A 72,089-nucleotide genomic window follows, 5' to 3' on the forward strand; every position below is an offset into this window, starting at 1 on the left:
TGCGCCCTGGACGGAAGAATGCCAGATTGCCTTCGACGAGCTGAAAAGGTATCTGTCCTCCCCGCCATTATTAACAAAGCCGGAGCCAGGTGAGGAGTTATTTCTATATCTCTCCGTTAGCTCCACGGCACTGGCAGCTGTCCTCGTCCGCGAGGAGCACCGCCAGCAAAAACCAATCTATTATGTCAGCAAGGTTCTTCACGACGCAGAAACAAGGTACCAGCGGGTCGAGAAATTGGCTTACGCGCTGGTAATGGCTGCAAGAAAATTAAGACCGTACTTTCAAGCTCATACTGTAAAGGTCTTGACTGACCAGCCGCTCCGGCAAGTACTCCATCGACCAGATATCTCCGGACGACTTGTGAAATGGGCCGTAGAGCTGAGCGAGTTCGACATCCAGTACGCTCCAAGGCCAGCCATCAAGGCCCAAGTACTGGCAGATTTCGTAGCAGAGTGCACCATCCCCCAGCAAGTCGCCGACCCTGAAACGGTACAACTCCCAGTTGCAGAGAAAGCGGTTCCTGACGAATGCATAGCAGAAACTCAGACAGAAATCTTGCAACCCCTGGCAGAGCAGGACTCCATGACCAGCACACCAACTTGGGAAGTATATGTCGATGGTTCTTCAAATAAAAACGGCTGTGGAGCAGGCCTCATCCTCACTGGGCCTGAGGAGTTCACTGCGGATTATGCTCTGAGATTCGGATTCCGTGCGTCCAACAATGAGGCAGAATATGAAGCCCTCCTTGCCGGAATGAACCTAGCAATTCATACCGGCGCCCGGAAATTAAAAGCATACTGCGACTCACAGCTGGTAGCAAATCAGATCCAAGGGGTCTACGAAGCTCGAGATGAGCGTATGGTTAAGTATCTTGCTAAGGTTCATCAACTCTCCAGCCGGTTTGCCAGTTTCGAGGTCATCAGAATACCACGGACAGAAAATGCCAAAGCAGATGTACTGTCGAAGCTGGCTGCTTCTGGATACACCACTCTTGGAAGCATACGTATGGAATTTCTACAAAGATCTAGCATCGAAAGAGAAGCCGCAGATATAATGCAGGTGGAGAACGAGCCGTGCTGGATGGATGAGATCGTTCATTACTTACGGGACGCGAAACTTCCCGAAGATAAGAAGGAAGCCCGTAAGGTGATACAGAGAGCCGCCCGATTCTCCCTCAGCGGTGACATTTTGTATAAAAGGTCCTACACTCTCCCGTACCTGAAGTGTCTGGGACCAAGTAACGCCGCGTACGCATTGCAAGAGACTCATGAAGGAATCTGTGGAGAACATCTGGGGGGCAAAGCCCTGGCGATCAAGGTACTCCTCAGAGGATTGTATTGGCCCACCATACGACAAGACGCGCTGAATCTGGTTAAAAAGTGCGAGAGGTGCCAGAAATTCTCCCCCACCATCCACCAGCCTGCTGTGGCGATGGCCCCAATTATCAGTCCACTCCCTTTTACAGTATGGGGGATGGACATTCTGGGTCCTTTTCCACCGGCTTCCGGAAAGCGCATATTCGTAGTGGTGGCAATCGACTACTTCACCAAGTGGGTGGAGGCAGAACCTCTAGCCCAGATCACTGAGCAGAATATACAGAATTTCTTCTGGAAGGCAGTGGTCTGCAGATTTGGGATTCCCCGTGCCTTAATCACAGATAACGGCAAACAGTTCGACTGCCGGAACTTTCGGAAGTTCTGCTCTGACCTAAAGATTGAACAGAGATTCACTTCGGTAGCTCACCCCCAGACCAATGGGCAAACGGAAGTAACCAATAGGATCTTGCTTCAAGGGATAAAGAAAAGGCTGGATGAAAAGGCTGGCCGATGGGCAGATGAGCTCTACCATGTTCTGTGGGCTTACCGCACCACTCCTCGCACGACGACTGGTGAATCACCATTCAACCTCTCTTTTGGAACTGAAGCCGTGATACCTGTTGATATAGGCACCCCATCTCCCAGAGTCATCAGTTTCCATGAGCAACTGAACAGCGACGGACTCCGCGCCAACCTCGACTTACTAGAAGAAATCCGGGAGGAATCTCGAATCCGGGTCGCCGCTTATAAGCAGAAGGTGTCGAATTATCACGACTCCAAAATCCGCCCCAGAGAATTCAGGACAGGGGATCTGGTCCTAAGAAAGGCAGCCGTCTCCCAGCCGACGAAAGTAGGGAAACTTTCCCCAACTTGGGAGGGACCCTATCGAGTGAAGGAAGTTATCCGGCCAGGAAGCTACAGGCTAGAGACACTGGAGGAGCACCTATTACCTCATGCATGGAACTCCAAAAACCTCAGGAAATATTATCAGTAGTCGAATTATCCGGCGTGAAAAGGTGATCTTGTAAAGTTGTATATTTGTATATTTGTTGTTATGAATAAATAATCTTCTTGCAAATTCAGTGTCATTTTTATCTCTGGAAACCCAGTTCACAAAACTTGGGTACTCACTGGAAACCCAGTTCTTAAACTTGGGTACGCACTGGAAACCCAGTTCTTAAACTTGGGTACGCACTGGAAACCCAGTTCACAAAACTTGGGTACTCTCTGGAAACCCAGTTCACAAAACTTGGGTACTCACTGGAAACCCAGTTCTTAAACTTGGGTACGCACTGGAAACCCAGTTCTTAAACTTGGGTACGCACTGGAAACCCAGTTCACAAAACTTGGGTACTCATTGGAAACCCAGTTCTTAAACTTGGGTACGCACTGGAAACCCAGTTCTTAAACTTGGGTACGCACTGGAAACCCAGTTCACAAAACTTGGGTACTCGTTGGAAACCCAGTTCTTAAACTTGGGTACGCATTGGAAACCCAGTTCACAAAACTTGGGTACTCAATGGAAACCCAGTTCACAAAACTTGGGTACTTGTTAAAAGACCAGTTCGTCGCAATTCGACCATCAACGGCCTCACTCACAGGTTATCAAAATAAAAAGACAGTCAAGCAAATCACTCAGCTGAGAAGTATCAGAGACAGACAAATTTCATTGATCAGAATATGTGGGGCCTCGAGGGCCATTACAAAATTCACTTTAAACATGCTGGTAAAAGCTGTAGGGTCTCAAGGACCATTACAAAAAGAGGCCAAAACAAAAAAAAAAAAAAAAAAATCTAAGCATCTGGAAGAGAGGTGATGTCAGCAGGAGTATCAGCAGGAGTATCTGGCTCCTCATCAGTAATCTTCGGCCTGGCAGGGAGAGTCATGTTCTGCATCAACAGATTTGGATTGCAGGCCTGGAGCTCCTGGAGGCAGTCGTAGTATCCAAGACTGTAAGCCTCGCTCGACAGGCTGAAAAGTTCAGCCTCCTTTGCCTCTGTGGCCTCTTTTACTGCCTTCTCCTGTCTGTCAGTGGCCCTTCCTCTTTGAGCCTCCATGGCTTCAGCAGCCTTGGCCAGTTTCCTCTTCTCTGCGGCCAGATCTTCTTTTAACAACTTCCTCTCCTCCTCTATTCGCCCGATGCTCGTTTGAAGCTCCTGCACCTCAACGGCCAACTTTCCGTTCACCTCTTCAGATGAAGTAATGGCTTGGGAGAAGCTCTTACTCTTCTCCTTGAGGTCATTATAGTATAGCAAGATCTGAAGAAAGAACAGAAAGAAACAGGCATCAGTATGGTGAAAGGAAGAAATGGGCAGAAAGTTAGCAAATCGAAGCACTACTTCCTTACCTGGTAAGCGGAGGACAACACAGCCTCCTCTCCTGTAGCTGGCGGCTCGTAAAGGACCTGTTGCTTGTCCTTCTGCAGCAAACACTTGCTCATAAGCTCTGCTGCTACCCGGCTCTCGCCTAAGGCAGTGTCATCCTTCAGAACGGCCCAATTGGGTCGAAAGACTTGCTCACTAATCCCCGCAGGAGGGCGAGCCCCAGAACCGGCTCCGGTAGAAGCACCACCGAACTTAGAAGAGCCACCGCCCTGAGCAAAGGGGCCTATTAGCTTCACCTTAGTCTTGGGCTTCTGGGATGGGGGAGGAATGCCCTGTGACGGGGCCGGACTCCCCAGCACAGTCGCTTTTCTCTTCTGGCGCTCCTGCTGCGCCTGTTGAGCACCTTCTTGTGCCCGCGGCTGAGCTCCCTGCCTGATTTTCTCGACGGTTGATTGTTTCTTCATCTCTGCATGACAAATGAGCAGCCAACGGTCAGAAGCAAGTATATAAAAAATAAACAGATTGCATAGACAAGTCTAGCTACATACGTCCTGGAGTCGCGGCACTCACGCCCAGCCCGACCAGAATCGCCTCTTCAGAAAACTCCTTACAACGGATGAGGCCCGATTGCTCGATCTCCTTCCGCATCAAGGCGAATGTTATCCTGTCCTCACCTTCGAGGAGCGGCTTTCGACTCAGTTTTGAGGTATCTGGAGTGTCCCACACTAGAGGGACGGACCAGGGCTCACTGGCCTCCTGATCCACAACATAGAAGAATCTATTCTTCCACGAGTGAATCGACGAAGGAATGCCAGTGATTATCTTCCGTTCAGGGCGCTGGCTAATGTAGATCCAGCCCCCTTCTTTATGCTTCTTCAGGTGTGCACAAGCACGGAACAGTGACAAAGTCACACTCCTCTCTAACCGACCGTGGACGAGGTATAAAAACCCAACTAATAATCTCCATGAGTTCGGAGCTACCTGGGCCGGGGCTAGTCCGTAGTAACGTAGCACCGCTGAGAAAAAGGGGTGCAACGGAAATCGGAGTCCTGCCCTCAGTGACTCCTCATAAATACAGAGATCCTGGCTCTCGTTGCAGGCTCTGTCTCCCTCTATAGCTGCCCTCAGTTCAAATCTCGGGGGCACGCAGTATTTATCCCTGATATCTCCCAGCATAGACCTGGTGAGGTAGTTCTCCTCGACTAGAGCTCGCAAGTTGTATTTTGGATCGGCATCCATCCGCGCTCTAGCGATCACCTCCACCGCCCGGCCAGGACGGAATGTTGTGGACGCTTCATTAACGTCGCTCTCAACACTCCCTCCTGCTTGCGGGAGACTGCCAGTCAAGGGAGGAGTGGCATTCAGATCTAAGATCACTTCATCCCTATCCCCTCCATCGTCACTATCTACGAGGTCTATCCTATCAGACGGACTAGCCAAAAAAGGCTCCTGAGGCATCCTAAACTCCGAAATACTGCTAGTGGAGGACCCCGTACCGGACTCGGAATTGGAAGTACTACCAGACATAGTAAAAGGAAGGGCTGAGAGGAATACCGGTGAGTGGAGCCCTTAACAGATCTTGGAACGCGACTGCGAGCTACGAACTGCGACTACGAACTGCGAACTGCGATCTGCAATCTGTGGACTGCGAGCTGCGAACTGAGAAGTGGAAACTCCCAGAGCAAGAAGAGGAAAAAGATGAAAGGTAAAAAGTAAAAAGTGAAGGGGGGTAAACCTCCTTATATAGTTTTTCAGAGGCGGTGGGGTAATAAATGCGATGCACGCATCTCGAGGCCATCCGGATTGCGCCACGTGTCCCCTATTTATGACGGACACATTCTCCCACCATCAATACGATCAAGCACGCGCGTAAACATTCACGTCCCAAAGATGGATCTCCGCACTCCGCACTCCGCACTCCGCACTCCGCACTCGGCATTCAGTCCGGAAAAAACCGTACTGGATATAACGCGTTCTCACAAGACGACAAAAATCAGTCTGGTACGCACCGAACTGGCCGCTAGAAGACAAAATTCAGCCCGGAAAAAACCGTACTGGATATAACGCGTTCTCACAAGACGACAAAAATCAGTCCGGTACGCACCGAACTGGCCGCTAGAAGACAAAATTCAGCCCGGAAAAAACCGTACTGGATATAACGCGTTCTCACAAGACGACAAAAATCAGTCCGGTACGCACCGAACTGGCCGCTAGAAGACAAAATTCAGCCCGGAAAAAACCGTACTGGATATAACGCGTTCTCACAAGACGACAAAAATCAGTCCGGTACGCACCGAACTGGCCGCTAGAAGACAAAATTCAGCCCGGAAAAAACCGTACTGGATATAACGCGTTCTCACAAGACGACAAAAATCAGTCCGGTCCGCACCGAACTGGCCGCTAGAAGACAAAATTCAGTCCGGAAAAAACCGAACTGGATATAACGCGTTCTCACAAGACGACAAAAATCAGTCCGGCCCGCACCGAACTGGCCGCTAGAAGACAAAATTCAGTCCGGAAAAAACCGTACTGGATATAACGCGTTCTCACAAGACGACAAAAATCAGTCCGGTTGAAGCCGTACTCCGGACTGCGAATTCCCAACTCCGGACTCCGGACTGCGAACTCCGGACTGGATATTTGACTTTGTGTCGCGCCAGGAGCCAGTCCGGTTGAAGCTGTACTCCGGACTGCGAACTCCCAACTCCGGACTCCGGACTGCGAACTCCGGACTGGATATTTGACTTTGTGTCGCGCCAGGAGCCAGTCCGGTTGAAGCTGTACTCCGGACTGCGAACTCCCAACTCCGGACTCCGGACTGTGAACTCCGGACTGGATATTTGACTCTGTGTTGCGCCAGGAGCCAGTCCGGTTGAAGCCGTACTCCGGACGCCGGACTGCGAACTCCGAACTCCTAAATCCGGACTGCGAACTCCGGACTCCGTGCTAAATTCTTCGATTCACCCCCGAACAACGTCTCCCCATCCAGAAAAACGAGTGATCACACTTTCCCAAGTCCTTCAATGACTTGGAAAACTGGGGGGCAACTGATGGGGTGTGAAAACACCAGCCTCTCACAGGCTGCCACCTGTCCCAGAGTAGGTGAGACTCAGCCTCTCACAGGCTGCCACCTGTTCAGAGTTGGTGAGATCCAGCCTCTCACAGGCTGCCACCTGTCCCAAAGTAGGTGAGACCCAGCCTCTCACAGGCTGCCACCTGTCCCAGAGTAGGTGAGACTCAGCCTCTCACAGGCTGCCACCTGTTCAGAGTAGGTGAGATCCAACCTCTCACAGGCCGCCACCTGTCCTGGACACCTGTCCAGGACACCTCAACAGATTTTCCCTATAAATAGGGGACTAAAGCTCAGACTAATGGGTAATGCGAAAATCCCTTCTCTCCCTAAACTCTTAAGACATCTCCCCTTCACTCCTGCTCATACTGACTTGAGTGTCGAAGGGCCTGTCCGGAGTAAAACCCGGTCTGGTCTTCTGACCTCGCTTGCCTTGTGCAGGACTAAACACTCACCGCAGGATTCATACTCAACCTCCCTTGTCGCTCGCTCTCAGCTCTTACGCCACTGCTGTACCTGTTACCGATTTTTGGTCTAACAACACTAAAAGGGCAAAAGCCTAATGACAATATGGTAGATTTGTCTTATCAGTGCATTTTTTGGCCCATGGTTCAACCATCTTTAATCAAGAGAAGACGTTTTTTTCTTGAGAAAGCTAAAATGGCTATAAATGACTCTTTCTTTAATTTTTGAATACAACATAGATATATTCTACATCGGTTTGGTCCATAGCAACTGCTTAGCAGTCTCCATGCTTTGTTTTTGTAAGTGTTTTCCATTCCTTATCATCGTTTGTTTTGCTTCTTTCTACTTAAAATGGATTCTAAAATAAATTTTACATGCATTTTTAAGTTACAATATGGGCACAAAATTGGTTTTACATTGGCATGTTTCTTTACACGTAAAATGGATGCTAAACTCACAGGAGCCCTTAGAGAAACCGGACACAAGGGCTTCTCCAAATTACTGTAAAATGCTCACTCATACGTAAGTATTTTACGAGGAGTCGAGGAGGAGTTAGCAAGAGCTACTCACGACGAAAGCACGTCCTGCAAAGGGGATAACTTCAAATCCTGAAAAGAAAAAATTTTCCATTGAGAAGAAGGATAAAGAGGCCGCCCAAGTGATCCCAGAAGTTGAACCAAATGAAACATGGCAGGAAATTCGTAAGAAAAGTTAGCCAAAACGCTCTCAAAGAGCCCAACATATCCCATCCAAATTAGCCGATTATGTAAGTCAGAAGTATTGAGCATCTTGATCTCTTAGGCTTAGTGTCTGCTCACTCATATGTGTGTTGAGCCTTGGTTCATCCCTTCCTTGCATTTTCCAAGTTAGGGTATGCTTTGTGCTTTCCTTGTATCATCTCTATTTTGAAATAAATCGGTAGGGGTCCCCGCAAAACCCTAGCTTACCCATAAAAAAAAAATTATTGTTAAATGACCAAATCATCGGTCATTTTTTACTTTACCTTTATTTTCAAATAACAGTTCTCTTTTTGGAAGTGTTTGCCATCAAGAGGACTGCTGGCAAAATGGAAATCCGTTTTGTGTAAAAAAAGGGAAACTCATATCATGATACGTGCAACAAAAAAACATAAATAAGAGACCTTGAATCCCCACCAAACTTTGTGAAAATGACCAAATTATTTGTAATTTTCAATTTCTTCCTTATTTTCAAAAAAGGAGATCAATTTTCCATCAATAAATGTTCTCTTTTTGGAAGTGTTTGGAAGTGATCAACTTACCACCACTACGATTAATTTTCATGTGTCCGGTTAGTGTTGCCTTGCGTATTGAAAAGATTCAGCGTAGATTTTTGTGGGGTGGGTATGAGGAGAAGAAAGGCATCTCTTTGGTAAACTGGAGGGATGTATGTGTACCTATAAAGTTTAGAGGTTTGGGCATTAGGAGGTTTAAGGAGTTTAACCATGCCTTATTGGGGAAATGGTTGTGGAGATTTGGGGAAGAGCAGTCTAATTTATGGGCTAAGGTGATTTGTAGTAAGTATGGCTGTATTCCGAGTGGGTGGGAATCAAAGGACGAATATAAGAAAAAGTGGTTGACTGCGTGGAGAGATATCTGAAATTAACTTGCTCCTTTAATCTAAAGGTGAGGTTCAGGGTCTATGGTGGTGATAGAATTAAGTTTTGGAGTGATGTGTGGTGTGAAGAGGAGCAGTTAAGGATCTTGTTCCCTAGGCTGTATCGGGTGGCTGTTAACAAAGAAGCCTTTGTTTGTGAATGTTTTGATCGTAGTGGTGGTAAGTTGATATGGTGTCCTGCCTTTAGAAGATTCCTTTTTGAGTGGGAAAGTGAGGATGAATCTCGGTTGCGGCGGCTCCTTAATAAGTGCTATGTAAAACGTGGGGGTCAAGACAAAAGAATATGGACAGTGGAATCATCCGGCATTTTCTCTGTCAAATCTTTTTATAATGGTTCGATGCCTCCTTCTGTTCCTGCATTTTCAGCAAAGGAATGGAATTTTCATTGCCCACCTTGGGTTAGTATCTTCGATTGGGCCGTTTGTCGTCAAAGGATACAAACCATTAACTTCTGGAGAAATCGTGGGTTGTTGCTAATTGATCACTGCCCTCTTTCTCTTAATGATGGGGAATATGTGGATCATTTGTTCATGCACTGTTCTTTCACCAGGATCATATGGAGATGTATCTTTCTGAGGCTTGGAATCACTTGGGTCTTCCCTAGAACTATTCAGAATCTTTTGAGTATTTGGGGGTTTATGCCATGGAAAAAGAGAGGGAAATTATTGTGGAATGTGTGTTTGCTAGCTACGTGGTGGGTGGTTTGGAAGGAAAGAAACTCTAGGGTGTTTAAGGGTTTGGCCAAATCACCTTATTATTTGTACATGCGGATTATAGCATTGGTCATATCATGGGTTAGATGTCTTCCATCCTTTCTTTTTGTATCGGCCTTTGATCTTTGGGAACATTAGAGGGAAGTATGCTTTAGTACTGAGAGGAAAATTAACATAGTCCAAAGATGGGAGCCTCCGAGGCTAGGAATGTTGAAAATCAACTTTGATGGTGCTTGTTTTGGAAACCCGGGTCCAGCGGGGGTGGGCGGTCTTTGCCGTGATGAGTTTGATGAGATACTTTGGGCTTTTTCTGGTCCTATTGGTGTGTGTGATTCTTCTGAGGCGGAAGTCAAAGCTGCCTATTTTGGGATCAAGAAGTTGAGTAGAGAAGTATTAGACCATATTATTGTTGAAGGGGATTCATTGAATGTCATTCGGTGGTTGAAGGGTGGTGTAGCTCCTCCTTAGAGATTTTTGGCGTTATTTGATGAAATTGAGGATTTTGTTGCGGGTTCGGCTATTGTCTTTAATCACGTTTAGAGGTCGGCAAACGAAAAGGCGGATGTGTTAGCCAAGCAGGGAGTTGGGAGGGAGAGTATTCTCTGGTTCGATCATCTTCCCCCGTAATATAATTTTGTTATTTTTATTGTATCTTTTCTTCTTCTTCTCTGTTTCTTCTTTCTTGTTTCTGTTCTCTGGGTTGCCCCTTCTTTCTTGGCTTTATGTCAGCTCACCTGTCCAGTGATGCTAGACAAAATAATATCCACCAAAAGTTTTCTTATGTATGATACTCATGAAAATGTAAACCGTAGCGTGTGGCCTTTGGCATCCTTACCTCTCCCCCTCTAGGATTTTATTTCAGGTCCCCTCTCTTCTCTTCTAGTATATATCTCCTTTGTCTTTGCAGACGCATTGGTCCATGGACGGGTGTTTAGAGATAATAATGGCGATATCATCTACGTCTTCTATCTAGGCTGGTTGGAATGATGGACTCAACTTCAAGCGGAGGTTCGTGCTCTTCACTACAGTATGGTATAAGCTTATTTAGGGATCAAATGTAAGGATTTGTAATCTCTTTTTGTTTTTAATATAGTAAATTTCCGTAAATTAAAAAATAGTCCTTGAAGACGCAATACCAGTCCAAGATAATTCAGGCCATGAAATCAGTAGAACACAAAATCACAAACATCACAATCATGTATGCACACCCATTTTGATGCTTTTAAAACTCAGAATTACTGATCGTTGGAGATAAATTGATGTCCTTATTTGATGTAGGATGACTTCTTAGTTAGTAGGGTCTGAGCTAGTCAAAGAAATCTAGAATCTTATTTCCTTAAGTTATGTAAGTTAGAGTCCTAGTTGAATTAGAAGTTTGTTAGTGGGAGGTGTAAGGAGTTATAAGTCTTAGAAGGAATTACAATTAGTGTGTAGTAGTTTAGCCTTAGAAGGAGTAGGTAGGAAGTGGAGTTTTGAGTTGGTTAAAAAGTCAGACAGAAAGGGAAGATGAAAACTCTACATGTATTGACTATATTGTACGTGAAGGTGTTTTCTTCCATCACTTTTCTTTGTTTAATAGCATTTGATTTTTTGGACTCAAGGACATATTCAAGGTAGGAGGCTGTTCCCATTGGCGTGCATCCAGCGTTAATTGAACCTACGAATTTTCCAGTAATGAGTCGGACGATTTAATCATTTAGCCATGAACACAACTTTGTACACCTTAGTGCACCTTGAATAACCAAATTCCATCAACGGAATATGAATCAATGAAACAACATCAATTCAAATCTTGGATCATCGAACTGAGAGAGCTTGCCTTTTTTTTCTTCTTTTTGGTATCCCTGCTTCGTTGTTATCCAACCAAAACCAAATATGCAGTGCCATGGTTGAGTGTTCACTCTTTAAGGGTACGCTCGATCCAATGTACCACCTGTCCTAAACACATTCCCCCCATTTTTACGCTGGATTTAAGGAAATGTTTTGAAATAAATGAAAAGAGAGAAAACAATCAACACAGGGATTAAGGTTTACCATCCTAGCTAGGCTGTTTCACAAATGAAAAATAGACTGGGAATAATTGCTCTAACATGGCAATACAGATAGAGGACCATTGATATTGGAGTGCAATGTCGCCGTTATTGATATATAATTAGCTCCTCGCAGTTAGTGTCGACAACCATGCTATATATTTAGTTCATTTCCTCATGTCTGAGATATAGCAGACATTTGTTTAATTAGGCATGAAAGAACATTCTTATTTGCGAGGTTAAAAGTTGTTGAGGTTGTTTCACCGCTGTCGTGCCTAAGTGCATCACCCAGAAATTTTTACTTTCTTTTGAAGGAATGAGATCAATCTCACAAAAAAGACAACTTGTTTTTAAATCGCAACCCTTTACAGAAAGGTGAAAGGCTGGTTTCTGGGCGACACACTTGTCACGGCGGATGTGATACAATCTCAAAGTTGTTAATGAAAAAGAAAGAAGACATACTAAGAGAAACAACCAAGATGTGGAAGAGAGGAGAAAGAGAGGAAGAAGAGAAAGCAGGATAGGGATGCTCTGACATGCGATAAAGAGGGTAGTGACTTATTCTACTCCCTCAAAGAGATTTTCAGCAGATTTTGTCTTCATTCATGAGGTGGATGCTCTGACATGCGACAAACCATCTGAGAAATGCATTTTGCGATGAACCCACAGCAAATCCCTATATGAAATTATAAATAAGGGTTTTGCTACGCAATTTCGCAGGTCACTTTTGCAGGAGACAACAGCCATCTCAGATGAATTAAATGAATAAGACAAAATCTGCTAAAAAGAGAGGGTATGTGGCTTTGCAGAAATTGCCTAACAAATCCCAAAAAATAGATTAAATTTTGACGGAATGATGTGGCAACAGGAAAAGAAAAAGAAAATGGACAGATGTCTCCTCGTTGGTTTTTACGAAAGAGTAGGAGGACAAAATCAGTCCTTACGCTTTACCTCTTAAGATTGGGTCTAATTAAAATATTTTTTACCTCTTAAGGTTGGGTGTAATTAAAATTGGAAAAACATGATGAGTGTGAAGACAGAACCCGAATTAATTTTCTTCGGTTACGTACACTAGTCCTCACGCTTTACCTCTAGCATCTCTGTTTCCTTTTCTACATGACACCTATTTCAAGCGGGATTCGCCCAATCATAGCAATTTTTGGCCCATGGTTCGACCATATTCATTCAATAGAAGAATCTTTTTTCTATAAAAATTTTAAATGGCCTTATAAATTACTCTTTCTTTAAGTTTCGAATACAACAGAGATACAATCCACATGGGTTTGGTAGAAAGTGTAGGAAATTTAACCGGGTAGAACTCACCCCTAAAAGCTAGCTGTTAGAGGGAGGCCCATTCCCAGATAACCCATCCCCATCCATTTCACTCATCCGATGTGGGGCTATTTGCTTTTGCGTGAAATACGAGATACTACACCGGGGTTTCCGAGATCTTCCCTGAGAGACATTTCCGCTCTCAAAGGTAAATATGGGTTACCACGCCCTGAGCTCTAATACCATTTGTAAGGGATTTAACCGGTTAGAACTCACCCTTAAAAGCTAGCTGTTAGAGGGAGGGTGCCCATTCCCTTATAACCATGGTTTTAAATTTCAACCGAAATTTTGGGTTTCGGTCGGGGCTGACACCGAAACGTTCCGAAACCGAAACAAGCGAAATCTACCAAATTTCGGCCGAAATTTCTGAAATTTTGGCAAAATTATTGATAAAATAATTTTTTTTTAATTCCTTTACCAAATTTCAATATGAATTACCGTAATTTGGGCTAAAAAAAATGACATTTCGAGAACTTCTACCAAATTTCGGCTAAAATTTCGGTTTCGGTGAGGACCGAAATTTAAAACCTTGCTTATAAACTCATCCCCATCCATTTCACTCATCCAATGTGGGACTATTTGCTTTTGCGTGAAACCCCAACAGAAAGCAACTGCTTAGCAAGTTAGCAGTCTCCATGCTTTGATTTGGTCTTTAGCTAGAAAAATTGCACAAGTCAGTTGTCAATACATACTTTGAAAGCTAGTCAAATGACACGGTTTGTTCTACCAGAACATTTGACTGAATATTTACTGTTGAAACACAATTCATTTTTTTTTTGAAATAGTGTTGAAACACAATTCATATCCTTTTCTATTTGTTTTTATCTTTAGTTTTGCATCTTTCTACTTAAAATGGACCCTAAAACAAATTTCATGCCCATATTTAAGTAAATAATGGGCGCAAAATTTATTTCACGCCCATTTCACATTGACTCTGTCAATGTAAAATTGGCATAAAATAAATTTTACAGCCATTTTTACATCGAAAATGGGCCTAGAATTTGTTTTAAACCCATTTTAGGTTGAAAGAAACAAACTCCGAGGAATAGGAGCCTTATAGAAAATATTTCTAAAACGGAACTCCATTTGGGTGAACAAAATGATGCCCAAATGACAAAATATATACCCTTATTTAACAGTTGAATTTTAAGAAGAAGAAAAAACCATTGTCATTACTAGTGCTTGAATAGGATTCAACTTGCTAAGTTGCTTTAGGAGTCCCCCAGATCTCTCTATATATTGTAAGCCTCATGCCTCATGGCCATCTACTACAATAATTTAATTAAAAAAATTAAAGTTTTACAACCTTGCAATTTTCGTGGATGTGATATCTACAATTCCTAGCATGATGCATTGATCTACTTTAGTGTGATGCCCTTAAAACCCATTGGTGTGATGCTTTTGGTCGTGTTGCTATGAGTCCAATACAACTATCCTTCCTATCCAACTTATCAAAGTTATTCATGCATTACCCGGACGCATGTAAAAAAATTATGTATGTATGTATGTATGTATGGGTGTCCTTATCATGTTGAAGTGTTGTTATCAAGCTTAGGATTAATAACTTGGATTGGGTAAACTGGCTGGGCTGTTAGCTCATTAGGTGGATAAACATTTTCATATACTCGGGAGCAGTAAATCGTTGGCTTGGGGGATCCTATTGAAGGGGTGGCCATTCGTGAAAAGTTTATATTCCAGCTTTATTTGTAGCTTCATTTACTTGGACTTCTTATTTCGAGGTGAATGTAATAATGTTAAGTGTGGTGGTAGAGGGATGAGTAGAACCCTCATATTATTACTGGTTTAATCTTTGATTTAGTTTTATTTCTGCAATTTAGTAGCAGCCTTGTTTCTATGTATGCAATGAGTGGAGTAGATGCCTTGCATGTTCGTGGCTGTTGCACGCTCCGGACGGCGGATCCCAAGTCGGGGTGTGACAGTTAAAGTGGTATCAGAGCCGTACCTCCCGCAGTACGGTGTTCCAGTGAGGACGCTAAGCTCTAACAGGGTGGATTCTAAGATCCCATACCAGAAAAGGAGAGAAAGTTCTTGGGCAATATATGTGAACTCTCCTTCTCCCTGTGTAGAAGCGTTTTCAGAATCTCCAAGAGTTGGGCCCCGCAGAGTGGGTCGGGCACGGTTAGTGCTGCTGGAAAACAAATCGAGGAGGGTGGGAAAACCAAGGGTTGGACAATATTTACACAGTGTGGTCGGGGCATTACAATTTAGAGCTGTTTATAATTTGTTTTGCATTCTGTAAGCTTCGAATCCTTGATTTTAATTTATTTCTCCATAGATACTCCAGTTACAGTTTTGGTTTTCATCTTTCTTTATGTATGACACTTTATTTTGATTTCCTGCCCCCCACCAACTATTTGAGATCAGTTTCCAATCTTCCAATCATGCAAAATACACAATAAGGTTGATAGTTTACTCACCAAAATACACAATAAGGTTGGTGTTACCCTGTGATTTTTAAAATGATATTTTCTTGTGTATGATCCTCGGTCACCAGAACTGAAGTAGCATACATTTCTTTTTCTTTTTCTTTGAAATGACCAAATAGTCGCCCATTTTCACTTGGCTACTGATATTTGCATTTGCCATGTTTTGAAAATGACCAAACTCACCTTGTCTTTTATTATTTAATCAGCTGTCGAAAGATTTTACATTTTCTTATTTAATCAGCTGCCAAAAGCTATTACAATTCCCAAAAACTCTCAGCAGTCACTTAAAAACGAAAAGACAAGGTGAGCTTGTGTCATTATCAAAACATGGCAGCGCAGATATCAGTAGCCTTTCACTTTGTCTTTATTTTCAAATAGGAGTTCCCATCAAGAAATGTTATATGATTGTAAATGGATTAAATTTTGGCTAGGTCTAGGTCAGTTGCTGTTATGTCAGGCCATCTTTGATTGATGGTTCGGGTTATCAATTGATGAATCAAATTCCAAGATACAAAACATGGACTCCATTTAATAGACCTCCTCCTGGTTTGATCTTGATTGCCTCTCCTGGCCTGCATAATATGTTAACTTACCAACTTCTCCAATAGCTTAAGCTTTTGGAGAAAGGAAGTATTTAATCTTTTATACTTTAACACTCCCCCTCACGTGTGGCTCCTCTTTCTTTGGGTTGGCCTACACGTGGCACATGTAGACCCCACTTTCGGGTTTAGCCATTGCATGTGGATTTTGCTATCAAGGAGGTTTAAACCCAGGCATTTGCTTTGATACCATGTTAAGTTACCAACTTCTCCAATAGCTTAAGCTTTTGGAGAAAGGCAGTATTTAATCTTTTATAATTTAACATAATACTCCTCAAGTAGGAGAAAATTCAACTTCGAGTATAGAGCACTCTTCTCCAATAATTTTTCATTGAATCCAACAGGAATTACGATTTTGCCATTTATGAGCGCTTTGATCATTCATCCATGGATGCTTAACAGAAACCATTGTACACGGTGAATAAACAAACTCCAATTTAAATGAAATCTTCACAGGAATCAATGAAACATGAATCAATGAAATGAAATCAATTCAAATATTTAGTGCCATGGTTGAGTGTTCATTCCTCAAGAGTTTGCTCAATCCACCGCCTGACCTAAGCACATTTTCCTCAATCTTACGTTCTATTCAAGGAAACATATTGAAATAAATGAAAAGAGAGAGAAACAACAATCAACATAGGCCTACGGTTTACCATCCTAGGCTGCTTCACAAATTCATATTCATATTCTAACAAGGCAATATATATATATATATATATATATATATATATATATATATATATATATATAGAGAGAGAGAGAGAGAGAGAGAGAGAGAGAGAGGACCATTGAGATTGGAGTGCAATATCACCATTATTGATTGTGAAACAACCAATTACTCCAAAAGCTTAAGCTGTTGGAGATGGCATTATTTAATCTTTTATAGTTTAACACTCCCCTCACGTGTGGCCCCTCTTTTTTAATTTTAGGGCTGGCCTACACATGGCACATGTGGCTGCTCTTTTGTGTTGGTCATTACATGTGGATTTTTACTATCAAAGATTTTCACAATTGCTCTGATACCATGTGAAACAACAAATTACATCAAAAGCTTAAGCTGTTGGAGATGGCATTATTTATTCTTTTATCGTTTAACAATGAAAAATAATTAGCTCATGTCAGTGTCAACAACCATGGCATATACTTGTTCATTTCCTCATGTTTGAGATATAGCTGACATTTGTTGAATTAGGCATGAAATATCTTTCTTATTTGCAAGTTTAAAATGTTGTTTCACCTGTGTCACCAGAAATCAGCCTTTCACAAAAAACAAGTTTTTTAATTTCAACCCTTCACAAAAAAGTGAAAGACTGATTTCTGAGCGATGCATTTGTCAAGACAGATGTGAAACAATCTCAAAGTTGTCATTAGTGATGATGGGTCCCATCATAATACTCCATGACACATTATTCTTGACGAAAATAAAAAGCTCCCTAATGTAAGGAATTACAAGCGACTAAGAGGGCAGTGACTTAGATTCCCCACCCTCAAGCAGAGAAGGTAGGAAAAATACCAAACTATAAAAGATATTCTATATAGAGAAGCATAGAGAGCATTAGTAGCTTAGGAAGCCAAGTTGGCTTTGATTGCTTCCACCGTTTGTTCATTTACTAGGAAAGACTTTTCCAAAACTTCATCAGGAATAGAAGGCATTGAAGCAAATAGGTTAAGGGAAATGACTGATGTTCCTGCAAACTGGCTGTTAAAAAATGCAAGTGTTTCTGCTCCTCCCTTCCCGATATTGTAATTGTAGTGTACCAGCCCCCTAGGAAACACAAAAAGATCTCCAGCCTTCAAGTCCTTTGAGTAGAGGACATTATTAGTGGTCACAAACGCAGCATTCACTCTTCCCCTTACTACATATAAGAGCTCAGTCGTACGAGGATGCACGTGAGGGGTGTTGGTTCCGCCGCGAAGATAGGTGATTCGGTTAATTGATACCCCAAGGGTGTTGAGCCCTGGGAAAGTTTGGGCAACGCCAATAGAAAAACTAACCCCAAATATGTTTGGGGTGCCTGCTTGTTGTAGGCCGCTGTAGTAGAAGTCGTTCGATATTACTCTTGATGGCTTCTTGCAGGGGAATCCATTCAGATATACATTTGTGGCGTTTGGGAGTCCAACACAGAAGTCCTGCAGAGGATCAGGGTCTGCTGCATGGCATGAATGAAGGAGTAACACTGATAAGGAAAGGATTAGGAACAAGGGTGAGCTTGCAAGGGGCAAAGAGGCCATGTTTGTTCAACTTCAAATTCTCCTGAAAAATGATTTCTCAATGAGTTGTTTTGAGATATGGAGGGGAGATCATGTCTATATATATACCACACATGCGTCTTCTATCTATGCATAAAGTCCATGCACAATGGCCTCTTCTTTTTCTTCCGAAAACTACATTGGAACGCCTAAGATATTCCTTAAAACCAAAACAACAATATTAGTACTTACGTTTTACCTCTTAAGGCTGGGTGTAATTAAAATGGGAAAAATTGATGAGTGAAGACAGAACCCGAAGTACTTTTCTTAGTTTTCTTTGGTTACGTACGTATATATACTAGTCCTTACGTTTTACCTCTAGCGTATGTGTTTCCTTCTCTAGTTCTTTGCTCAAAAAAGAAATATCACACCTATTTCAAAATAACATCTAATCAGATGATCATAGCCTTCGGAGCAATTTTCTACAGATCACTGGTTAACACAAAATAGGCAAAAGTCCATTCACCATATGGTGTAGATTTGTCCACTAAGTGCAGTTTTTGTCCCATGGTTCAACCATCTTTAATCAAGAGAACAAGCTTTTTTCTGGATAAAGCTAGAACGGCTATAAATGGGATATAGAATATATGGGTTGGTAGATAGCAACTACTTAGCAGTCTCCATGTTTTGATTTGGCCTTTAGCTAGAAAAATTGACCAAGTCACCTGTTAATACATACATTGAAAGCTGGTAAAACCTGAACTTTTGAATATATGCCCTTGTTTTGGTTGGTAATCAGGGATCAAACCTGCAACCTCAAGGTTGAGAAACCAAGCCTCAACCATTGAGCTACAGGCCCAACCTCCCTTTGAATATACACAGTTGAAACACAATTCATATCTCTTCCTAGTTGTTGTGAGGGCTGCTAGCAAAAAGCGATGTCGTTTGGAAAATAAAGAGGAAACCCTATTTTGTGACCCATGCACAAGAACACAAGGAAGTGAGCTCAAATCCCCATGAAATGCAAAAAAACACAGTGGAAAGGAACCCTCTGCACAAGAACCCAAGGAAGTGAGCTCAAATTTAAGAGGGGCAGCCTCTTAAATTTTATTAATAAGAAAATAACAATTTGGGGAATGATATTTACACCCTCCCCCCTAACAATTTCTGTGAGAATGGTTCACTGCCTGAGGATAAATTCACCCCCTTCAACGTTTTTATTTGCCTTTACAACTTAAAGAATAACGTTGGGTCGGGGGGGGGGGAATATCATTTTCGCTTTTGAACATCTTCCTCTTCAATCAGCAAAAGGAACCCTCTGCACTTTACACTTTTCTAATGGAATTGATATCAGCACTCTTGTTTTGATAATGATACTCAACTCTCCACTTCTTATTTACTTCTCTAATGTTTTTCTTTCAAAGTTTGCTATAAATTATAGTTGCCAAGCTGCTCTCAATAACCGTCCATCAGATGTCATCCTAACTGTGATAATGTGGCCAATTTTTGTAGAGAAGGTAAAACCTATTGGCATGTGATTATATTAACCACATTATGGGTATTGTGGAAGGAGCGAAACTGCAGGGTGTTTAGAGGACAGGTGAAATCTCCTCATTTCCTATACATCAAGATTCTAGCTCTAAACATTGCTTGGGTCTGAGAATTGCCTAGCTTCCATTTTGTCTCAGCGCACGATCTTTGGCAAGGATGGTTAGAGGTGTGCTCGGGACCGATTGGGATAGCGGACTCCAACGAATCGGAGATTAGAGCGGTGCTTCAAGGATTAAGGTTGATGATGGATCACAATATTTGTGATAAGGTGATAATGGAAGGTGATTCCTTAAACGCCATAAGATGGTTGAAGGGAAGCGTGTCTCGCCCTTGGAGGTTTGCAAGATGGATTGACGAGATCTCAGATTTGGTGGGGATCTTCATTCTCATTTCATCACGTGAGGAAATTGGCTAATAGTGAGGCCAACAGGCTAGCAAGGGAGGGTGCGTCTAGGGCGGAGTTGGCAGTTTTTTATTCCACCCCCACCAACCCTCCCCCCTCCCCCCCCCCCCCCCCCCCCCCCCCCCCCCCCCCCCCCTTAATAAGTTCTTGGTTATTTTGTGTTTTTTTTTTCTTGTGGTTTGTTTTGTCTTGATCTTCTCTATCGTTGTGGTCTTCCTGTTGTTTCTTTTTCTTTTAATTCATTGCCATTCAAAAAAAAAATGTTGCCAATTTTTGTAAGAATCATCTAATTAGTGTGATTTCTTGATGTAGTGCAGAAGCAAAATTTACCACTTTGGAGGATTAAAATTCAGCTTTCAAGATACATCGATAAGAAGAATGGGCAAAATTATGAAGATGAACAAAATTACACTTAATTTTCACTCAAAATAGAGTATGAACTTGCCTAGGCAAAGCCTAAAATCAACATAACATCATAATCTGTTGGGGTTCCACGTGAAACCAAAAGATCCCACATCGGAAAGGTTGAAAGATGTGGATGGGCTTATAAGGATTTGGCCACCCTCCCCTTAATGGCTAGCTTTTAAGGGTGAGTTCTACCCGAATTCCTCAAGTGCTATCAGAACTGAGGCGTGGTAACCCCCGTGTGCCTCCGAGGATGGAATAATACCTTGGGGAAGAATCTCGATAACCCCGGTATGCCTCTGAGGATGGAAAAATCCCCCGGGGAAGATCTCGTAGTTCTCATGTTCCTACCACGTGGAGGAGGAGATTGTTGGGGTTCCACGTGAAAGCAAAAGATCCCACATCGGAAAGGTTGAAACATGCATGTGGATGGGCTTATAAGGATTTGGCACCGTCCCCTAGCTTTTAAGGGCTAGTTGACTAGTTGTACTCGGATCCCTCATAATCTCCCTAACAACTCAACTTGTGCTTGCTTTTAAAGTAGAAGCACTTAGATATATTTAAGCAAAACCCTATACAAATACAAATTTATCCAAAAAATGAAAAATACAAAGAAAATATTCTAAAAAATAAATTCATTTGCTATTTCGTACCCCCCATCAATTGGTGGTAAGATCTTTCGATTGATGAGTAGAGCTTTCAATCAATGAACCGGTCCTTCGATCGATCGTCCATCTTATCAATCGATGAATCAAGTTCCAAGATTTGATAAAACATGGGCTCCTCTTAATAGACCTCCTCATGGTTTGCTCTTGATTCCTCTCCCGGCCTGCGTCATACTCCTCAAGGAGGAAATTCAACTTTGAGTATAAAGCACTCTTCTCCAATCTTTTTTCATTGAATCCTGCAGGAATTGAACCTATGAATTTGCCATTTATGAGTTGGACGCTTTGATCATTCAGTCATGTACGCTTAACAGAAATCATTGAACACCGTGAATAACCATACTCCAATTTTAAATTAAATCTTTAGGTGAATCAATGAAACGTGAATCAATGAAATCGACATCAATTCATATGTGTAGTGCCATGGTTGAGTATTCACTCCTTAAGGTATGCTCAATCCAATGTACCGCCTAACCTAAACACATTTTCCTCAATCTTAAGTTGGATTCAAGGAAGCATGTTGAAAATCAGACAGGGAATAAACTTCTCTAACAAGGCAATATAGATTGAGGACCATTGAGATTGGAGTGAAATATCACCATTATTGATATATATAATTATCTCCTCGTTGTTTGTCCATGGAATATACTTGTTCATTTTCTAATGTTTGAGATATAGCTGACATTTGTTGAATTGAGCATGAAAGATCTTTCTTATTTGCGAGGTTAATAGCTGTTGAGGTTGTTTCACCTCTTTCGTGCCGAAGTGTGTCATGTTTTATAATTTCAACCCTTACATAAAAAAGTGAAGGACTGATTTCCGGGTGATGCATTTGTCATGGCGATTGGCGGATGTGAAACAATCTAGAAGTTGTTAATGAAAAAGCAAGAAATACTGACAGACAAACAATCAAGACGTCGAAGAGAGAAGAGAGAGGAAGAAAACAAAGGAGGATATATAGGGAATTTGTGGGGGTCGAATGTCTAATCCCACAACTCTCATTATTCTTTTATTAGATATTGTCTCCTATAATATGGAATGACAAGATGTCATTGGTGATGATGGGTCCCATCATAATACACCATAACACATTATTCTTAACAAACAAAAAAAAAAAGCTCCTCTAGTGAGGAATTACAAGCGACAAAGATAGTAGTGACTTATATTATCCTCCTTGAAAGATATTCTATACGGAGAAGCATAAGGAGTATTAGTAGCTTAGGAAGTAAAGTTGGCTTTGATGGCTTCCACAGTTTGTTTGGCTACTAGGAAAGACTTTTCCAAAACTTCATCAGGAATAGTAGGATTTGAAGCAAAGAGGGAGAGGGGAATGAACTGCGCTCCTGGCAACTGGCTATTAAAAAATGCAAGTGCTACTGCTTTCCCCTTCCCGAGATTGTAATTGTAGTGTACCAGCCCCCTAGGAAACACAAAAAGATCTCCAGTCTTCAAGTCCTTTGAGTAGAGAACATTATCAGTGGTCACAAACGCAGCATTCACTCTTCCCCTTAATATATATAAGAGCTCAGTCGCGCGAGGATGCATGTGAGGGGGAACTATCCCTCCGCGATTATAGTCGATACGGACGATTGAACACCCTTGAGTGTTGAGCCCTGGGTAGGTCGTGGCATCGGCAGGAGTTAAACCAACCCCAAAGATATCTGCTGTGTTGGCTTCTTTGGCTACGAGTTCGGAGAAGAAGTCGTCTGACGTTACTGTAGTTGGATTCTTGCAGGGGAATCCATTCAGAAATATATTTGTGGCGTTTGGTTGTCCAACACAGATGTCCTGCAGAGGATCAGGGTCTGCTGCATAGCATGAATGATGGAGCAACACTGATAAGGAGAGGATTAGGAGCAAGGGGGAACTTGCAGGGGACAAAGTGGCCATGCTTGTTCTACTTTAATTTCTCCTGAAAAATGATTTCTCAATGAGTTGTTTTGAGATTTGGAGGGGAGACCATGTCTCTATATATAGGACACATGTGTCTATATATGCATATGCACAATCAATTTGTAGACCCAATTATATTGTTACCATAATAATCAATAGGGATATGCTAGGGAATTTTGTACCGCCTAACCTAAACACATTTTCCTCAATCTTAAGTTGGATTCAAGGAAGCATGTTGAAAATCAGACAGGGAATAAACTGCTCTAACAAGGCAATATAGATTGAGGACCATTGAGATTGGAGTGAAATATCACCATTATTGATATATATAATTATCTCCTCGCTGTTTGTCCATGGAATATACTTGTTCATTTTCTAATATTTGAGATATAGCTGACATTTGTTGAATTGAGCATGAAAGATCTTTCTTATTTGCGAGGTTAAAAGCCGTTGAGGTTGTTTCACCTCTTTCGTGCCTAAGTGTGTCATGTTTTATAATTTCAACCCTTACACAAAAAAGTGAAGGACTGATTTCCGTGTGATGCATTTGTCATGGCGATTGGCGGATGTGAAACAATCTAAAAGTTGTTAATGAAAAAGCAAGAAATATTGACAGCAAACAATCAAGACGTCGAAGAGAGTGTTAAATTTTGAAGAAATTTTTTTCTATTATTCTTGGATGCATTACAATCAAGCCCAATGAGTGTTTGTATAGAGAACACTCAAGAAGATAAACATAGAAAGAGATATGACATGATTTGGGGAGATAATCCTAATCTAATCTTGTTACTTAATCTAGCCTACTTCCTTAATCTACCACCTAATCAAATCAATCTAAACTCCACCCCAATCAATCTACGATTTGATTCTATTCTCTAATATGCCCCCTCAAACGTATATGGATTGGAAATCGATATACGTTTGATTACAATAGATATCCCCAAAAAGAAATGTAAATTTTTTTTATGCACACTGTTACGATTGATGTCCGCCTGTTGTTGGTATTGCTGAATATGAATTGCCGCATGTTGTTGAAGAATGTGTCGCATGAAAGATGAGGCGCACAGAGTCTCAAAGAACTGAATTGGACTCGAGCCGGAATGGGCGAGTCTTTAGGTCGGTTTTGAATACCGAACCTTCTGAAAATGGGTCACAATGGACCAATGCCTCGATAGGCAAAATGATGCCTCGATGGGCAAGAATGGGCCTCGATGGGCAAGACATCATAGGTCGGCAAGTACCGATACTCATAGGCTAAGGGGATCAATGTTGGTCAGGACGGACGGACGGACGATCGGCCGTCCACCTGAGAACGGAAGCACTTGTGGAGAGGTCAAGCCAAGGTCGTTGGCTCTGATACCATGTTAAATTTTGAAGAGAAGATTTTCTATTATTCTTGGATGCATTACAATCAAGCCTAATGAGTGTTTATATAGAGAACACTCAAGAAGATAAACATAGAAAGAGATATGACATGATTTGGGGAGATAATCCTAATCTAATCTTGTTACTTAATCTAGTTTTCTTCCTTAATCTACCATCTAATCAAATCAATCTAAAATCCACCCCAATCAATCTACAATTTGATTTTATTCTCTAACAGAGAGAAGAGAGAGGAAGAAAACAAAGGAGGATATATAGGGAATTTGTGGGGGCCGAATGTCTAACCCCACAACTCTCATTGTTCTTTTATTAGATATTGTCTCCTATAAATATGGAATGACAAGATGTCATTGGTGATGATGGGTCCCATCATAATAAACCATAACACATTATTCTTAACAAAAAAAAAAAAAAAAAAATGCTCCTCTAGTGAGGAATTACAAACGACAAAGATAGTAGTGACTTATATTCTCCTCCTTGAAAGCATAAGGAGTATTAGTAGCTTAGGAAGTAAAGTTGGCTTTGATGGCTTCCACAGTTTGTTTGGCTACTAGGAAAGACTTTTCCAAAACTTCATCAGGAATAGTAGGATTTGAAGCAAAGAGGGAGAGTGGAATGAACTGTGCTCCTGGCAACTGGCTATTAAAAAATGCAAGTGCTACTGCTTTCCCCTTCCCCAGATTGTAATTGAAGTGTATCAGCCCCCTAGGAAACACAAAAAGATCTCCAGCCTTCATGTCCTTTGAGTAGAGAACATTATCAGTGGTCACAAACGCAGCATTCACTCTTCCACTTAATATATAAAAGAGCTCAGTCGCTCGAGGATGTGTGTGAGGGGGAACGATCCCTCCTCGATTATAGTCGATACGGAGGATTGAACACCCTTGAGTGTTGAGCCCAGGGTAAGTCGTGGCATCGGCAGGAGTTAAACCAACCCCAAAGATGTCTGTTGTGTTGGCTTCTTTGGCTATGAGTTCAGAGAAGAAGTCGTCCGACATTACTGTAGACGGATTCTTGCAGGGGAATCCATTCAGAAATATATTTGTGGCGTTTGGTTGTCCAACACAGATGTCCTGCAGAGGATCAGGGTCTGCTGCATAGCATGAATGAAGGAGTAACACTGATAAGGAGAGGATTAGGAACAAGGGTGAACTTCCAAGGGACAAAGAGGCCATGCTTGTTCTACTTTAATTTCTTCTGAAAAATGATTTCTCAATGACTTGTTTGGAGATTTGGAGGGGAGATCATGTCTATATATATACAATACATGTGTCTATATATGCATAAAGTCCATGCACCATCAATTTGTAGACCCAATTATATTGTTACCATAATAATCAATAGGGATATGCTAGGGAATTTTGCGGAAAGGCATTTGCTGGCTGACTTTTGCTTGAGAGAATAGCCACTTCGGATGCATTAAATGAATAAGACAAAATTTGCTGAAAGGTGAGCCTGCGTGGCTATTGTCTCCTGCAATAGTAAGCCATGATCTGGCTTTGGCAGAAATTGCCTAGCAAATCCCTATCAGTCATTATTAAATTTAGACTAGGCAAAGAAAAGGGTAAGATGTCTCCCTATTTATTTTCCGATTCTGGTATGTGTAAAGAGGAGGTAAAAGCCAGACAAGGACCGTCTATGATATTCCTCAAAACAAAAACAACAATATCAGTTCTTACGTTTTACCCCATAAGAATGGGTGTAATTAAAATGGAAAATTTTGATTAGTGTAAAGACATAACCCTGAATACTTTTCTTCAGTTTCTTAGGTTACGTATACAAGTCCTTACGCTTTACCTCTACCGTCTCTGTTTCCTTTTCTATACAACACCTATTTAAAGAGGGTTGGGTCGCTTGGTCAGTCATACTATTCTTTCAGACCTAGTCAATAACCCTTGCTCTTTCTTGGTCATCATCCAGATTACGGTCTATCCTGTCATCTTTATCATATGATTCTGGTATCTTTGATTTATATCCATGTTGTCGGCTGTCAAATGGGGGCCTACTTTCTACTAAGGCTTCTTTCTTTAATTTTTGATCGATACAACATAGATATATTCTACATCGGTTTGGTCCATAGCAACTGCTTAGCAGTCTCCATGCTTTGTTTTTGTAAGTGTTTTCCATTCCTTATCATCGTTTGTTTTGCTTCTTTCTACTTAAAATGGGTTCTAAAATAAATTTTACATGCATTTTTAATAAGTTAAAATATGGCACAAAATTGGTTTTACATTGGCATGTTTCTTTACACGTAAAATGGATGCTAAACTCACAGGAGCCCTTAGAGAAACCGGACACAAGGGCTTCTCCAAATTATTGTAAAATGCTCACTCATACGTAAGCATTTTACGAGGAGTCGAGGAGAAGTTAGCAAGAGCTACTCACGACGAAAGCACGTCCTGCCAAGGGGATAACTTCAAATCCTAAAAAGGAAAAATTTTCCATTGAGAAGAAGGATAAAGAGGCCGCCCAAGTGATCCTAGAAGTTGAACCAAATGAAACATGGCAAGAAGTTCGTAAGAAAAGTTAGCCAAAACGCTCTCAAAGAGCCCAACATATCCCATCCAAATTAGCCGATTATGTAAGTCAGAAATATTCAGCATCTTGATCTCTTAGGCTTAGTGTCTGCTCACTCATATGTGTGTTGAGCCTTGGTTCATCCCTTCGTTGCATTTTCCAAGTTAGGATATGCTTTGTGCTTTCCTTGTATCATCTCTATTTTGAAATAAATCGGTAGGGGTCCCCGCAAAACCCTAGCTTACCCATAAAAAAAATACTGTTAAATGACCAAATCATCGGTCATCTTCGACTTTACCTTTATTTTCAAATAACAGTTCTCTTTTCAGAAGTGTTTGCCATCAAGAGGACTGCTGGCAAAATGGAAATCCGTTGTGTAAAAAAAGGGGAATCTCATATCATGATACGTGCAACAAAAAAACATAAATAAGAGACCTTGAATCCCCACCAAACTTTGTGAAAATGACCAAATCGTTTGTAATTTTCAATTTCTTCCTTATTTTCAAAAAAGGAGTTCAATTTTCCATCAATAAATATTATATGAAAATATATTTGGATTAAAATTTGACAAGGTCTCGATCAGTTGGCTTTATGTCAGCTCACCTGTCCAGTGATGCTAGACAAAATAATATCCACCTAAAGTTTTCTTATGTATGATACTCATGAAAATGTAAACCGTAGCATGTGGCCTTCGGCATCCTTACCTCTCCCCCTCTAGGATTTTATTTCAGGTCCCCTCTCTTCTCTTCTAGTATATATCTCCTTTGTCTTTGCAGACGCATTGGTCCATGGACGGGTGTTTAGAGATGATAATGGTGATATCATTTACGTCTTCTCTCTAGGCTGGTTGGAATGATGGACTCAACTTCAAGCGGAGGTTTGTGCTCTTCATTACAGTATGGTATGAGCTTATTTAGGGATCAAATGTAAGGATTTGTAATCTCTTTCTGTCACGCCTCAAACCCCAACCTGGGCGTAGGACATAGCAGCGCCGTAAACCTGCAAGACAAGTCTCACAAATGCAAAAGGCTGCAAAGCAGATAACATAAATAACCGGGCATTCCATAACTAAATCTCAAAGTTCAATTTAATGCGGACCCATCAGAGTCAAATCAAATCTCACCTCTCCCCAAAGGGTCAAAGCAAAAATATATCACCTTTATTGATATATAATTAGCTCCTCCCAGTTAGTGTCTACAACGATGGTATATACTTAAGTTCATTTTCTCATGTGTTGAGATACACCTGACATTTGTTTAATTATGAATGAAAGAACATTCTTATTTGCAAGGTTAAAAGTTGTTGAGATTGTTTCACCGCTGTGGTGCCTCAGTGCATCACCCAGAAATGCCTAAGTGCATCACCCAGAAATCGGCCTTTTACTTTCTTTTAAAGGACTGAGATCAATCTCACAAAAAAGAGAACATATTTTTAAATCGCAACCCTTCACAAAAAGGTGAAAGGGTGGTTTCTTGGCGACACACTTGTCACGGCGGATGTGATACAATCTCAAAGTTGATAATGAAAAAGCAAGAAGAAATACTGAGAGACAAACAACCAAGACGTGGAAGAGAGGAGAAAGAGAGGAAGAAGAGAAGGCAGGATAGGGAATTTGTGCGGGTTCAAAGTCTAACCCCACAACTCTCATTATTTTATTAAATATTGTCTCCAATAATATGGAACATGCCATGTTTGTTCTACTTTCTCCTGAAAAATGACTTCTCTAGGAGTTGTTTTGAGATATGGAGAGGAGATCATTGTCTATCTTTGCATAAAATCCATGCACAATTTTTAGACTAGTTATATTATTACCATAATAATCAATCTAGAGGACTACCAGCGAAATGAAAATCCATTTAAAACTGGATCTTATATCGTGATAGGTGCACAAAAAAATAGGGAAGAGTGCTAGAATCCCCACCAAACTCAAAAAATAGTGTGAAAAGTGAAAATGACCAAATTGTTGGTCATGACCACCTTCGTCTTTATTTTAACAAAGCAGTTCCATTTTGGAAGTGTTTTCCATCAAGAGGTTTGCTAGCAAAACGAAAATCCATTTTATTGCGACACAGGTCTGCCTAACCCCAGGTCTGCCTAACCCCAAATAACCTACAAGAAAAACACAAAAAACAAGAGAGCTTGACTCCCCACCTAATGGATCTACTTCGGATCAGACCAACCCATGTCTTAGTCATAAACCATTCATCAGATTGGACTCGGAGTGTTATTCAGATACTACTTCCCATGTCACGGTCACAATCCATCTCAAATCGGACCTTCCATGGGAGTGTCCTAGTAGGTCATACTTACATTGTAGTACACAGTTAAAATTCTCAGACGAGGGTGAGGATGCACCGGGCACGGTGGGTTAAGGACTTGGGGTCAATGGTTAGAGAAGGAAGAGGAGAGGGTGACTAGAGACTTGAGAGAGATGAATGACAAAATACTTAAAATAAGATTCGTATGGATTATTTTAATGAAAATACCCTTGAAATAAAAGTTATTAAAAAATGGACTAACATAATAATTGGGATTTAGGATTGTCCAATGGGTATTTGTTAGTTGATTGGATCCGATCCGAAATAATTTCGGATCAAATATGTCCATGGATCTTGGTTTTGTGTTTAGATACTGTCCATTTAAGTTGGATCCAGATGGTCCATCGACCATCTAGGTCCACTGATACCCTCAACCAAGTGCCCAAAACAATGTGAAAATGGCCAAATCGTTGGTCATTTTCACTTTGGACTTTATTTTCAAACCGGAGTTCTGTTTTGGAAGTGTTTTCCATCCACAGTGCTAGCAAAATGGAGACCTGCTCTGTAAAAACCAAGAAAAGAACTCTAATACCGTGAGACGTGGCAAAAACAACAAAATGGAGAGCTCAAATCCCCACCAAACGCCAAAAATATTGAGAATGATCAAATTATCAGTCATTTTCACTTTAGTCTTTATTTTCAAAAAAGAGTTAAGTTTTCCATCAATAAATATTTAAATTGAGACAGTTATATAACATTTAAATTTTTACAAGTTTGAATAGGATCCAAGTTTCTAAGTTGCTTTAGGAGTCCTCCACCACTCTGTATATATTGTAAGCCTCATGGCCCTTTACTATGATGATGTAATGAAAAAAGTTTTAAGTTTTACAACCTTACAATTTTCGTGGATTTCTACCAATCTCAGTATGATGCCTTCATCCATGTCACGATGCCCTTAGAACCCATTGGTGTGATGCTTTTGGTCTTGTTATTGAGTCCAACACAACTAACCTTTATATCCCATTCATCTAATTATTTAGAGCTGTTTATAATTAGTTTTTGCATTCCTTGAGATTCCAATCCTTAATTTTAATTTGTTTCTCAGTACATACTCCAATTACAGTTTTGGTTTTCATCTCTCTTTACCTATGACACTTATGACACTTCATTTTCATTTCCAGCCCCACGAACTATTTGAGATCAGTTTCCAACCTTCCGATTACGTCAAAAACTATGTTTTCTTTTCTCTTTCATATTGATAATCCCACGCAAGCTGTGATACTGTTTTGAAAATTTAAGATCTTAGAACTGTCATCCATGGGTTCCTTAAAGTTCTAAAGATTCTCGATCACCAAAAGTGAAGTAGCAAACATTACTTCTTTTTTGAAATGAGGCACATATTATTATTAAGGAGGGGAAAACCCTAAGACCGAGGAGGTCAACAAAAACAAAGTAAAAAAAAGAGTACAACAACAAATATAAAGCCAATATTTAAGGGGAAGATAATCAAAATTTTCCCAATTAAGCTTACTCGGTTCACCCTAGCTCTCACAATCTGGTCTGCCTCACTGCACTATTGGTCGAGCGACAACATGCTGAAATCGGACCCACTCGATCTAGGATCTCATCAACCAACTCCGTGAATCACCATGGTTGAGACTTGCTACCGTCCAACCATCTAATGGTGTTTAAGGAATCTACCTCCCCAATTAGCCTGTCCAAGAGACTATTATCAGTATTCTCGATGCCCAGAATAACCGATGTCGCCTCTACCTCATTAGAATCAATGAACCAAAGGGGCATGAAAAATCTCCGTCCTCGAACTTAAGCAATCATCCAACCCCTGCTGGCCTAGGATTGCTAAAACTTGAGGTATCAAAATCTAAGTTTAGCCAACCAGGATAAGGCGAAGTTCATCTAGGAGAAGCGGGCTCCACCCCGTCTGATCAAAAGCATATCTCCTTCCAACAACTATTAAGATTAGAGCTTGAATAGAATTTGAAAGGAGGGAGGATCCTCACCCATGATCTTGTGATGGAAAGGACCTGTGAAAGTGAATAAGGGGCCCTTAGATAGACTTTTGAAGAGCCTAGCATTCCTCTCCTTCCAAAGGATCCAGATGGTGGGTAGCATCTCCACTCTCCATAGAATCCTTCCTTTAGAAGGCTAGGGCACTAGAAACCAACTTTCCAAAAAAATCAGCCAATCGATGAGGAAAAACCCAAGACATCCCAAAATTTTAAATGAAACCAAACCTCCCTAGCGAAGAGACAATGACCATTCCTCTGCTCATGATAGGCAGTTCTGCCTGGAATCATTAGGATTTGCAGAAGAGCCAGAGAGCTAGGAAGTTCAGTCAGAAGATGATAGAGGCTCTTGTTTATTAGGAGTTAGGTTCTTTTGTTCACCTTTCCTTAGTCTCTGCTTTTAAGGATAGGTCTTGTTGTTTTACTTCTTTTGGTTTGTATCCCTATTCTTGGAATAGGGTTAGAGTTTGTGTGCTAATTGTTTCATCTTTCTAATTTTAATAAACCGGTAGGGGTCCCTGCCAAACCCCATCTTACCTATCAAAAAAAAGAAGAAGAAGAAGAGACAATGAACAAACAAGTGATTTATGTCTCACCATCTCTCGCACAAAGGGCACATTGATCAATAATCCACATCTGACGGTTGTGGTTCATCATGAGGATCTTGTCCTGGAAGGTTTTCTAAGAGGGGCTAGATCCTAGATCCTGAAGTAGCTAGCATACCTTTCTTATGTACGATACTCATGAAAAATAGTCTCTGGTCTTTTGGCATCCATCCCTCTCCCCTTACAGGATTTTCAGGTCACCTCTCTTCTCTTTCAGACGAAGGATTTGTAGACGCACAACTTGTCCAAGCTAATTCAGGCCATGAAATCAATGGCCCAGTTCACAATTATCACAATCATGTATGCAACACTCACAATTCTTGCTTTTGATTCCCTGCAACAAATGAAAAGCTTAAGCTAATGATCATTTTGATCTTTTCAGTTAAAAAAAAAGTGAAACACTGATTTCTGAGCGATGCACTTAGTCATGACAGGTGAAACAATCTCAAAGTTGTTAATGAAAAAGAAAGAAGAATTACTGATGCAAACAATCAAGACAGTGGGAGGGGAGAAACAGAGGAAGAAGGGAAGGGAGTGTAGGGAATATGTGGGGGATGAAAGTCTAACCCTCAACTCCCTTTATTTTATTAGGTATTGTCTCCAACAATATTAAAGTACAGGTTGTCATTTGTGATGATAGATCCCATCATAATACACCATAACACATTATTCTTAACAAAAAAAGGGGTTCCTCAAGTGAGGACTTACAAGTGACGAAGAGGGTAGTAACTCACATTCTCCTCAAGGTGAAAACTAAGCAGAAAAACCAAACAAGAAGATATAGTACATGGAGAAGTAAAAGGACTTATAATAGCTTATGAACCTAGTTTGGATTTCATTTCTTTCACAATGTGTTCATCTACTTGGAAAGCCTTGGCCAAAACTTGATAGGGAATAGAAGGATTTGAAGCAAAGAGGGCAAGGGGAATGAACACTACCCCTGGCAACTGGCTATTAAAAATTGCGAGATAAACTGCCTTCCCCTTCCCCGCATTGTAAGCGAAGAGTATCAGTCCCCTAGGGACCACAATAATCTCTCCAACTTTCAAGACCTGTGTGTACAGAACATTAGCAGTAGTCACAAACCCAAATCTCACTATTCCCTCTAGTACAAACACCATCTGATTTGCACGAGGATGTAAGTTAGGGGGAACACTCCCACCGGGGGCCAAGTCAATGCGGTTCATTGATACCCCTAGTGTGTTGAGCCCTGGGTATTCTAAGACACTGCCACTAGTCAGACCGAACCCAAAGATGTTTGTTGTGTTTCCTTCTTTGGCTAGGCCATCGAAGAAGAAATCGTTCGATTTTACTTTAGATGGGGGCTTGCAGGCGAATCCATTAACAGATATTTTTTGACCTTTCTAGTCTGCAACACAGAAGTCCTGCAGAGGATCAGAGTCTGCTGCATGACATGAATGAAGGAGTAACACTAATAAGGAGAGGATTAGGAACAAGGGTGAACTTGCAAGGGACAAAGAGGCCATGCTTTTTGTTTTGAAATTATGGAGGGGAGATCATGTCTATATATATACCACATGTATGTGTCTATCTAGGCACAAAGTCCTTGCACAATTTGTAGACCCAGTTATATTATTACCATAATAATCAATAAATATTATAAGAAAGAGATTTGCCAGCGTCCATGTCCATCACAAAAGGCATTGCTCAGATGGTCAGTCGCATGTCAGAGCAGCCACACAGGCTCAATTTTCAGCAGATTTTGTCTTCATTCATGAGGTGGATGCTCTGACATGCGACAGATGATCTGAGAAATGCCTTTTGCGATGGACCCGTAGCAAATCCCTATATGAATTATAAATAAGGGATTTGCTACGCAATTTCGCAGGAGACAACAGCCATCTCAAGATGAATTAAATGAATAAGACAAAATCTGCTAAAAAGAGAGGGTATGTGGCTTTGCCAAAAATTGCCTAACAAATCCCAATAAATAGATTAAATTTTGACGGAATGACGTGGCAACAGGAAAAGGAAAAGAAAATGGACAGATGTCTCCCCGTTGGTTTTTACGAAAGAGTAGGAAAAAGCCAGACAACGACCGTTAATCTTCTTCTTTTTTCTTCCAAAACAACAATATCAGTCCTTACGTTTTACCTCTTAAGATTGGGTCTAATTAAAATATGTTTTACCTCTTAAGGTTGGGTGTAATTAAAATTGGAAAAACATGATGAGTGTGAAGACAGAACCCGAATTAATTTTCTTCGGTTACGTACACTAGTCCTCACGCTTTACCTCTAGCACCTCTGTTTCCTTTTCTACATGACACCTATTTCATGCTGTATTCGCCCAATCAATGCAATTTTTGGCCCATGGTTCAACCATATTCATTCAATAGAAGAATCTGTTTTCTATAAAAAAATTAAATGGCCTATAAATGATTCTTTCTTTCAGTTTCGATTACAACAGAGATACAATCCACAAGGGTCTCGTAGAAAGTGTAGGAAATTTAACCGGTAGAACTCACCCCTAAAAGATAGCGGTTAGAGGGAGGGTACCCATTCCCTTATAACCCATCCCCATCCATTTCACTCATCCGATGTGAGGCTATTTGTTTTTGCGTGAAACGCAAACAATCTCCCCTCCTTGTGGAAGCAACGTGGACAATCTCACCCCTCCACGTGGCGGCAAAGTGGGAAATACGAGATACTACACCGGTGTTTCCGAGATCTTCCCTGAGAGACATTTCTGCTCTCAGAGGTAAATATGGGCTACCACGCCGTGAGCTCCAGTACCATTTGTAAGGGATTTAACAGCTTAGAACTCACCCTTAAAAGCTAGCTGTTAGAAGGAGGGTGCCCATTCCCTTATAACCATGGTTTTTAATTTCAATCGAAATCTGAAATTTCGGACCGAAATTTTGGGTTTCGGTTGGGACTAACACCAAAACGTTCCAAAACCGAAACAAGCGAAATCTACCAAATTCGGCCGAAATTTTGGAAATTTTGGCAAAATTATTGATAAAATAATATATTTTTTAATTCCTTTACCAAATTTCAACCCGAATTACCGAAATTTCTGGATTTCAGCTAAAATTTCGGTTTCGTTGAGGACCAAAATTTCGCCCAAAACCGAAATTTAAAACCTTGCTTATAACCCATCTCCATTTCACTCATCCAATGTGGGACTATTTGCTTTTGCATGAAACCCCAACAGAAAGCAACTGCTTAGCAAGTTAGCAGTCTCCGTGCTTTGATTCGGTCTTTAGCTAGAAAAATTGCACAGGTCAGTTGTCAATACATACTTTAATTTGAAAGCTAGTCAAATGACGCAGTTTGTTCTACCAGAACCTTTGACTGAATATTTACTGTTGAAACACAATTCATATCCTTTTCTATTTGTTTTTATCTTTAGTTTTGCATCTTTCTACTTAAAATGGACCCTAAAACAAATTTCATGCCCATTTTTAAGTAAATAATGGGCGCAAAATTTATTTCACGCCCATTTCACATTGATTTTGTCAATGTAAAATGGGCATAAAATAAATTTACAGCCATTTTTACGTCGAAAATGGGCCTAGAATTTGTTTTACACCCATTTTAGGTTGAAAGAAACAAACTCCGGGGAATAGGAGCCTTGTAGAAAATATTTCTAAAACGGAACTCCATTTGGGTGAACAAAATAATGCCCAAATGACAAAATACCCTTATTTAACAGTTGAATTTTAAGAAGAAGAAAAAAAACCATTGTCATTACTAGAGCTTGAATAGGATTCAACTTGCTAAGTTGCTTTAGGAGTCCCCCACATCTCTCTATATATTGTAAGCTTCATGCCTCATGGCCATCTTCTACAATAATTTAATTAAAAAAATTGAAGTTTTACAACCTTGCAATTTTCGTGGATGTGATATCTACAATTCTTAGCATGATGCATTGATCTACTTTAGTGTGATGCCCTTAAAACCCATTGGTGTGATGCTTTTGGTCTTGTTGCTATGAGTCGAATACAACTATCCTTCCTATCCAACTTATCAAAGTTATTCATGCATGTAGACACCCCATTTTGACCAGCCCCTAAACCCTCCATGTTTGAGCAAAACTCCATCAAATCAATGATCTAGTGTCTCAAATTTAACCCTAGGGTAGCTTATGGTCTCAGCTAGCTCCCTGCAAAATTTCGTCAAAATCCGAGCAAAAATGCCTAATAAGACGAGCCAAATTAGAATTGTAGTGCTAAAGGGGAGTGAAATATCCTATAAGGCAGTCAGTTTTTACACTAGAGCAGAAAGGGGGGGTGCATTATCCCTGTAATGTTGACCGTGAAGAGTTTTATTTGAAAATATCCATCATTTAGTTAAAATACAACATATACATGAATAGGGGGGTTGTCCAAAGTAACTTAAGGGGCGAAAAGTTTCTTTTAGTTAATTTTTCATTAAACTTTTTTTAAATTGCCACCCTTTTGCAATCAAAACCAAAGCAAAATTTTTGAAAAGCGGTTGTCCTATAAACTAATGGGGGACAAAAATTAAGGGAAAACTCTATAAATAGAGCATTTGGGCTCTCATTTGAAGAAAATTAGGGCTCTTAATCTAATTTTAGAGAGATGGAGAGAGGGAGCTTTCTAGAGAGAGAGAGAGAAGATTCTAGAGAGAGAGCTTTCTAGAGAGAGAATTCTAGAGAAAGAAGGAGATCTAGAGAGAGAAAGAATGAGATCTAGAGAGAGAAATAAAGGAGATCTTGAGAGAAAGAAGAAGATCTAGAGAAATAAAGAAGATCTAGAGAGACAAAGAAGGAGATCTAGAGAGAGAAATAAGCTTTCAAAGAGAGATCCAAGAGAAGAGCACAAGGTTACTAGATTTTGAGTTTGATTTTGAGTTTTCTTTGAAAATCTAGCATAAAATTAAAAATCTAAGTGGAAAATGCTTTAAAATGATTAGATCTAATAACCTAGGGTTAAAATCTATCAAAATATGTTTAAAAACATGTCTCATTTGAAGATCTAAAGCAATTCACCTCAAAGTTTGAGTTCTAGTTGAATTTCGATGTAAAAATGACAAAACTAAGTGCTGTCCAGCTTCGTTTTTGCCATTTTCATCAATTTTCGGTTGGAATTCGTGGTAATTTCTCACGTCAAGGTGTAGTACTCGTTGAGATCTTCGATTTGGCATATAAAGGCCCAAAATTGGCCAAGAAACGAAGAAATTATAGTCGTTTTAAGATTTCAGCTCAAAATTCGGTGCAAAATGGTGAATCTATGTGTATTTTTGTGAAATAAGAAATAAGAAATTTTTTATTTTTTATTTCTAAAATACAAGGAAATTTCAATTTTGCAATGGGGCATTGTGCTTATAAATATACTAATGATAGGTTTATTTTTCCGATTACATGCACATCTTTTTTGCAGTCCCAAAACTTTATTTATTCACATTCCTATGAAAACTTCAACTGTTTCTAACATGATAAAAAACAAACGATAAAAAAAATTATATTTTGTTAAATAATAGTTTTTGTCCAAACAAAAAATTCTTGTTTTATGTATGGACTTTTCAAAAACATTTTCCAAAAAAGTTAACGTTTTAACCGTTTCATGAGTTTTAGGGATTTTTGCTGATTAGTCCATACAAGGCATAGTCCCTAAGAAAAGCATATTAGGTGAATAGTCCTACTTTTAGAAAATATTTGCTAAAAGGTCCCTAAAACTCACGAACTTCATTTTGCCCCGTTAAAAAATTTAAAATGGCAAATTTACCCCCCAACCCATTTAATCTGTTTTACCGTTTTTGATTTCCCTTACAATATTTTTGAGAAAAAAAAACTCGGAAATAAGCAACAATAATATCCCTTCCAATATTGACTTTCCCTTTGACATTCTCCCTTCTTCTCCTCCTAAGAGTAGAAGCCAAACCCTAGTTCTTATTCCCAAAACAAAAGTTCGGAAAGGAAAAAAAATCTAAAATTTCTTATTTCTTACACATAAAAAAAGATAAGAGCAGGGCGGATCCCCGCTTTTCCGGGTGAAATTGCCAGCCCAAATCACATCCCTGCATCACTGCATCGCGCGTGCTATTTCTTGTAAATATGTTACAATTTCATCATGTGCCCAGAGAATCTAATTATTTGAGTAACAGTATTTAATACATTGGGAAATGATATTTCCACCTTTTGCTTGTTTCTCCCTAAATATGATTATATTTCCACTCCCTTTTGTTTAGCTTTTCGCAGAGAAAAGACAGAGAAGAGGGTGGAATTTTATACGCCTTTTTTATTGGGAAAGTTCTTTCCACCAAATGATCATAATAGTTTAGGGATAATTACATTTACACCCCCTCTAGTTTCTGACACATCCACTTCAACCCCTGTAGTTTAAAAAGTGACAAAGACATCCCCTCTAGTTTCATTTTGTTTAAGGTTTGCCCCCTCAGCTGAAGGTTCGTCCATAGATTGAAGGGTTAGGATGATCCGATGGAGCTGATTTTTTGGGCACACCCTATCTATGTCAGGACCCATCAAATGAACGCTTTGGATCATCCAAATAATGTGGGCCCATACCCGAATCCAAAGCGACATCGGATCATCCTAACCCTTCAATCTATGGACGAACCTTCAGCTAAGGGGGCAAACCTTAAACAAAACGAAACTAGAGGGGATGTCTTTGTCACTTTTTAAACTATAGGGGTTGAAGTGGATGTGTCAGAAACTAGAGGGGGTGTAAATGTGATTATCCCAATAGTTTATTATTAGGAGCAAGGGGGAACTTCCAAGGGACAAAGAGGCCATGCTTGGTCTACTTTAAATTCTCCTTAAAAATGATTTCTCAACGAGTTGTTTGAGATATGGAGGGGAGATCATGTCTATATATATACAACACATGTGTCTATATATGCATAAAGTCCATGCACCATCAATTTGTAGACCCAATTATATTGTTACCATAATAATCAATAGGTATATGCTAGGGAATTTTGCGGAAAGGCATTTACTGGGTGACTTTTGCTTGAGAGAATAGCCACTTCGGATGCATTAAATGAATAAGACAAATTTGCTGAAAGGTGAGCCTGCGTGGCTATTGTCTCCTGCAATAGTAAGCCATGATCTGGCTTTGGCAGAAATTGCCTAGCAAATCCCTATAAGTCATGATTAAATTTAGACTAGGCAAAGAAAAGGGTAAGATGTCTCCCTATTTATTTTCCGATTCTGGTATGTGTAAAGAGGAGGTAAAAGCCAGACAAGGACCGTCTATGATATTCCTTAAAACAAAAACAACAATATCAGTTCTTACGTTTTACCCCTTATGAATGGGTGTAATTAAAATGGAAAAATTTGATTAGTGTAAAGACATAACCCTGAATACTTTTCTTCAGTTTCTTTGCTTACGTATACAAGTCCTTACGCTTTACCTCTACCGTCTCTGTTTCCTTTTCTATACAACACCTATTTAAAGAGGGTTGGGTCGCTTGGTGTTGCAACAACATGTTATCCAAGAACTCATCTATCAGGTGATCTGAGCCATCCGATCAATTGTCTAGAGACGACTGGTTAATACTAAAAAGGCAAAAGCCTAATGACAATATGGTAGATTTGTGTTATCAGTGCATTTTTTGGCCCATGGTTCAACCATCTTTAATCAAGAGAAGACGTTTTTTCTTGAGAAAGCTAAAATGGCTATAAATGACTCTTTCTTTAATTTTTGATCGATACAACATAGATATATTCTACATCGGTTTGGTCCATAGCAACTGCTTAGCAGTCTCCATGCTTTGTTTTTGTAAGTGTTTTCCATTCCTTATCATCGTTTGTTTTGCTTCTTTCTACTTAAAATGGGTTCTAAAATAAATTTTACATGCATTTTTAATAAGTTAAAATATGGGCACAAAATTGGTTTTTCATTGGCATGTCTCTTTACACGTAAAATGGATCAAAGGGCTTCTCCATTGGATCTATGTCACAGGCTTTTATGTTATCAGTGCCGTTATAAATGCACTAAGGGTGATGATCCAATGTGATTATCAATGCAATTATGTTATCCTTGGTGAAACTGGACACATGTCCAGGGCTTCTTCATTGGATCCATGTCACCGGCTTTTATCACACTGCTGTGTGGGTGTCCTGAGTAATCAAAAGGGGCGAATATATCACTTGTATATTGGAGATACAAAACCAAATAATTTTGTGTTAAGAACAAAATATCTCTCATTGATAATTGTGACATTTTTATATAATTGGGAAGTGATATATTCGCCACCTTTTCTTCCACTGGCCACCCCCTCCAGTGTATCTATGATTACCCTGTTTACATTAGATATGAGGGGGTGGCCCGGGGAAGAAAAAGGCGAATATATCATTTCCTTAAATGTTCCACAACAATTTCAAATTTTGTACACACATCAGAGACCTTTGTATTATCTTTATTCCTTCAGGACCACCTTGGTTCTGTTTTTACATATATATATATATATATATATATATATATATATATATATATATATATATATATATATAGAGAGAGAGAGAGAGAGAAAACATTTCCTACACACTTGTGTAGGTAAGTTACCTACGCACTACCTTAAAATACAGTGGGGGCCCACATTGTTTGGGTGATCCAAACAATTCATTTGAATGGTCCTCACATAGATAGGGTGTCCACAAAAAATCAGATCCATAGGATCATCCCAACCCTACGATTGTGGAGGTAAAATGGACGTGTATAAACCTTCACAAATTAGTCCATTTTTTGCCTCCATAGTTCGAATGGTTAGGATGATCCTATGGATCTGATTTTTTGTGGACACCCTATCTATGTGAGGACCATTCAAATGAATTGTTTGGATCACCCAAACAATGTGGGCCCCTACTGTATTTTAAGGTAGTGCGTAGGTAACTTACCTACACAAGTGTGTAGGAAATGTTCTCTCATATATATATATTCTGTTGCCCTTTTCAAAAAAATCAGAGACCTTTGTTATGAAATCACAATCTCAACAACAAAGCAAATATACTCAAAAATAAAAAGCCTCTGCATTGATCCCGCAGATATCTTCTAGAATATAAGAAGAAAGAATTTTTACGTCGCACGGCTGTGCATTCACGTGCAGGCGGGGCAGCACAAAAATAGAATGGGGCCAACGTTGTTTGGGTGATCCTAACCATTCATTAGTTGGGCCCTGACGTAGATAGGGTGTGCTCAGAAAACCTTTCCCGTAGGACGATCCTAACCCTCCGATTTGTGGAGGTTTAAAATGGATATAAAAAGCTTCATGGATTTGAGGGTAAGGATCATCCTATGGGAAGATTTCTGGGCACACCCAATCTATGTCAGGGCCCAACAAATGAATGGTTAGGATCACCCAAATATTGTGGTCCCCATTGTATTTTTGGGCTGCATGTGCATTCATGGCCGTCCACCATATAACTTCTCATATAAAGATATCTTTCAGTTTTTGTTCCTTTTAAGCCTTAAGTGATCTCCTTTGAGATGTACGGTAATTGTGATTTGGTAGCCAATTTCGCGGAAAGTTATATTGCGGCCGGCTTTTACATGTGAGAACAGCCATCCAGTCCTTTCGGAGGTTTAAAATGGACGGCACAATATAAAAACCTTCACGGATAGGAGGGTTAGGATCATCCTACGGGAAATGGGAATGGTTTTCTGGGCACACCCTATCTGCGTCAGGGCCCAACAAATGAATGGTTAGGAGCACCCAAACAATGTGGGCCCCATTGTATTTTCGGGCTGCATGTGCATGCACGGCAGCCAGCCGTCCACCATATAATTTCTCATAAAAAGATATCTCACAGTTTTTGTTCCTTTTAACTCTTAAAAACCTCCACAAATTGGAGGGTTAGGATCATCCTATGGCGAACTCCTGGCTTTAACTCCAACAAAAGAACTGCAGGATTTGCTTTTGACTCAGAACTCAGAGCAAAGAACCAGACAGTCCCAACTGGACAGGGCCCAAGAAATTAATGGTTAGGATCACCCAAACAATGTGGACCCCATTGTATTTTTGGGCTGCACGTGCATGCATGGCCGTCCACCAGATAACTTCTCATAAAAGATATCTAACACTTTTTGTTCCTTTTAACTCTCAAGTAATCTTCTTGAGATGAATGTAATTGCAATTTTGCTAACCAATTTTGCGGAAAGTCATTTAGCGGCTGGCTTTTGCATCTGAGAACAGCCACCTTAGATGAATTAAATGAATAAGCTGAATCTGCCGAAAAATCAAACCGTGTAGTTGTTCTCACATGCAAAAGCCAGCTGCGAAATGGCTTTCCGTGAAATTGGCTTGCAAATCCCATGTTTTAATTATAGTAACACCCTATTTCTGCTGAGTCTATAAATTTGACTTGCTTTTAAGCCTTTTATAGTTGAAGCACATACATGTAAAATTCTAAATTAATACGAATTTATCCAAGAAAAGAACAAAGAAAACCCAAAGTAAACATGCTAAAAAAAAATTTCGTAATTCCTATTCCACTATTGTCTTGCACGTCCATAGATCGATGGTCTGATCCATCTGATCCATCTGATCTATTGATCAAGGAATTGTTCCCTCAATAGATGGTTCTAGCCGTCGATCGATGAACCACGTTCCTAGATTTAATAATATCTGGGCTCCTCTTAACAGATCTCCTCACAATTTGATTTGATCATCCGTAATAGTATGTGATGAACACGATTAGTCACCACTGATCAGAAACGAGGTATGAGAAATGAGAATAGCATCAAGCAAAGGAACCAATGACTATAGGACACTCAAAACGAAGCTTGTGAAAGAAAAAGGGTCTCTCAAGTGACCCCACTGATAGTGCTTCTTCATGAGTGCAAAGGCCCTTAGATTCATACAAAAAAGTATAAGCTCTTGCAACCAAATCTATTGGAAGGTGTGGCATATAATCAACCTTTTGGGCCATTTAGAATATGAAAATAGTTAAAACCCACATCACTTTTTTCATGCCTTAAAAACTTTGGAGAGATAAGTGTCTATTTAAAGGCGAGGAGTTAAGGCACAAAGAAATCAGTGTACAAATCCATAAAGTGGATGAGATTTTCATTGAATGTTGAAAGAATCCCCAATCATATATGTTGTGAAAAAACCCCAAATAGCAATATGTGATTTCAATGGCAAAGTAAAACAAAAGAATAAACACAAGCAATCACACAAAGACACAAAGATTTACGTGGTTCGGCAAAAGCCTACTCCACGGTAGAGGCGACGAGAAAATCCACTATAAGATTCAGAGATTACAAGATAAGATCGGTCTCTCTCTCACCAAACCCTTGTGAAACCCTAGCACACCCTTTTCCACTTTCTTTAGAGCTCTCAACCCTCTTTACAAGACTTGCTTTCGAAATAAGCCCTAAAAGCCCCTTTATATTAAACGGGCTTTAAGTTAGTCTTATCGAGCCTAAAAACACATAAAACGGGCCGGGCCAAGCGGCCAGGGGCCAAAGAAATGGGCCTAATCCGGGTCGCACACAATATTTCGGACCCTAAGCGGGTTTGAATTCAAGACACCCAACTCAACAATATAACATCTAATTCATGAGAATTTTTGTTATGCAGGACTTGACTGCATTTTTAATAATGGCATCCAAAGCTATCGACAGCCAACTGAAGAAGTGCTTAAAGTGAGTGACATTATCAAAACAAGGGAGTATGGATATCATTTCCTTGAATGTATAACAGAATCTAAAAGGATTGGAAAGAGAAGTGGGACCGCGAATCATTGAACTACAATTGCTAAAGGAAGAGGGGAGGAATCCAATTTAAAGCCACTCATTCCAACTTAGGACTGCTCACTCTCATGGATAGATGATGTATCCTAGAATCAGAACTCTGGGGTTTGAAAAGGCAAGATGTCTGATGCTGTCGTTTAGGATAAGTGGTGTACAAAGGAGTATATGGTACTTCAAATCCTCAAAGGAGATGTACATCTCCACCAAAAGGGAAGAGAGTTCTTATACTGATTGCATAGGATGCTTAAAGAGTGATTGTCTTTTTGCTTATGTTCCCAGTTGGAGATCGAAGATTCCGAGGGACCCATTTAGCTAAATTTTTGCCCTTCCATGTAGTGCGATTTTATATATTAATGCTGAATTAAGATATGAAGCTTGATTATCTTGTAACACAAAGCTTGATTATCTTGATTATCTTGTAACACATGACCTGCACAGGCTTCAAGTGTAAGACTCATTTTATTGGGGAGGCTAAGCCAAAATATTATGCCATATGCTTTGGCCATATAGAACAAGGCATGCAATATTCCCTACTCTGAGCATCCATGCCAAGGAACCAGCTTCTGCCTTTGTCTAATCTCATTTAAATTCATGCCCATGTGGGAGATAATCTTCATATTCCCAAATATTGGATCTCCTTTCCAAGAGACCATGTATGTATTCTAGAAACCCACCAAATTAAGAAGGATTATAAAGTGAGATGGGTCATGTTTGATTCCCACACTCATGTTTAATAAGTGTTTAGAGTAAATGACAAGATTAGTTACTGTGCTAGAATGACTTGGTCATGGGTTGAGCTTTACTATATTGAGAGATTGGTTGCCAACTTACCATCACTTATAACTCCCAACAAGAAAAAAGGAAAGCTTCTTTCTACTATAGGGATCTCATGGTTTTGATTTTCTTTTCTTGGAAGAAATACTGATTCCCCACTTTGACTAGACTTAACCAAAAACACCCAATTTGCCAAAGGCAAAGTTTGTTTGAATTTTACTGAAAGGCCCTTGGTACCCATTTTCTTTTTTTAATCAACATTTTTATTCCACAAGAAAGAGCAGTTGCTAATGAAGATCAGATTTACCGCTATAATTTGTAACGGTTAATGGTTATTTAATGGTAATTAGGACATGTTTTTAGTACCAAATTGATGGGGGTGGGTCCCATGCATCTTGCTTCCACCAATAGGAACAGTGCATACCACTGACATTTTTTCCTTTGGCACTGATTTTTTTCCTGAGGCAGTTTGATTGCAGGATATATTGTCTCAGGTGAGTCTAATCCAAGATATATGTTGTCTATTGTTTGTCGCACGACTGTCCGTGATAAGATATGATTTAGAAAAGCGGTATCTTCATCAAAAGAGGATACGTGTAATACCACCCAAAGGGTGGAATCCCAATTATCCTTACTTTTTAAAGATAAGAGTCATCTAAGGATAGAAATCGTATGGGTTACAACCAATCATAAAGTACAAGGGAATACAGGGGATAAGGCCTTATCTATGAAAACCTATCCTGCAATCAAACATGCCCTCTATCTTGTAATTGGTCTAGGTTATCTTGTAAATTGGTCTAGGTTTCTTCGAATCCAATAATTAACCAAGCTCAGCCCACCAGGCCTACTTCCTTCCTTTACCAAAATTTTACATGTTACAAAAGGATACCTCGGTGAACCCAATCCTTAGAGAAGTAAGACAGAGATCCACTAGAGTAGTAGGAACTGAAATCATGCACCATACACGGAGCTCAACCCAATTTCGGCTTGGGTTGAGTTGGGTTACGGTTGGGAAAAGCCAACCTGAATTAATTTTTGGGTTGCGTTAGGGTTGAGGCATTTGGCAACCCGACCCAAACCCAACCTTATATATATATATATATGAGAATAGTGTTCCTGCGCAGCTGCTCATATAACTTATCTGAGCAGCTGCTTCAAAAACTCATGTGGCCCACATTTTTTGGGTGATCTAAAGCATTCATTTGAAAGGCCCTTCCATGGATAGGGTGTGTACCAAAAATCAGCCCTATAGGATCATCCTAACCCAATCAAAGGTGGAGGGGAAAATCGACAAACACTGTTTCTGATCATTTTTTCCACCCACAAATGGCAGGGTTAGGATGATCCTAAAGGGCTTATTTTTTGTACACACCCTATCCATAGAAGGGCCTTCCAAATGAATGCTTTGGATCACCCCAAAAATGTGGGGCCACATGAGTTTTTGAAGCAGCTGCTCAGATAAGCTATCTGAGCAGCTACGCAGGAACACTTTACTGTATATATATGTAATACTTTATAGCAGAAGAGAAAATGGAGAATTATTGTCCAATTAACACGTCAATGTGGATGATTTTGACGTTCTTGCCCCTCCCCACATATCTGTACATGCTATCTGTGTGAGGGTAAAATCGTAATCTACATCCACAAAGTACTGACACAGGGTACCTGTCTATGACAATTACGAAAAAAAACTACCAAGAAGAGGTAAAGACATATGACAATGACGAAAGAACTACTTTATGTTACGCATGCAGGACACTTGCAAAATATTGACGGATTTCAGGCACCTGAAGAACAACAACAATTATGCAAACCTCTATCGATTGGAGGGCTAGGATCAACCTATGGAAATGATTTTACGAGCACAGCCGATTGATGTTGTGTTCCATCACATGGAGTATTTGGATCAACCTATAAAGCCACATAATTTCAATCTTACCCCTCTCATTTATGCTTTTTTAATAAAAAATCTATAGGGTGATCTTAACCATCCGATTTAAGAGAAACAATATATTATAGAAACCTCTATAGATTGGAGGGCGTGGATCAGCCTATGGAAATGATTTTTGGGGCACAACCTATTTATGTTGTGTTCCATCACATGGACGGTTTGGATCAACCTATGATGTGGTCTGTAAAGTTCTTTGTCGGCCCGTGCATCGCACGGGGTTTTTTACTAGTATATATGTGTGTGTGTGTGTGTGTGTGTGTGTGTGAGTGGTTTTTCCCCACGATCCCAACGCGACCCGATTTGAAAAAAAATGTATTAGACGGGTCGGGTTAGGGTTGAGAGGTCTATAGAGACAGGCAAGTTGGGCTAGGGTTAACCATCTTTGACACGGGGCTCGGATTGGGTCAGGTTAGGCTTGAGTGAATGTTATCTTGGGTTGGGCTAGGGTTGGCCTCAACCCAACCCGACCCAACCATGTCCGAGTTGCACCCCTATAGAGTACTATACAGTGTAATGCAGATATGGTAGTACTAAAAAGAAGAAAAGAGAGGAGAATGGAGGCTTACATTACATGACTAGAGCCGCACAAAGACCCAAGGTTTTGTCTTTTTGGGTACGTGATGAACAGATATAGATAGCGAGGTCCCTTTTGTGCTATTGTAGGTGCGTGAAAATACTCAAAGAAGAGCAAAGTAAGGTTTGTGCAGGCTGTTGATGGACCCAATCGATTTAAAGCAAAGCTGATTCCCTCCATGTCACATTCGAAACCAGCTAAGCTTTTGTTCCTCTCCCCGTTCAAGGTCCGAGAAAGTGTAACAGAATCACTTCCAATCTATATAAAGAAAAATCATCCCTTGGCACAAGGGGAAAAACAAAACCCCTAAACCCAACCCACCAAAATACTTGCCTTACTCCATTCACCTATCTCTCTTCTCTCCCTCCACTCCTTTTTCTTTGGCTTCAATCCTTTCATAAACTCCATCAACATACAAGAATATGGTTTTTGTGATATCTAGTTCTTCTCCTTTCTTAAGCAACCACAAGGTGGCCTTTTAGAGAGAGAGAAAAGAGGGTAAATCAAGGAAAAAAGAAAGAAAGAGATGGGTATTGGCGGTGGGTTTTTAAGGGCTTTGTTAGGAGTCATTGGTTTTGTGTTCTTTATTTGGTTTTTATTTGTTGGGTTTCTAGCAAGTGGAGGAACAACTGCTGCTGCTACTTCTACTACTACCACAGTTACTGCTACTACTAATACTACACCAACAGGAGGAAATCTCAAGCATTTGCATGTTAAAGGAAGAGAAAGGCCTGTTTTTCATCCGGAATTGGACCCCAATTACATGAACAAGAGGCGTGTTCCTAATGGGCCCGACCCCATTCATAACAGGTACACGTACCCTCAATTGTTTTTCCTTTATTTTCTTTAGAAAGACATGGAGAAAATATTATAATGTTCTCAGTCACTACAAGAAAAAACACCTTACTAAGAAGACAACAAAAAAAAAAAACCGTCGCTGTATAAACAGTTTATAGCAACGGATCATTTTTCCGTCACTATATGAAACCCTTTGCGATGGTTACGAGAATTTAGGCGCGCTTTGAACCGTCACAAAATCTGTCGCTATATTCATTTACTGAAGCCATTTATAGGGACGGTTTATAGAGACGAATTTTTACCTTTTGGCGACCCTTTTTTTTTTTTTTTGCCGCCAATGACTGTATTTCTTGTAGTGAATACTTTGTATTCGTTCTTGTATATGTATTTCATTTTTTTTATGTTCATGTTGAAATTTCCAAAATTTTTGGATTGTAGCACCTTTCATCTTTTCCAACTTTTATGCTTGATATTCTTAATAATTTCTCTGAGTTACAAAATTTTTGAACTCTCTCACAAATGTAAGTATTTAGGCCTCCAATATTTAAACATGTTTTGACTTGCAGTTTGAAACAAAATGCATTGGTAAACTATTCTTCTTAGCTTAAAGAACACTTGGGTGTTTTTATCACTGCCCTTTATTATTTCTCTTAAGAAAGAAAAGGGCCATTATGGCCATTTTCTTAAGTCATACAACAATCCCTTATTTCTTCCACCAAAAAACATACCGTCCTTAACATTTCATGAGCATACCACCATAGTCTTAAAAATAAAAACTTCGCGGAGTTCATAAAATTTGATCTTGTTCTTTTTTTGTATAACTTTATCGTTTGCCCGTGATTAAGGATATATCAATAACTAATATTCTGATAAAAGATCTTTAATTCTAGTATTTTTATTTAACTTCTTTCATTGCAAAATCAAAGCTCATAACAACAATTTCTATGTTTTTGCCATATTCCAGATGTTGTGTTTGCATGGCTCCACAGTCATGGGTTTCAGTGTTCTCAGTTTAATTTATTGCCCTTTCAAATCAATAAAGGAAAAGAAAAAAGGAGTCTCTTCACTTTATTCATCATACCCACATCCATAATCATGTTTACTCCCTGCTAATCTATTCCTTAATTTTGTTGTCTACATTTATGGGACCTTTTTGCCTTTTCCATATTTTTCTTTTTCCTGTTTTCTTTCACTTCTATCCAAGTGAAATAATACTTGCCTGTACCTAAGTTAGGATTTCCCCATGTTTATTCAACTATTAATTATTTATTCTTTTGTTGGGTGTATTTCTAGGAGAGCAGGGAATTCTAGACAACCTCCTGGTCGAGCTTAGCCTCAGAGGATTGAGAAGCTTCTTCTTTTTAGATGATGAATGACAAGATGTGGGCCACCTTGATGTATTAAAAAAACTATAATTACTCCTTAAGACATTAGAAAAAATCCCTATTTTGCAAAGTGATGTACTTTATACAGTGTAATGGGGAGGTGGTGGGGGTGTAAAGAAGCCAAGCTTCTCTCACACACTAACTCACACACAAAATAAAAAACTCACACACAAAATACCCATAGAAAAGAACCTTAAGTAAAAAATTGGACAGCTTTGGCAGACACACCCACTTTAATATTCCATGTGTTCCCTTTATTGGGAGAGGGAGGAGTGAGATACCCACTTTAATGCTACTTGTTTTTTCCAATACTTAGAGAGGGACCCACTTTAATGCTTCAAGTTTTCCCCAGTGTTTTGAGAGAGAGAGAGAGAGAGAGAGAGAGAGATTAATGTTTCATGTGTTTTCAGTATTTTGTATGAGGGTGCTTGTCTTTGCATGTAGAGAGAGAGAGAGAGAGAGAGAGATTTGCTTTGCATGTAAAGAACAAGCAAGTATTTACTAATTATGGAAAAGTATAGGAACAAAACCCAAGAAATGTTCTAGTAAAACACGAGAAGAGAGAAAGCAAGTAACAATCTCTATCAATCAATCAATCATCTTACTATTATTTTGGCTTTTTTAGAAGGTTGGGTGTCCCAAAACTAAAGTAGTCCCCACCAATCAAATGTCTTAACACATCTCCTCGTGAGTTTTTTCCCTACTTGTTATCTTCTCCTTGGACTGATCTCCGACTGTCGTCAGTTCATTCAAACGTCCAAAACTGCATGGGGATTCTTCCAGCCTCGTGGTAATGGTAAAAGATAATAGTTTACAATAGCGCAAAGCAACATCGAAGCAAAGCAAAGCAAAGTAACAAAGACTCTTTCTTTTTTATCTACTTTCTCTTTTTAACTTCTTTTCTTGCTTCATCTTTTGAATGGATCGAGAAGCAAAGACCAGTCTAAAGTAGTAAAAGATTCAAATTAAGACCTCTTATTCGATGCATGGAGACTAGAGCCCTTAACGCCGTGATAGATAGATAGATAGATAGATAGATGCACACTAACTATAGATAAGGTTTTAATAGGTACGTATAAACATGTAAAAACCAAATATAATTGAAAAACCCAAAAACTAGACACCTACTCGCAAATAGGCCGAGTCGAGTCAACTCGACTAAGTCACTAGTGACTCGATAAAAACTTGAGTGCATGCAGGACGTATGTATATCAATTCACTACATGTAGATTTTTTCAGGTTTTAAGATTTTAGCAGTGGGTTCAAGTTCTTTAGCAACATTTTATGCTTTTCCTCGAGTCAACTCATTCTATTGTTGAGTCAACTCAACCGAGTTTCAAGTTGAGTCATCGAGTGTCGGTACTATGATACAAACTATAACTCACGTCTACTTCATATGTTATGGGTTCAAATAGGCTTGGTTTAGATTAAAGGCAAAGGCACAAAAAGCTGTGAAAGCTCCAACCTAGGCTAAGCTTGTGATTGGCTTTGATGTTTGTCTAAGAAGCATCTTTGTAGTCCATCTAATAGTGTGAAGGCCCACCTGACAACTGACAACTGATTCTGAGAGCCAAACCTATTATTGGACTTAATTTTGAGTCTGTAATAGGTTTGGGGGCTCACAATCGGTTGTCACAATCTAAAACGAATAGGGCCAAAGTTACATGGATAAGAATAAGATGTCGAACATGAGGAGTCTCACAATTTATGAAGAACAGAGTAGATATGCAGATGGGCTTGAAAGAAAAGCCTAGTCTATGATAACAACTCCAACTAGTTTGGTGCCAATAACAGATGCGCTTGGGGCCCTCAGTGCCTTAAATAATGGGTGTCTTTATAAGAACGATAATCTAGATTTTTGCAGCTGTGAGCTCATTTGAGATTATAAAAAGTTAGAAGGGCCTTAGGGGGGACCAAAGAGGAGCTGACAGTTTTTTTCTGGGAGTATAGATGCTAACGGGCTGGGCCAATTGAGCCTTTGCATAAAAATTAATTGCCCCAAATTGTTCAGTTGGAGTGTAAAATTTTGGTTTCAATAAAATTGTTGGTTCAGCCCATTGGTACATGGTGTGGGCCGAGGATAACCCGAATCCGGCCCATTTGTTTTGGATTTTGAGAACCAATAATGAATACAAATTTTATCATTCTACTCAAATAAACGTAAATTTGAGCCCAATGATCAGTTTCAAACTCACATTCGGTAATCAAAATCCAAAGCAAACAGGGCCTAAACATAAATTTGAGTCAAATAATCAGTTTTGGTCTCACAATGGCTTCTCAGAATTTAGTGTAAATTTGATTCCAATAATTAATTTTGGACTCACAGTCGGTTCTCAAAATCCAAAACAAGCAGGGCCTCAAATGTCCAAAGAATGGAACCCAAATGTTTGGCTCACAACATATTTGCTGCCCAACAGGTTGTTTAGTGTAAATCAATTTCACAGATAATAGATTTTAAATAAAGTATATTTAAAGTTAACTAATTCAGATAAAGGTTTCTGAGCAAGACCTCAGATAAGCTATCTGAGCAAGCTCATATAAATAGGGTAGGTAGCTATGTTATTTGGGTTATGTTACATATTAATTCTATAGGACCTAACATAGATAGGGTGTCCCTAAGAAATCATCTCTATGGGATCATGGTAAGTGTTGATTTGTGGAGGTTTAAAATGGACGTCTAGAAAATGGGTCCATTTTGTGCTTGTACAGATCGAATGGTTAGGATGATTGTATAGTTTGTTATGAACACCCAATCTATGTGAGGTTCTATGGAATGAATGGGTTGGATGAGTCAAACAACATGAGAGATGGTGTATTTATAGTGGCTTACTCAGATAAACTATTTGAGCTATAGCTCAGAAACCTCGCCCCCTAACTAATTTTATAATATTTGGGTGTCATCCTTCATTTACACAAAAATCTAGTTACACTATCAATGACAATCTTTGAATTTTCCTAAAAATTGAATAAATGGATAATATTTTCATAAACATTTTTGTCCTGAAAACGAGCTGGTTGATCCTGTGCACATGAGTTATATTAATTCGGAAAACAATCAACATTTTCTGTAGTAACAAATATTTTCGTAAATGGCATTTTAAAATTCAAACAATAGAAAAAAGCCTTTGGTAACATGATATGAAATATTAATTCTAGTTTTTCGCTGCTTTTAAACAACTTTCTTTTATACTTACGACACACGTTCTTCCCTATAGATTAGGGGTGTCAATGGATATTCGGAAATTCGATTACCGTCCGCATCCGAATCCGTTTAAAGCGAATATTATCCGAATCCGTTTCAAGCGGATATTATCCGAATCCGTTTATGAGATATCCGACTCTTAGCGGATGCGAATCTGGTAAATGGTATATCCGATCCGTTTAACATCCGAATCCGAGAAGTAAATCCTTTTTATTTATTATTAATAATATCATTAATATTTATTTTTAGTAATGACACACTATCTTTTGTTTCTATAAGAAAAGTGAATATTCTTTTTAGAAAAAATAAATTAAAAACAAAAATAGCCCAAACCCATTCCATCATATACAAAAAAAAAAGGAAAAACCCAAAGACCACTACCAACACTATCATCCATCCCCATCGCGTCCCTCTCTCTCTCTCTCTCTCTCTCTCTCTCTCTCTCTCTCTCTCTCTCTGCCTTTGTTTTAAAAGGAAAAAGAGGATCTCATATATTTTAGGGTTTGAGAGTTAATTTTGTGAAGAGAATGTAGAGGTCTAGTTTTAGGGTTTGGAAAATTCATTCGAGCAAGTAGGAGAAAAAAGATAAAGTGCTGCAATAAAATGTTCGAATTTACCGGATAAACGGATACGGATAATATCCGAATTCAAACAATATCCGACAGATACGAATTCGGTAATAGATATTAAATATCCGTCGAATCCGAATTCGGATAGTGTATATTGTAATCGAATTCGGATATAGCCATATCCGCTCCGAATTCGATCCGTTTACATCCCTACTATAAATATAATAAAATAGTGCAAATTGCCCTTCACATTTATGGATATGCCATTAGAGCTTCCTTTTGTTTTGAATGGTAGCAAATCTCATTAAAACAAGGAAGAGGCCGAGATTGCCCTTCCAATCATTGCAGGAAAAGAAATATCAATCAAAGCATTACAATGTGAAGAAGATATATCAATCAAAGTCTAAAGGAGAAAGAAGATCCGATCATTCAAAAGGGAAGAAAATCAAAGATTTCAAGCCCCGACTTATCTACACCATCGCTATTTACTTTATCCGCCATGCTATTGGCCAACCTCCGAATATGCATGAAGGTAATCGAAGATCCATCAACTATATCTGGATCTCATCAAAATAGGAGGCAAATCTCCAGGGGGACCAAAGAATCCCTAAGCCATCGGATGACGTTTAGGGAATCCCCTTCCATGATCAACCAATCCAAGCAAGCTCTGTCTAAGCATTTTATCCCTTGATGGACTGCTTGAATCTCCGTCCCGATAGCATCTGAAACTCCAATAGGCCCTGCAAAGGCACGTATGAAATCTCCCTCAAATTCCTAAGGACACATCCAATGCCCGTCAAACCCAGGTTCTGGGTTTCAGGTTCCCCGTACTCGATCCATCAAAATTCATCTCTAGAAGTCCTTGAGTAGGAGGGTCCCATTTTTGAACGACTGCAGTGTGCTCGTCGAAACTATTACATATTACCTTCCAACCCCTGCCCCCTCCAATAGGTCATATGCAAATACAAACCTAAAGGATGGGAGGATCCAGGCCCACGATATGGATAGGGCAATCACTTTAACAAACAAGAAGTGAGGGAACTTATAAACATTATCGAACACTCGATTATCCCTCGCTTTCCATAGCACCCACAAGGTTGCTAAAAGAGATATACTCTAGAGAGTTTTGCCTTTCTTCTTCCTTGGAACCGCCGAGCAACCCTCCAACAAATCAGATAGCTCAGCTGGAAAGACCCACACAATCCCAAACCTAGAGAGGATTTTACGCCACACTTCCCTTGCAAGGTCACAATGTATGAATATATAGTCGACCGACTCCCCTGCCGCTATGCACAGGGCGCAATGATCAACTATCAACATTTCTCTCTTTTGCAGAAAGTCGACAGTTCGAATCCGATCACGAATCGCATCCCAACCGAAGATACTGATTGAGGGAGGCACTTGGATTTTCCATACTTTTGCTTCTCTTAAGAGCACATGGCAAGGCACAAGCTTGTTGTAGAAGGATTTGACAGTGAAATCCCCAGTAGATTCCCAAACCCATACCCTTTTATCCATGCCAGATTGCTTCGTGTAGCACCCATCTAACATTTCAAGTAACTACACCACTGCCGCCACCTCTCTCTCTCTCTCTCTCTCTCTCTCTCTCTCTCTCTCTCTCTCAAAGAAGTTCCTTCTAAAAGCCGGCCTCCATAAGATCTGGTTTCCACTTCTCTCAAAACAATCTTTCACCACAGCTTCCTTATGCACTGCCACTGCAAATAAATCGAGAAAAATGTCCTTTAGTGGGATTTGAGAGCACCATAACTCTACCCAAAACCGAGTCCGATCTTTAGTGTACATGCGGAATCTAAATCAGTGGCTCATATACCTTCTTTGAAGCTCAAAAGACCCACACAATGCCATTAGCGCTTCCTTTAAATAACAAATTAATAAAATTCAACGTCTAATTGGATACTCTGCTCGTTTGTCTAATATCCGATTATAATCTATATGTATGAAAATGATCCTTTGTATTTCATATGCACAACTAAATAGTGAGAAGAATTTTTTATATTTTCCTTTGAAAATGAGTTATAAAAAAGTAAAAAAAAAAAAAAAAAGTCTTACTTTTGTTTACACCCATTTTTTAATTTAAGACCAGTCACGTCAGACTAAATCATTGGTTAATTATTCATATATTAGAATTAAAGCAGTTATTCACCAATGGCCATTTTTCCAAAGATTGGGGATGATATTTATTCTCAATGGGTTTCCTCATAAAAATCAAGAGCAGTTGTGGATGATTTTAATAGAAATCTATATAAAGAGATGGTTGCATCCAAGGAAGAGGACTCAGAACAAACCCAAAACATGTCATAATTTACATTTATCTTAATATTTATTTTACTTTTTCTGCAATGTCTTTTATTTTTCCTTAGTTGTAGTTTTACTCCAGGAATTGAAGCATTGAAGGAATGGATTCATCACCTCTGGTGACCATGTCCCTTTAATTCCTATCCTATATTCATCGCACTGACCGCATGTTTGTGTTTACTGTTAAGAATTTAACCGAACTCTTATCGATTTCCATAGAGTCATTTGCATTCTACGTGCATCGACATTGGCAATGTGTTTTTTAAAGTGTCCTTTGTTTAAAAGGCATTAAGAGCCCAAGGAAGAAGTGACATTCCCCTCTTCTTTTCAATCCTATGAAATCCAATCCCATGGGATGGAATTGATTACCCCTTGAATTGAACACTGGACATCCATTCTATTCAATGGCATGCCCACGCACCCATCACACGTATCACACACTGCATAACCGCACTGCGCACGCTTCGGGTACTCAAACAACTTCATCCTCATAAAAAGCCAAAACATGGTCTTGATATACTAAATCATTTCAAGCTGAACTTTTTAACGTTTGATCCAGGATGATCCAATGAGAAATTGATCATGATCCAGACTCCAAAAGTAGGATATGACGAATTATACGATTAGGATAAGATTGAATAGAATCCAAACGAACTGTGACCCAAACATGGGTGGATTTAATCCGAATCAGGTCCACTGGTGGGTCTAGACATATGGGCCCCACTTAGGTGTGTACTTATTTTAGGAAAACTAATATGTAAGTAAAAACATGAAATTTTTCATACAAAATTCCTTGTCTTCTTTCCCTACTTTTAAACAGCCTCCAAACAGCCCTTAGGCTCTATTCACTTGCGTTCCCGGGAAAGCAAATCCCTGGAAAACAGCCTCTTTTTTCCTTGACAAGATAGAATTCTGGTGTTCACTTGCTTTCCCGGGAAAATAGAATTACACATGTGGAATTTTTACAATAAGTCAAAAAATGACATGGAAAAGCCCATTTTCCCCTCTTTAGGGATTTCATTTCAGACCAAAAACACTCGGATTTCGTTTCCCGAGAAAACTAGTGCAAAAAAAAGGGCAAGCAGTTTCCCTGGAAACCTTTTCATGCGCAAGTGAACAGTCCAGAAACAGTCCAGGAAATCTTTTCCTGCACAGATTCCCTAGATTTCTTTTCCTAATGCCACGTCAGATTCCCAGGAAACATTTTCTTTTCCTTTCCCGGGAAAACAAGTGAACAGAGCCTTATTTTCTTTTATATTTATAGCACATGTCCTTCCCTGTAAACCTAGTAAAATAGTGCAAAGTGGAACTACTCTGCATAACTATAGACATGCCATTAGGGATTCCTTTAAATAACAGAATAATAAAAGGCACCATCTAAATTACAAAACGTGTCATTGCTCTCTAAAAGTTTCTGACCCTTCCATTCATATTTTCTTTCCAAATTTGTCAGAAAAAATCAGCTAAAAATCTCAAAATCCTACCAAATTTGTAAAGCGCATCTCTTGCTCCACCTGGTCTGAAATCACCCCCTTCACAATTGTTTTAGAAAAAAATTATAGCTAGAATGAATGAGTTCTTCCCAAAAGAAACCCTCAACTGAACCTTTGAGAGCTCAGGATTGATTTGTACGTTCCCTCTCTGCCCCTATAGAAACCCATCTAATTGCATCATCTACATAGAATTCTCATCGAGAGAATGTCATAGCAAAGAAAGTTCTCCCTCTTTCATAAGCATTCTTTTTCCTCATTTTTTCATCTCCTTCAACACTAGGGAACCAACTTGGTTCGCCATCGTCAACGACCTTCAAACAAGGTCTCCAAGACCTACGTCATCCTCCTTGATGGCATATCTTCACTGATTCACCACGGAACAGAAGTTTACAAAATGAGAAGGCCTAAACTCCTCTTTGGAATTATTTTGATTGCTGCATAAGATTAAGATTTTTTTTCTTTATTTGATGCAAATGCTATGAATTTCTCCACCTCTATACCACCAAGATAATGTGTGTGTGTCATACATTATTTGTTATTTTTGGGAAATTTTAGATCTGTCTACCCTCAATCAGGATTATTTTGATCATGTTTCTTTGCCCGTAAAGACCTAAGTTTTGATTATTAAACCCCTATTATGATTTCCTTCTCCTTCTTGTGTTATATGCGTAGGCTCTAATTTTCTCCCGTTATAATAATAAGGTTAAACAAGATATATAAATCTAGATTATTTGCTATTGTTTGGAAATTTTGAGATCTTTAGATCATTATCATTTGCGATTTTTTTTTAAAATTTCAGAGCTACCTACCTTAAATCTGAATTTTTCTCTTGTACTTTTGCTTGTAAGATACTTAAGCTCTAGGTATTAAACTCCTATCCTGGTTACATCTTGATATTTTTTTTTATGGGTAGGCTGGGGTTTGGTGAGGACCCCTACCTGTTTATTTGATAAAAAGAAAGATGATACAATAATAGGCACACAACCATCCCTAACTCGGAACATGCGAGGGAGGGAGAAACCAAGGCTCAGCACATATGAGTGACAAACAATAAGCCTAAGAGCAACAACCACTAAACCTAAGAGATCTAAATGCCGGTGAATTACATAATCAACTAATTTGGTAGGGGTATGTTGGGCTCCTTGTGAGCGTCTAGGCCAATTTTTCTTATGAACTTCCCGCCATGATTCAATTGACTCCTCAAGTTTTGGATTCTGTTCTTCACAGGTATCCTCTTGCTCGACTGGGATCAGGTAGAATAGATTACATTCATCTGCCCATGATACTTTTTTTTGAGATTCTTTGGGACCTTTTGTGTTTGTTGGATCATCTTCCTTTTCTAATGAGGATTCTAATGAGGAGGGAACCTCTTCAGGGTCGGAGTAGTCGTCTGATTCAGTGTCCTCCTCACTCTCTAATCCTTCTTCTTTGGGTATAGCATAGCCATCTTCCATAGTTGGGTTAGGGGAAGAGCCCAATAACCCATGGCTTGGGTTTAGGATCTCAAGATCTGTACTTCGATGATCTCTTTCGTTCTCCTCGTCTTGGTCTGAATTTTTCAGTAATTTGAAAGTGTTTGAAGTGGTAATTGGCTCGGCTATCTGTTTTTCCTCTGCAGGTTCCACGATTTGATCTACTCTGGCTATCTGAGATTTAGTTATATCTTCCAGACCCTCCAGATTATTATCCATGGTTTTCTTCTTTGGGATCCTCTTTTGCCTGATTTTGTTTGGTTTTGACTCTTGGGTACTTGGGGTAATTGGGCATCTCTCAGTTTGATGACTGAAATCTCTGCAATGCTTGCAGGCAGAGGGCTTCCGGTCATATTCAACAGGCTGAAATACCAGTCCAGTTGGAGTTTGGATGCGAACAGATCTTGGTAATTCCTTTTCTGCTCTCACCTCTACACAGACTCTAGCATAGATGAGTCTAATTGCTTCTGAAGTTGGTGTGTCCATGTATAGGGGTCTACCAATTAAGCTTGAGATCTTGCTGAGTCCTATTTTAGTCCAGAACCTCAAATGAAGACCCAAGAATTTTACCCAGATCAGGATGGTAGATAGCTTCAATCTTTCCGGCAGATTGCATTATGGAGTCCATTTCTGAAGGACAAGTGGTCTTCCTCCATAGGTGTTATTGTTAGATTCCAGGACATGGGAGCAATCCTTCTCATTTGCAAACTCGAAAAGGAAAAACCCGTTGGCAAGGGCAAACATCTGGAACTCCCCTTTCAGATTCCACTTCTGTTGCAAAAAACTTCTCATTGCCAAGGAATATGATTTTTTTCCCACGAGATATCCCACTAGACAATGGGTCCATTTTTCTTTTGTTTCTGTATGATCTCCTTCTTCAATCTGGGCTGTAAGCTTTTCAGCTGGGGTTTCTGGTTCAACGTAGTCGAACTTTGAGGATAGGTTGCAAGTTTTGGTTTTAGCAAAAAGTTGAGACCAGCTAACAATAGTAGGCTCTCTATGAATCTACCTTGTAACTAATGTCACAGAAGAGGTCTGTAGAGCTTGATTGGATTGTCCATGGCTTCCCTTTGAGATCAAGGGAGGGGGGACAAGGAGGGTTGCAGGGAATAGTGAGGGATTTCAACAAACAGTTACTGTGCCTAGTGGTTGAAAAGACATGATAACTGAAATGGGATGATGTTTAGGTCTCCCAAATCGTCTGCTTGAGCGAGCTTTTCCATGGAGGATGAGGAGCTTGAGCTGGAGCATCTTGATATATACCCTCTATTGATATACATCCTCCTTTTATTTTCTAATCATCTTCCAAAAATATATTATTTTCTTATAGCTGCTTTTTCTCTCACATTCATCCCTATCCAATTTTGTGCCACTTAATTTTCCTTGTAGGAAAGAATGCAAAAAAGGAACTTTTAACAGAATAATTGCATCTAGTTTAGGTTTAAAAAAATTGCATCTTGTCTAGGTTCCTCCTCATTTATATGAAATTTTAGCTAAACATTACTTTGGTTTACACTTGATTAAATAAAAAAAAAAGGAAGGCTCATATTTTCTAAAATAACTCCTCAACACACTATTTCAACACATATATGTAAAGGAGAATTTATATGATGGGTGGCCATGAAAACACGTGAAGTCTAAAAAAAGTAGGTACGGCCCACTTTTTTTAATGATCCAAGCCGTTCATATGCTTGGGCACAACGTATATAGGTTGTGCCCAAAAACTCATTTCCATATGATGATCTTAACCCTCCGATCTGTAGAAGATTCCATAAATAATTTTTGGAAATCTCCATATTCAGATCAGTTCAGATCGGAGGGTTGGGATCGTCCTATGGAAATGATTTTTGGGGCACAACCTATTTACGTTGTGCCCAAACAGATGAACGGTTTGGATCATCAAAAAAAGTGGACCGTACCTACTTTTTTAGACTTCACGTGTTTTCACGGCCACCCATCATATAAATTCTCATATGTAAAGATCTTCTCATTTTTGCGCTTAAATTGGACATATCATCTGCTTTATATCGAACTTTATTCAAATATACCCATTCTTGTTTTTAACTGTACTCACTTGAAAATTCAATAACTTGTTATTATCTTATCTTATTTGCAGATAAATTATGGACTGATTTAATAGTATAAATTGAACACATACGATAAAAATTTGAGTACATCATCCTTTTCAATTAGAATTCCCATTAACTTGATTTTCACATATATATATATATATGAGGAAAGTGTTTCTACTCGGTCCCCTAGATAAGCTTATCTACTCCTCCCTTTATGGTCCCCTAGATAAGCTTATCTACTCCTCCCTTTATAAAAATACAGTAGGCCCACGCTGTTTGGATGATCCAAAGCATTCATTTGATAGGTCTTAACATAGATAGGGTGTGCCCAAAAAATCAGCACCAAAGGGTCATCCTAGCCCTTCGTTTTGTTGGGCACACCGTGTCCAAAATGGACGCATATAAACGTGGACGTTTATATGTGTCCATTCTGGGCACCACAAGGCACTACAAAACGAAGGGCTAGGATGACCCTTTGGTGCTGATTTTTTGGGCACACCCTATCCATGTTAAGACCTATCAAATGAATGCTTTGGATCATCCAAACAGCGTGGGCCCACTGTATTTTTTTAAAGGGAGGAGTAGATAAGCTTATCTAGGGGACCGAGTAGAAACACTTTCCTCATATATATATATATATATATATATATATATATATATATATATATATATATGAGAAAAGTGTTTCTAGGGAGCTCCCTAAGCACAAGTGGCTTAAAAAGCCACCGATTGGTCGCTTTTTGTGGACAGCACGTGCTTAGGGAGCTCCCTAAGCACAAGTGGCTTAAAAAGCCACCGATTGGTTGCTTTTTGTGGACCCCGCAGAGGTGGACCCGTCATACGAACCAATCAGTGGTTTCTAAGCACTTTTCTAGTATGTATATATATGAGAGAACATTTCCTACACACTTGTGTAAGTAAGTTACCTACACGCTAGCTTAAAATACAGTGGGGGCCCACATTGTTTGGGTGATCCAAACCATTCATTTGAATGGTCCTCACAGAGATAGGGTGTCCACAAAAAATCAGATCCATAGGATCATCCCAACCCTACGATTTGTGGAGGTACTAGCTTAAAATACAGTGGGGGCCCACATTGTTTGGGTGATCCAAACCATTCATTTGAAAGATCCTCACATAGATAGGGTGTCCGCAAAAAATCAGATCCATAGGATCATCCTAACCATTCAAACTATGGAGGCAAAAAATGGACTAATTTGTGAAGGTTTATACACATCCATTTTACCTCAACAAATCATAGGGTTGGGATGATCCTATGGATCTGATTTTTTGTGGACACCCTATCTATGTGAGGACCATTCAAATGAATTGTTTGGATCACCCAAACAATGTGGGCCCCCACTGTATATATATATATGTGTGTGTGTGTGTGTGTTTCTAAGCACGTGCATAGATAAACTTATCTAAGCACATGCTCAAAAACACATGTGGCCGACATTTTTTGGGGGATCCAAAGCATTCGTTTGGAAGGCCCTTCCATGGATAGGGTGTGTACCAAAAATCAGCCCTATAGGATCACCCTAACGCAATCAAAGTTGGAGTGGAAAATGGAGACACTGTGTGTCCATGTTTCTACCCATTTTCCCCTCCACAAATGGCAGGATTAGGATGATCCCATAGGGCTGATTTTTGGTACACACCCTATCCATGGAAGGGCCTTCCAAATGAATGCTTTGGATCCCCCAAAAAATGTGGGTCACATGTGTTTTTCAGCATGTGCTTAGAAACACTTTCCTCTAATATATATATATATATATATATATATATATATATATATATATATATATATATATATATATATAGCTCAGTTACCTAATCTTTATAAATCAGCTTATTATGGTTCTTTTCATTTCTTCTTATGACTCTCTCTATCTTAAACTCGATCTATGAGAAACTGAAGTGAAATTGTCTATCACATACTTACTACATTAATATTCTTCATTTATTGACATCCTATATGCATATTAGTTAAATCACCGTCCAAGAAAGCAAGTCATAACTTTAAAAATTTTAACTTTAGCTTGTAGCGTAAGGTCTTGTGTAGCCATCATTGATCTAAGATCAACAATCTAGATTGAAGAATGAGACTAAGAGGGAAATTATTGGAGCTACCCATTGACCAGAGTGATTAGTAAATGGTATAAGGGTAATCGGTGCATCGCTCTGAGACATGGATGACTTGTGTAGCCCAATTAAACTACATCAACGAAGTCTGGATAATGTAGTTGGTTAAACAAATTGAGCTAAATAGAGTTCTATTGTGAGTGGGACTCTAGGAGATATTTCCTATAAATAAAGGGGTTAGTCTTTGTTGCCATCTAACCTGTTTAAATGAGATCTCTCCCACAAGAGATCGTGCAAACCAAAGAGGTAGTAGAAGATCCTGCCCGATCGATCACGGTCATGACCGATCGAGATAAGTTTCTTAATCCTTCTTTGTATTCTAGTAATTTGCATGGTTAGATCACTTTATATTAAATTATATTAATTTCTGTAGACGTGTGACATAGTTTTAATTATAAATATTGTTATAGCATATTTTATGCAATGTCCTAGTTTTAACATGTCGCCATCTTGTACCTAGACCTGGCAAACTCGACCCGTGCCTGCAGGTCGACCCGACCCACCCGCAAATTTGCGGGCACGGGTCTGAGTTTTAGTGACCCGTCAAAACTAACCCTCGGGTGACCCAACCCACAAAAACACGGGTCGGGTCGGGTCAACCCGCGGGCACCCACTTTTTTAAGGGTGATGATTTTGTTATGCTAATCTAGTTAGATGGGTTTTTTTTTCTAATGCCAAGGATGGTGATTTTGTCATGCTAATCTATTTTTAAGGGTTTGATGCCTGAATAGGTTATGGCTAGCACCATAGGTTGATCCCAACCCTCCGATTTGAATGTTAGATGGTTGATCACTTGATCCTAACCCACTATAGATCGGAGGGTTAGGATCAACCTATTGAAATGATTTTTGGGGCAACACCTATTTAGCCTGTGGGCCATCTAATGGACGGTTTGGATCATCCCACGGTGCCGGCCATACCGCCCTCATCAAAATCCAGTGATAACATTTCCCAAAATAAGCAAATGTTTGAATTTGCGGGTGACCCGCGGGTTGACCCGGCCCACCCGCGGACCGCGCGGGTCACCTAAATTCTGACCCGCAAAAATGCGGGTCATTTCCTCACCTGACCCGTGTGACCCGCACCCGCATCACCCGCGCGTTGACCCGGCCCGACCCACCCGTTTGCCAGGTCTACTATTACCACTATATATTATTGTCCAAAATAGGGCTATAATCTCCTTAAATGTGGGTTACTTCATTTCATCCACAGCTTCTTCAGTTTGGACATTTTTACTATTGTGGCTAAACTTATATTCATACATTGCAACATATCTAAAGCTATCTAGAAAGGCAAAATCTTAGAATCTCAAGTGGACAATTCAGCATCTTAAGTCAGACTAAATTTATTCGATTCATATAACTCAACTTATATGTCCTAACTTTAATAAAAAAATTATAAATATTAGTCCATTGCAATTAGTCACTTTAAACATAGATTTTAGATCACATCTACTTATCTAAACTAAACCATTAGCTAAAATAAACTAAACTTCTATCGTTGGAATCACCCTGATCCAATAAACTTCAAACAACTCATTAGACTACGAATCCCATCAAACCTTGAGATCTCACTTAATCTTAAGATCCCTCTTTTTTCAACTTCCCTGCTAAATTTAAATTCAATTTATTTTTCTATACTGTTAATAGACACTTTAGATTCAAATTCAAAATTTTAAACTTAATTTCTTGTTTATACTAAGAGAAACGTTAAAAAGAAATGATGGTTAGTGTTAGGTCTAAAATTGGTAACAGGTTATGGTAGGGCCGGAAGGGCTGATCTGGCAAGCTACAGCTGAAGGGCCAATGGAGTCCTGCGCTGCACAAGCACAGACAAGGATACAAAGGGTCAGAAGACCAACCCGGAGTGGTGCTCCGGACGGACGCTTCGACACTCAAGTCAGTATGAGCAGGAGTGCAGAGCAATGTCAGAGCAAAAAGCTTAGGGTTTTGATTTCAGATCCCTCACCTTAGCACAAGTGAAGGCTATTTATAGTGATTTTGAGCCACCTGTCCAGGACAGGTGGTAGTTCTGAGCCACCTGTCCAGGACAGGTGGTGGCCTCTGTATGGACCAGGTCTCATACCTAGGAGGGGCAGGTGGAAGTCCCTGATTGGTCCAGGTGTCACACCTAGCAGGGACAGGTGTTGGCTTTGCAGCGGTCCCTGTGAGGGCCACGTGTCAACAGCCAATTGGTTGCTGAGTTCGGACCTCATCAGTGCTGAGTTCGGACCCCATCAGTTAGGTTATTTTTTCCTAATGATCACTCTTTAGGTCCCATTTCGCATGGATGCGATCGGGTTTTTTTAAATCCGATCAGCGAACACAAGTTCGGCCCATTGTCATTGGCTCCACCTTGGATGAATGACCCTAGCCCCTTAAACTATTAAGTCTCGTCTATGGTTCTGTCAAGAGAATCTAAAGCGTTGATATCTAGAAGCTTTAATCTTATGCATATCAAGTGCCCGTTTTGCATGAAACTAGCAGCATGAAGGTCACCCACCTCATGATGGTCCACCAGATCAACGGTCCAATTACACCTGCATGTTCCATATGGGACCTAATGTTGATTGTTAGGATTGACACTAACACTGCAATTGAACAAGTCTAACTCAATATATTATACAATATATACAATAACTCAGGTTATTTATTCGGATATCTCTATCCTAACTTAGCCATGCAATGCTAATCAGTTGCAAGCAAGAATGCTTGTACATTATGTATTCTCTTTTTTAAAACACATTGGCCTTTGGATAAGTCTCGTGTAAACAACGATCATATCCATTAGACCGAGGACTGTAGAAGATAATTAGTTAAATTATTGTCCCTAAAATCTTAATACGATGCCTTCGGATCACGGGCTAAGATCATCCGATCATGGTGGACCAACGGCGATGGATATAAAAGACCTATACGTGGTGGTGTGAAATGACCGTCAAATCAATGTTCCCAGAGTTTTTTTTTTTTTCTACCGCACTATACCTCAAAAATAGTGCCTCCTTTCACTTACTCTTGGATGTGGTGGGACCTAACAATGTATCAATGACTAAAGTGGGGCTGATGTACTTGACGTTAGAAAAATTCAATGGGCCTGATTGCCGCGTACACTGGCGCTGGGTGTCCCTAGTAATCAAAAGGGGCGGATATATCGCTTCCCTTTGTAGTTAATATATATAATATAATACCCCTTTCAGCTTTGTACAAAAAACACTTCTTAGTGAACAAAGGAGAAGTGAAGCAAAAATAGTACGAAATACAAAAGGGGAGTGATAAATCGACTCCCCATGTGTCTTTCTCTCTCCTCTGTGCTAGAGAGAGAAAGAGGAGAGAGATAGACACATGAGGAGTCGATTTATCATTTAGGGGGGTCGATTTATCACTGCCCAATACAAAATCTAAGAGATCAGTTCCAAATAACTGAAAGAACGCTTACTTTATACAACACAATACCCCCTTTAGCTTTGAAGAGAAACCCTGTTATTGGTGAAAAAATGAATAACAAAATTTAGATAACTAAACATAATTATGAAGAGAAAACGGTTTCTACACACAAGTGTAGATAAGTTTTCTACACACTAGCTTAAAATACAGTAGAGGGTATATTGTTTGGGTGATCCAAACCATTCATTTGATTGGCCCTCACATAGATAGGGTGTCCACAAAAACTCAGCTCCATAGATCATCCCAGCCCTACGATTTGTGGAGGTAAAATAGACGTGTATAAACCTTCACAAATTTATCCATTTTTTGCCTCCACGGATCGAAGGGTTAAGGTGATCAAATGGAACTGATTTTTTATGGACACCCTATCTATGTCAGGGCCAATCAAATGAATGGTTTGGATCACCCAAACAAAGTGGGCCTCCACTGTATTTTAAGCTAGTGTGTAGATAACTTATCTACACTTGTGTGTAGAAACCGTTTTCTCAATTATGAATCCCTACTTGAACCAGCCCTATTTATTTTTTATTAAGAGGAACCTTCTATTTATGATTATATCACTAAAAATTAACCGTATTCGTATTCCATTTCAACAACAAAAAAAACAATTATGAATCCTGGTAAGCAATATGATATTATGCAAAAATCATAAATCACACAAAAATTCGCCAAACATTGCTATATCATACATCAGACCATATGTGGCCTCCCAACTTCTCTGGTTCCTATCCGCATTCTCCGTCTCCTCCTTTCGATTGCACCTTCTTCAATGGACTTGACGCTGAAAGATATGTGATTGAATCTTCAAGAATCACACGAAATTCTAGGGTTTTTGGATGGTGACAGTGGAAAATGTCACAAGAGAGAAAAACGGGTCGTATGAATGAAGAAGAGGGAATAATGTATTTCAAAATGACAGAAAAAATAGATACTAGCCTGATGTGTGCGCATGAAGTCCATTTCTTTTTTCAAAATTTACTGTTGGGCTCTCTTTATAAGATGATCCAAACCGTCCATTTGTTCAACCACAACTCAAAATAGGCCATACCCCACAAATCATTGTCAGGATGATCCTAACCCTCCGATCTATAGATGTTTCTATAATGTGTAGTCCCTCTATAGATTGGTTTGTTGAGATCATCCTGAAAGTGATTTGTGGGGTACAACCTATAAAATCTCCCACATTGTATACATTAATTAACCTGTCTATCTATAGTTAAATACAATTTTTGATTTAAAAAAAAAAACAGTCTAGTGCTTGTCATGGAGACCCCATAATTAATATAATATGTAGCATAAATATAAATATAAATATCTACAAAGCTTCAAATTCCGCAACATTATATTATTATACAGATCCAAAGAAGGAAAACAATATCAGATCTCATAGTATAAATGTATACGACAATCAAAGTGTGTGATGCGTACAAAAAATTACGTTTCGGTTGCGTTTGGATTACCGGAATCAGGTATCGACACCAGCATCATAATCCGATTCCTATTCCTATTACCTTGGAATAGAATGGAAAGAAATTTAAATAAAAAATATAATGATTCAATTCCATCTGAGGCATAATCAAAATACCACCTCTCGGCGCGGGAAACATATTTAAGCATGTACCCCCCTAACTAATTCTACCCAATTATCATTTCCACGCCTTCATCAATTCATTTTTTTTTTTTTTTTCAAACCAAATAGAATACCAAAGGTGAGTCTCATTGTTCAAATTAAACCAGGGCAAGCAACTGTCCCTCTCTTTAGATATGGTAGCTAGAACTGCTTTGTTCAATCATAAATTGTTCCCCAAGTATATTACTTATATTTTTTTTTGAAGAAAGCAACAGAATATATATTTATATATATGAATAAGCAGAACCGAGATGATCCTGTCGGAACAATGAGCAAATAAAATAGCAAGACAATGACTCAAGGGGGGAGATAGTCAAAACACTCCAATTCGGCCCGGGAAACACCACTCTTAGCCAGAGAGTCGGCTGCCACATTGGCCGATCTCCGGACATGCTGAAAGACCATGGAGTAGCCCTTTCCTCTATCCTCTATCTCCTCAAAGAAATGCACAAATCTCCAAGGGGGAGAAGCGTCTCCCGAAAGCCAGCGAATAACATTTACGGAATCGCCTTCGACTATCAGACTGTCACACTCCAAGCGAGGCATGGAAAGAATCCCACTGTGAACGGCTCGAACCTCCGCCTCAGACGAGTCGGCAAATCCAAGAGGCCCCGAATAGGCCCAAATGACTTCCCCTTTATGGTTCCGACATAACCCCCCCACTCCAGCCGCTCCTGGGTTACCGATAGAGGAACCGTCAAAATTGAGCTTCAGAGACCCCGGTGGCGGGGGGGACCAGGAGGGTCGAGATTTCACTTTGGTAACCGATTCCATGCATATGGTTGACCACCCTTCCCAAAGGGCATACGCAGAAACAAACCGAAAAAGAGGAAGGGAACGGGCCCAGGAGATGACCGCTGCTACCACCTGTATATAAATCCAATATGGGGACCTGACCTTCCCTTCAAAGACCCGCGCATTCCGCTCTTTCCACAAGAACCACCAGGAGGCTAAGAGACACATCTTCCACAAAATTCGACCTTTCCTCTTCCACGGAGCCCAGTCCCAACTCGTAATAAATTCGGCCATAGAATTGGAAGCAACCCAACTGACTCCAAATCTAGAAAAGAGATGACCCCAAATATATGAAGCAACCTGGCAATGTATAAATAAGTGGTCGATGGATTCCCCGGCGGATAGACATAGTGGGCAGTGATCCACCAGCCACATTCCTCTCTTCCGTAAGAAATCTATCGTCTGAATTCGTCCCCAGCTAACCGACCACCCAAAGAAAGCAACTCTTGGAGGGCATGCGAGGCGCCAAACCGCGGAGGACGCATGCTCCACTAGAGTGGGGATCAGATGGAGATAAAAAGATTTAACAGAGAAAATCCCCGACGGATTCCAAATCCAAATACGACGATCTAAGCCCGAAGACTTGATGAAGCAAGAGTCCAATAAGGAGATGAGGGCGCTGTAATCGCTTAACTCCCGAACAAAAAAGGCTCGACGGAACTTGGGAATCCACTCCACTTGCCCTTGGACCCGTTCGAAACATTCCGATACCCAAGCTTCTTTCTGAGAAGATACAATATATAAGTCAGGAAACAAAACTTGAAGAGAATGGGACGAACACCAAGGGTCCTGCCAAAACCGAATTCGATCCCCCCTATAGACTCTGAAGCGAACTCCAGGGGCAAAAAAGAACTTCAAACGCAATATGTCCCTCCATACTGTGATTCCTTTGATTTTGAAAGTATCAACGGAGTCCCAATTCCCAGGAGATGAACCATACTTACTGTCAATGACCCGAACCCACAAAGAGGAGTGTTCTTCTCCGTATCTCCACAACCACTTGCCCATAAGGGCCTGATTAAAGAGTTGAACTCTCCTGATACCCAAACCTCCGTTTTTAATTGGAGAGCAGACTAGACTCCATTTAAGAAGGGAGACCCCCTTGGAAGTCCTTGAATCACCCCACAGAAATCGTCTCTGAATTTGCTCTATGCGCTTAGCAACAGAAGCTGGACAATGAAAAAGGGATAGAAAATAAATAGGCATATTAGATAGAACAGCCTTTATAAGCACCAATCTACCTCCTTTGGAAACCAAACGGCGCTTCCATGTGGCCAATCGACGCTCAATCCTTTGTATAATAGGAGCCCATAGGTTGTGTCTCGGACGGCCCACCCCGAGAGGTAGACCCAAATAGGTAGCGGGAAAGACATCTAGACCGCACCCCATAATTCCGGCGAAGGATGAAGCCTCGCTCTCAGAACTCCTACCAAATCAGGAAGAGTTCTGTTTTGAAAGTGTTTTCCATATAATAAATGATAAACATAGCGATTAACAAAAAAAAATTAAAATAAAAGATAATAAAACATTAGCTTAATCCTCTAATTTCAAGATAATAAATGTGTCTTAATCATCTTACATTATTTCAAGATAATAATAAAAGTAGGGACATCTTAATCATCTCACATTATTTTTTTATTAGCTATATAAATAAGAGGGGTAGAGAGATAGAGAGCAGCCTCGATATAGCGTGTTCTCCATTTTGCCATTTTATTATTCTTATTTTTTTCTCTTCTAAAGGGAAAAACCAGAGAGACCAACAAAACAAGGTCAGTTCATTCCCCCCCCGTGTAAAACCCTAGCTTTCCTTTTTCTTCTTCTTTCTCGATTCATCACTGTTTGAGACTTTTCCCTTTATCATTGTAACGATCGGGAGTCTAAAAATCTGATTTTTCACTTCGTATCTTCGAATCGAACCTTTTCCCCCCCCCTTCTTTTCATTATTTAGACAGAGAGAAAGAGATTGAAGTCTCTTTTTGTATTTAGGGTTTTTGAAATCTCTCGAGGTTTTTATGTGGATTTGAAGGAATTTGATTTCTAGGGTTTTGTTCGGATTGATTAACGCTGGCGGATTTCAAGGTCTGCTGATGGCGGATCCGCCTGGTTTTCATTTTGCTTTCTTAGAGGTTGCAGAATCGGCGATATTAGGGTTTGGATTAGGGTTAGGGTTAGCGAAAAACGACGGTATTGGTGCTGAATTGTTGGGTTGGGAAGTATGCTGAGTGTGCTGCGTGTGCACCTTCCGTCCGATATTCCCATTGTAGGCTGCGAGCTTACGCCGTATGTGCTTTTGCGCCACCCTGATAGTTCAATTACAACTGATGATGTTCCCGAATCGGCCCCTCAAGATGGTTTCTACTTGAGGTACAAATGGTAAGGTCTTTTTAAACCCCTTTGATTTGTTTTTTGTTTTTTTTTATTACTTTTTTTTTTTGAATGACTGCTGTTTGATTACTTCCTGCCCTGCTTCATTGAGAACTTGATTTGTACTGGAGACCTTGTTATTATTAGTAACTCTGTTATATGGTTGCTTAAACTTATCAATATTGTTGATGGTAATTGACTTGTTTTTGGCATTTAATACTTCCTCAACTTTTGATTTCCAATTTCCTCATAGATTTATACATTTTTCGATTAACAATATGCTTTAGGCTCTTTCCTTTCTCCTTTCCTTCCCACAAGAATTCCCTTTGAAGCTTTACAATTTTACCAAGTATCTCTCTAGGGATATTGAATTGAACATTGACATTTAATACTTCCTCAACTTTTGATTTCCAATTTCCTCATAGATTTACACATTTTTTGATTAAAAATATGCTTTAGGCACTTTCCTTTCTCCTATCCTTCCCTCAAGAATTCCCTTTGAAGCTTTACAATTTTACCAAGTATCTCTCTAGGGATATTGAATGTTGACATGTAATACATTGAATGTTGACATCTAAGGATATTGAATGTTGACATGTAATACATTGAAAGGTTTGAAAGATCGTTAGTAGAAATTTTGCTTAAGGTCCAATATGATATAATATATATTAAGTTTTTGGCAAAAGAAAGCACTAGTGACGAGTTTCGTAGGCGTGTGGGGTCCAATAAGTGGCATATTTGCCCAATAGGACTTTTCGTGATTTTATTTCCATGTTATTTAGATTTTTTCCATGTTATTTAGATTTAGGGATTTTATTTCCATGTTATTTTATTTCCATATTATTTCAATTGCCTATATATAGGCCTCATTAAGTGAACTTTGGTAGTTTTTGGAATAAGATTGATTACATATTTTCTCCCCTCTTTCTTCTTCTTACCTTTTCCTTTCTCTTCCCTTCGTTTCTCTTTGTTACCCTCTTCTGCTCTTCTCTTCTTCTCCTCCTTTTCTCCTCTTCTCTTTCTCTTCTCCTGGCCTGCATCAGGGCGGCATGGTTTGGTTGTACGCTTGGTTTTAAATTTCCACTCAAAGTGACAAAACAAACAAAATGTTCCCATTTCTATCCCCATCAAAACACACACTGAAACTAAAACTGTAAGTCCATTTTACATGGATTCTTCTTAATGGGTGAAGAATCCGTGTCAGACACGTCTCAGATTCCAATACTTTAGGATTCTCTAAGACACGTCTAGATCTTTTTATCCTTTCTTTTAATACTACGACTACAACCTTACAATTACCGCATGCTTTGAGTTTTACCCATCTAATAGTAAGTTTTTTAAATGGAAATAAAATATTATATCTACTTAGCCAATTAAAATGTTCAATATATTGCTTATTATATTCAAATTATTATATAAAAAATTAAAAATTGATTAACATATTTTGGCGAATCCACGAATCGTCCTTTTTTAGGTTTGCTGAATCCGACACTCGATACCCGTGTCGGATTCCGACACACGTATCCGTGCTGATGCAACATAGCTGTAAGTGTATTAGTGGTATACTATATTG

The 72,089-nt window shown here is 39.7% G+C and overlaps 3 protein-coding genes and 4 pseudogenes across 3 annotated transcripts in view; 2 read left to right on the forward strand and 5 right to left on the reverse strand.

The window, feature by feature from the left end:
• Positions 1 to 3,055: 3,055 nt before the first annotated feature.
• On the reverse strand, positions 3,056 to 5,598 carry LOC143859288 (uncharacterized). Its single transcript, XM_077370003.1, has 3 exons — positions 4,190 to 5,598; positions 3,665 to 4,107; positions 3,056 to 3,575 (listed from the first exon to the last, which is right to left on the reverse strand). The coding sequence occupies exons 1-3, from the start codon at positions 5,166 to 5,168 to the stop codon at positions 3,111 to 3,113; spliced, it is 1,887 nt and encodes a 628-aa protein (XP_077226118.1). The 5' UTR covers positions 5,169 to 5,598; the 3' UTR covers positions 3,056 to 3,110.
• An 11,900-nt stretch (positions 5,599 to 17,498) lies between these two features.
• LOC143859300 (germin-like protein subfamily 2 member 2 pseudogene) lies at positions 17,499 to 18,167 on the reverse strand (annotated as a pseudogene).
• A 4,200-nt stretch (positions 18,168 to 22,367) lies between these two features.
• On the reverse strand, positions 22,368 to 23,039 carry LOC143859307 (germin-like protein subfamily 2 member 1 pseudogene; annotated as a pseudogene).
• Positions 23,040 to 24,928: 1,889 nt separating this feature from the next.
• Positions 24,929 to 25,600, reverse strand: LOC143859318 (germin-like protein subfamily 2 member 1 pseudogene; annotated as a pseudogene).
• A 6,755-nt stretch (positions 25,601 to 32,355) lies between these two features.
• On the reverse strand, positions 32,356 to 33,383 carry LOC143860160 (oxalate oxidase 1-like; annotated as a pseudogene).
• A 13,722-nt stretch (positions 33,384 to 47,105) lies between these two features.
• On the forward strand, positions 47,106 to 49,387 carry LOC143860167 (CLAVATA3/ESR (CLE)-related protein 25-like). The gene is made up of 2 exons (XM_077370720.1): positions 47,106 to 47,642; positions 48,924 to 49,387. Exons 1-2 carry the CDS (start codon positions 47,359 to 47,361, stop codon positions 48,961 to 48,963), a joined length of 324 nt encoding a protein of 107 aa, XP_077226835.1. The 5' UTR covers positions 47,106 to 47,358; the 3' UTR covers positions 48,964 to 49,387.
• Positions 49,388 to 69,819: 20,432 nt separating this feature from the next.
• Positions 69,820 to 72,089, forward strand: part of LOC143848011 (carbon catabolite repressor protein 4 homolog 1-like) — a 15,653-nt gene continuing 13,383 nt past the window's right edge. The window contains exon 1 of the mRNA XM_077356788.1: positions 69,820 to 70,525. Coding sequence (XP_077212903.1) covers positions 70,368 to 70,525 — 158 coding nt within the window. The 5' untranslated portion in view covers positions 69,820 to 70,367. The remainder of the gene's footprint in view (positions 70,526 to 72,089) is intronic.

This window comes from Tasmannia lanceolata, unplaced genomic scaffold, assembly GCF_043159265.1.
Source record: "Tasmannia lanceolata isolate RefF3 unplaced genomic scaffold, GAP_Taslan_0.1 ptg000003l, whole genome shotgun sequence".
NCBI classification, from domain to species: Eukaryota; Viridiplantae; Streptophyta; class Magnoliopsida; order Canellales; family Winteraceae; genus Tasmannia; species Tasmannia lanceolata.

Bases quoted from the DNA above. Each gene is read 5' to 3' on its own strand.
- LOC143859288 (XM_077370003.1), bottom strand. From the start codon at position 5,168: ATGTCTGGTAGTACTTCCAATTCCGAGTCCGGTACGGGGTCCTCCACT. The intron at 4,108-4,189 runs GTATGTAGCTAG...TTTGTCATGCAG, and splicing joins GAGTGCCGCGACTCCAGGAC to AGATGAAGAAACAATCAACC. The intron at 3,576-3,664 runs GTAAGGAAGTAG...TTCTTTCTTCAG, and splicing joins TGTTGTCCTCCGCTTACCAG to ATCTTGCTATACTATAATGA.
- LOC143860167 (XM_077370720.1), top strand. From the start codon at position 47,359: ATGGGTATTGGCGGTGGGTTTTTAAGGGCTTTGTTAGGAGTCATTGGT. The intron at 47,643-48,923 runs GTACACGTACCC...GTGTATTTCTAG, and splicing joins CCCGACCCCATTCATAACAG to GAGAGCAGGGAATTCTAGAC.